This window comes from Aegilops tauschii, chromosome 6, assembly GCF_002575655.3.
Source record: "Aegilops tauschii subsp. strangulata cultivar AL8/78 chromosome 6, Aet v6.0, whole genome shotgun sequence".
Lineage (NCBI taxonomy): Eukaryota > Viridiplantae > Streptophyta > Magnoliopsida > Poales > Poaceae > Aegilops > Aegilops tauschii.
Window position 1 is genome coordinate 449,495,924 of NC_053040.3, and position 70,895 is coordinate 449,566,818.

At 47.6% G+C, this 70,895-nt stretch overlaps 4 protein-coding genes, 1 long non-coding RNA gene and 1 other non-coding gene across 10 annotated transcripts; all 6 read right to left on the reverse strand.

Moving 5' to 3' along the window:
- Positions 1-6,180: 6,180 nt before the first annotated feature.
- LOC109741403 (replication protein A 70 kDa DNA-binding subunit A) lies at positions 6,181-9,758 on the reverse strand. The gene is made up of 2 exons (XM_020300492.4): positions 9,292-9,758; positions 6,181-8,075 (listed from the first exon to the last, which is right to left on the reverse strand). Exons 1-2 carry the CDS (start codon positions 9,570-9,572, stop codon positions 6,392-6,394), a joined length of 1,965 nt encoding a protein of 654 aa, XP_020156081.1. The 5' UTR covers positions 9,573-9,758; the 3' UTR covers positions 6,181-6,391.
- Positions 9,759-12,446: 2,688 nt separating this feature from the next.
- Positions 12,447-17,337, reverse strand: LOC109741402 (uncharacterized). Of its 3 annotated transcripts, none has more exons than XR_012188125.1 (10): positions 17,172-17,337; positions 16,157-16,361; positions 15,792-16,003; positions 15,399-15,696; positions 14,755-14,785; positions 14,529-14,674; positions 14,182-14,432; positions 13,780-13,998; positions 13,557-13,687; positions 12,447-13,117 (listed from the first exon to the last, which is right to left on the reverse strand). It is a non-coding gene; the product is annotated as an uncharacterized lncRNA (long non-coding RNA). The 3 variants fall into 3 exon arrangements; XR_012188124.1 differs by having other exon boundaries at positions 12,833-13,117; positions 13,576-13,687; XR_012188126.1 differs by lacking the exon at positions 13,557-13,687.
- Positions 17,338-20,474: 3,137 nt separating this feature from the next.
- On the reverse strand, positions 20,475-22,876 carry LOC109741401 (ubiquitin-like protein ATG12). Its single transcript, XM_020300490.3, has 5 exons — positions 22,705-22,876; positions 22,554-22,612; positions 21,514-21,582; positions 21,368-21,430; positions 20,475-20,856 (listed from the first exon to the last, which is right to left on the reverse strand). The coding sequence occupies exons 1-5, from the start codon at positions 22,730-22,732 to the stop codon at positions 20,797-20,799; spliced, it is 279 nt and encodes a 92-aa protein (XP_020156079.1). The 5' UTR covers positions 22,733-22,876; the 3' UTR covers positions 20,475-20,796.
- Positions 22,877-27,536: 4,660 nt separating this feature from the next.
- Positions 27,537-29,947, reverse strand: LOC109741393 (ubiquitin-like protein ATG12). 2 transcript variants are annotated; one of them, XM_045230086.2, is made up of 5 exons: positions 29,385-29,947; positions 29,241-29,299; positions 28,411-28,479; positions 28,250-28,327; positions 27,537-27,787 (listed from the first exon to the last, which is right to left on the reverse strand). In XM_045230086.2, exons 1-5 carry the CDS (start codon positions 29,410-29,412, stop codon positions 27,728-27,730), a joined length of 294 nt encoding a protein of 97 aa, XP_045086021.1. In that variant the 5' UTR covers positions 29,413-29,947; the 3' UTR covers positions 27,537-27,727. The 2 variants fall into 2 exon arrangements, with proteins under 2 accessions (XP_045086021.1, XP_045086020.1); XM_045230085.2 differs by lacking the exon at positions 27,537-27,787 and having other exon boundaries at positions 27,965-28,327.
- Positions 29,948-32,986: 3,039 nt separating this feature from the next.
- LOC120961805 (growth-regulating factor 1) lies at positions 32,987-35,277 on the reverse strand. The gene is made up of 3 exons (XM_020300487.4): positions 34,630-35,277; positions 33,516-34,520; positions 32,987-33,433 (listed from the first exon to the last, which is right to left on the reverse strand). The coding sequence occupies exons 1-3, from the start codon at positions 34,859-34,861 to the stop codon at positions 33,426-33,428; spliced, it is 1,245 nt and encodes a 414-aa protein (XP_020156076.1). The 5' UTR covers positions 34,862-35,277; the 3' UTR covers positions 32,987-33,425.
- A 974-nt stretch (positions 35,278-36,251) lies between these two features.
- LOC109741400 (uncharacterized) lies at positions 36,252-38,672 on the reverse strand. 2 transcript variants are annotated; one of them, XR_005760679.2, is made up of 4 exons: positions 38,181-38,672; positions 37,024-38,097; positions 36,697-36,753; positions 36,252-36,482 (listed from the first exon to the last, which is right to left on the reverse strand). It is a non-coding gene; the product is annotated as an uncharacterized protein (transcript). The 2 variants fall into 2 exon arrangements; XR_005760678.2 differs by having other exon boundaries at positions 36,252-36,753.
- Positions 38,673-70,895: the final 32,223 nt, after the last annotated feature.

A 70,895-nucleotide genomic window follows, 5' to 3' on the forward strand; every position in this document is an offset into this window, starting at 1 on the left:
CTGGGCCTAGGCGTGGGAGTGATGGGCCCTCGGCCTGCGGCGACGTTCCATCGCGCGCGTGGGTTGGCAGGCTTTTTTCAGCCGGAGGATGCCACGTGGTACGCGGGCGGCGAGCGGCCGGCCCGCAACCCGGCGTGCGCACCAACCGACTCCCGCCTTCAGACTTCAAAATCTCGCCAAGACGGTGTACCCAACCGAAGCCGGCTCCTAGCTGCTGGCTCTTCGAGATAGGAAGCTGACCGAGCTTCTCGTCTCTTCTCAGCCTCGAAGCCCAACCAGCTTCGGGGACTACTGTCCGAGTAAATGGCCACGGGTAGCCTAACCGACTCCCCCTGGCTCTTTGAAAAATTATCAGGCCGATTGGGCCTTCAAGTATCCAAAACACAGGGCCGCCTTCCCATGGTCGGCTATCTCACAGGCCAACTACCGGAAGGCGACCCGACCTCCAAAAAACCTTCCCGAAGATAACCATAAGATGGCCGACTCCCAGAAGCCGGCCATAAGTAGACCGACTCCAGAAGCCGGCCATAAGTAGACCGACTCCCAGAAGCCGGCCACAAGAAGACTGACTCCCGGAAGCCGGCCAAGACTGCACCCACCAGGGTTGCGCCCACATAACGGTGATGAGACGCGGCGTGGCCACAGTACAGCCTGCCACCCCCGAATCCCGAAGCATGCATGGCCATAGTGCGTCGTACGGGTCAGCCATCCCCCGTCCGGCATAGCACTGTTGCCATGTTGACCGTGACGTCACCCACGACAGGCGCCAGTACGGCCCGCGGGCGGTGGGCCCCTTCAGCCAGAGAGACGCTCGAAGGCGGCCCGGCCTCCCCTAGTCGGCCTGAGGCGTAGCTGGCCCCCAATAGCCGGCTACCTCCCTCCCTCGAAGTATGTGCATTATTAAGGAGACAAGACGAGGTGAGGCTACAGTGAGAGCCCGCCAGGCGGCGGCACTGTAGCCACGCTTACCTCGACAAAGCCCTCATCATCAGGGGTGAGGCAGCAGTAACCAGCCGCCGACAAAGCCCCCGGGCGGTGGGGCCGGCCTGTCAACCAAGAGGCCGGCAGCCGGCGGGCCCCAGCGGCCGGCGGAGAAGCCGGCGAGCACAGACACTGACGGCTGGGACCCGCATCCAGCCGTATTACCATTGTATCCCTGGGGGGTAGGCCTATATAAACCCCCCAGGGCACCCATGCAAAGGGTTGATCTCTAAGATAGTTTTAGCGACCACGTAGAGGGAAGAGGAGAGCTAGCCTTGCCTTTCTTCCTCCTCTAGCCAAACTGCTCAAGGAGCACTTGTAGCTACTTGTGTTGATCTAGTGATCATGCAGAGACCCCGCAAAGCAGGACTAGGGGTGTTATCTCCACGGAGAGCCCCGAACCTGGGTAAGATTCGCCGGCGTGCATGTCTTCGCCTTATCCCGTTTCCAGGCACTGGCGATGTCTTACTGGCTCCCACAATGATAAGCCACCCGTTGGCATATGTCGCACCTACCACCCGACAAATGATTTGTACTTCTAGGGTCGTGCCTATGGAGGATGGCCTCTTCACCACAGATTACTCACCATCAACATGCTCACGGATCATTCGCTTTGGCACATGTGACAACGATGAGTGCCGTGACGACTGCAACATGAAGCTCAACGGCATTGGCAAGTGTGTTGATAAGGGTTGCCAATGCTCATTTCACTGTGGCACTCCTTCTCCCATCAAGACAACGTGCAAGTAGCTTATGTTAAATTATATAAATGGACCTAGTATGTATCTAACATAATTTCTCAATAATTCTCAGTTGCTCATTGTAGTGTAATTTGAGCGTATTACTCTTGTATTCTTAATTTTGGGAGAGGTGGGCATGATACAAAGTTATAAGGTGAAAAATGTTATGCTCTTGCTTTCTTTTGGATTACAAAGATGAACTGCACACACATACACGCACACTCACACCATGACAACCAAATACGTATGACATAAGGCCTCTTTTGGTTTGGAGGAATTTCATTGGAATTCTATAGGATAGGAATTTTGTAGGAAAAAATTCCATTGGAGCCCTTTGGTTTGTAGGAATGGATTCCTATTCCTATGTAGGGTAGGAGCTAGTCCTTCATATTTCAAAGAAAACAAATATTAGCCTAGACTCAATGAAAAAATTCCTAGGCCTCCTTTGGTTCATAGGATAGGAATAACATTGGAAGAGGAAACCCATAGGAAATGAGATGACATGTATCTCAATTCCTATAGGGAAAGAGATGTCATTTGATGCATATGATAGGAATTTTTCCATTGAGTCTAGGCCATTGTTTTTTCCTTGGAGATGTGAAGGATTGGTTCCTATCCTACATAGGAATAGGAATCCATTCATACAAACCAAAGGGTTCCATAGGAATTTTTCATTTGAAAATCTTGTCCTATAGAATACCTATTTCTGAAAGTTGCCAGCCGTCGACTTCGGCCCCCATGTAGATGCTACAGGGGTGTTCGGCATAACGTGGGACCACACTTTATCCAACGTCTTGGTTCATAAAGGAGGTGTTCGTGAGGTGAATCAGGCAATCGTACTATACGGCTTTATTACTTTCACTTAGCCAGAGGAGTTTGACTGTGGAGCTAAGTACTAACCCCTTGTGTGTGTGCGGCTATTCCGGACTACGGCGCCTTTTCCACGCGGCTGGGCAAAAACCAGCCCCTCGTGTAACGCGGGGTGAATCGCTAACGATGTCGGAGTAAATGGCCACGGGTAGCCTAACCGACTCCCCCTGGCTCTCTGAAAAATTATCAAGCCGATTGGGCCTTCAAGTATCCAAAACACAGGGCCGCCTTCCCCTGGTCGGCTATCTCACAGGCCGACTACCGGAAGGCGACCCAACCTCCAAAAAACCTTCCCGAAGATAACCATAAGATGGCCGACTCCCAGAAGCCGGCCATAAGTAGACCGACTCCCAGAAGCCAACCATAAGTAGACCGACTCCCAGAAGCCGGCCACAAGAAGACCGACTCCCGGAAGACGGCCAAGACTGCACCCACCAGGGCTGCGCCCACATAACGGTGATGAGACGGGCCATGGCCACAGTACAGCCTGCCACCCCCGAATCCCGGAGCATGCATGGCCACAGTGCGCCGTACGGGTCAGCCATCCCCCGTCCGGCGCGGCACTGTTGCCATGTTGACCATGACGTCACCCACGTCAGGCGCCAGTACGGCCTGCGGGCGGCGGGCCACTTCAGCCAGAGAGACGCTCGAAGGCGGTCCGGCCTCCCCTAGTCGGCCTGAGGCGTAGCTGGCTCCCAATAGCCGGCTACCTCCCTCCCTCGAAGTATGTGCATTATTAAGGAGACAAGACGAGGTGAGGCTACAGTGAGAGCCCGCCAGGCGGCGGCAGTGTAGCCATGCTTACCTCGACAAAGCCCTCGTCATCAGGGCGAGGCAACAGTAACCAGCCGCCGACAAAGCCCCGGGCGATGGGGGCGGCATGTAAACCAAGAGGCCGGCAGCCGGCGGGACCCACCAGTCGGCGGGCCCCAGCGGTCGGCGGAGAAGCCGGCGAGCACAGACACTGACGGCTGGGACCCGCATCCAGCCGTATTACCATTGTATCCCTGGGGGGTAGGCCTATATAAACCCCCCAGGGCACCCATGCAAAGGGTTGATCTCTAAGATAGTTTTAGCGACCACGTAGAGGGAAGAGGAGAGCTAGCCTTGCCTTTCTTCCTCCTCTAGCCAAACAGCTCAAGGAGCACTTGTAGCTACTTGTGTTGATCTAGTGATCATGCGGAGACCCCGCAGAGCAGGACTAGGGGTGTTATCTCCACGGAGAGCCCCGAACCTGGGTAAGATTCGTCGGCGTGCATGTCTTCGCCTTATCCCGTTTCCAGGCACCGGCGATGTCTTACTGGCTCCCACAATGATAAGCCACTCGTTGGCATATGTCGCACCTACCACCCGACAAATGATTTGTAGTATAATCCGAAGTCGCCGAATCGCCGACCAGCTCTTGCCTACCATGACAGTCAGTTTTCGGCTTTCTCTACTGAGGTACTGATAGGTCTCCAACGTATCTATAATTTATGAAGTATTCATGCTGTTATATTATCATTCTTGAATGTTTTACAATCATTTGATAGCAACTTTATATCATTTTTTTGGCACTAACCTATTGACCCAGCGCCCAGTGCCAGTTGCTGTTTTTTGCTTGTTTTTTACATCGCAGGAAATCAATATCAAACGGAGTCCAAACACCCCGAAACTTTTTGTGAATTTTTTATGGACTAGAAGACATCCAAAGGGCTAGAGCAGCACCTGGCGGGTGCCCCGAGGGGGGCACAACCCACCAGGGCGCACCTGGGGGCCCAGGTGGGTTGTGCCCACCTCGGTGGCCTCCCGCACCCCTTCTTCGCCCTATAAATTCCCAAATATTCCAAAAACCCTCGGGGTAACCCTAGATCGGAAGTTCCGCCGCCGCAAGCCTCTGTATCCACGAAAACCAATCTAGACCCCGTTCCGGCACCCGGCCGGAGGGGGAGATCATCACCGGTGGCCATGTTTATCATCCCGGTGGCCACCATGATGAGGAGGGAGTAGTCCACCCTCGGGGCTGAGGGTTTGTACCAGTAGCTATGTGTTTAATCTCTCTCTCGTGTTCTTGACATGTCACGATCTTGATGTATCGCGGGCTTTGTTAATATAGTCGGATCATAATGTGTTTTCCCCTCTTTATCTTGTTGTGATGAATTGAGTTTTTCCCTTTGAGATTTCATTGTTATCGGATTGAATACTTTTATGGATTTGAGAGCACTTAATATATGTCTTGCATATGAATACTCGTGGTGACAATGGGGTATCATATTAATTCACTTGATATGTGTTTTGGCATTCAACTCGCGGATTCCTGTGGTGACATTGGGGTAATCTATGCATAGGGGTTGAGGCACGTTCTCGTCTTTTGTTTCTCCGGTAGAAATCTTGGGGCACTCTTTGAGGTTCTTTGTGTTGGATTGAGTATTATGAATCTGAAATTATTTAGTGTTATTTTAGTACGAGCAGTGCTAGGCGTACGATGAATATTTGTACGACTTTCTACGACACTGCTCAGTCACCCTCCGATCAAATCTCTGCATCAGCGGCAATCGTGGGATCACTGGGTCGGACTGAATCGTACATTTAAAGTCATACGCAGAGCAATTTTCGTTTTAGTACGAACTCTTGATAGATCGATCGGTAGGCTCAGATGCTCCCGCTAAAAAAAATTCAAAACAAATTCAAAAAAATCCATTTTTTTGTGTGGTAGATAATTAGATGCGTGAGGTCCGCTCCAAATTTCAACTAATTTGGATATCTAAGCAGCTCTCGGCAAAAAAGACAAATCTGGTCAAAACAGTTCGTGAACAATAAACTTTTTTACAGACCCCGATTTTGTCTTTTTTCCAGAGAGCTGCTCAAATGTCCAAACGAGTTGAAATTTACAGCAAACCTCACGCATCAAATTATCTACCACACAAAAAAAATTGGAAATTTTTAAATTTTTCTAGTATTTGTTTTGATTTTTTTCGTAGGAGCGGGTGCAGCTGAGCCCGGGAGCCAAATTGGCCTTCTCGATCATTTCTATTTTTACACTTTTAGTAGTATTTTATATAGAGGAGAAAATGAACTGCAATGCTTCTTTTTTCTCACGGGTGTGTACTGTGAAAATGGACCTAAAACAAATAATCAAGATTACAATCCGGTCCTTTTGGACACGCCTTGGATGTGACTACTCGTCACCATCCTCAGCTGCCATCATGGCCGAACACCATGCCCCCAACTAAGACGTCTTAGCGCCGGGAAGTGCACCGTATCATGCCGGGATTCGAACTGCAACAGTGTTGAACATAGAGCTCGCTCTGCTAAAAAAAAAAAGAACATAGAGCTCGCTACAAACCAAGCCGTTGTTTGCCATCGTCGCTCAGTGTGCCACCAACTGCATTGGTAAGTTAAAAAAAGCAGGGATGCCATAACACAGACATCAACATGATTTAGTAGCTACTCCCTCCGTTCCTAAATACTTGTCTTTCTAGGCATTTCAACAAATGACTACATACGGAGTAAAATGAGTGAATCTACACTTTAAAATATGTCTACATACATCCGTATGTGATAGTCATTTGAAATGCCTAGAAAGACAAGTATTTAGGAACGGAGGGAGTAGATCTGAATTGATCCGTTAAAATTAAACAAGGACAGAAAGTCTACATAGGCCGAGACATTGGCATGCTTACTGTTACTATCACATCAAAAACATCCGTATGAACTGAATAAATCCTGAATCTCTAATATGGTAAGTAAACCTTGGGCCTTGCGAGCAAAAGAGAACATGTTATGGACACCGCCACACCTCTTCGGGCGAAACTCGCTGCTCAATATGATGCCACCGACCTTGAAAGTAAATCGAGCAGATATCTACTTTCGGCAGCAGGCTCAAACCTCTCCACTTTGACCAATGTGTTCTTCACTCTCCGCTCGTCGCTGTACGTTTCTTCTTTGACTTTCAGCCTGAGCAGATAATCCTTGAACAAACAGCTGAGCATGGTCTCTGCAAAACGAGGGTCTCCGTTCTCTTTGTATGTAATGAGTTCTAGCGCCGAGCAGCCTAGTAACTCTTGCGCGGTCTCCTGAAACGCTGTCACCCAAGTTGTTCCCGAGTGATCTTGAATCTGAAGCTGCAGAAGATACCTGTAGTCACACTCTGGAAACTCCTTGTCGCATTTGTCACACACCCACAAGCCAGAGGTCCCCTTTGTCACTTTCTTATTGCACTGCCGGTCACCTTCCTTGGTAGGGCAAGCTGTGTAGCAGAAGTTGTCGCTCTTGAAGAATATAATGGAGGCTTTCACCGTAACCCAATCAGGTTTGTCTCCCATTCCAAGACCATCATCCTTGATTTTAGCAACTGTCGTTCGGACCTCGTTCCTTGATGCTGCAGGAGTGTGATCCCTGGATATGGACTGAGTAGAAGCATCCCTTCCTCCACCGTCGAACCATTGCCTCAGAGTATGAGCTTCAGAGAGATCAGGGTCTATGAGGAGTTGAGAGGAAGAAATTGTGCCGACACACTTGCCATTGAAATCATTCACTCTTCCTGTTTTGACACCCAGCACAGGGAAGACCCCACGTTCAACCATTTCTTGCAGCTGTGAGCCTTCTCTGTTGCAAAAGTCACCCCACATGGTTAGATCAACACTTCGACCAGACATATCCTTCAGGCCAATAATTCTTTTCAGAGTTTCCGTGCCATTTTTCTTCTGTACTGTGGTGGAAGGGCTGACAGAGATAGCAACACCTATGATATCAAGTATAGTACCGGTCGGAGTATCCTCAATTTCACTGATCGGTCTGAAGTTATACTGCTGAGAAGGAATTGAGCTGTTCTCATCAGGACAAAGATCCACTGATGAATCTCTCTCCAACGTAATCTCCCACTCGCTGTTCAGATGGTTATAGTTCCTCTGTACAGGTTTCAAGTTTCCTCTTGATACCACATAGACCTTACCAACTTCCACAACTTCATAGAAGCGATCAAGTTGAGTGTTGAAACATGCCACCCGTATCTCACCCCCATCAGAATCAAGCAGGTCAAAGTTGAACACTTTGCCTTCACCTTTTGCATTGTGGTACCGGCGGATGTCTCCCTTTGCAGTAACTCTACCCTTGATAGCCCAGCGGCCCTGATAAGGATTTAAAGAAGATATGGGGATTATTCTAGCAGGGGCTTCATTTTTCGCAATTGCTCCTTGATTTTTGTAACTGGGTGCAGGACGATAAGATGGCTGTGCTGTTGGCTGGAAGACTGGAGATTTGTCACTGAGCCTGGTGGCTGTGTTCAAGGAGTTCCCTGCCAGCGAAGGTTGGAAGACTGGAACATTGCCATTGGGCCTTGTGGGACTTGGGTTTCCTGCCGCCAAACCATATTGACGTGTTCCGTTAAATTGCTCCACTCTTGGGTTGTTTTGATTAGAAGATTCACTTTCTGGAGTAATCACTGGATTGCCAATGATGTCACACTCCGCAAGAAGAACTGTCAAATTCAGAACGACGATAACCCTACAGATATTCAACCAATCAGCTCAACAAAAACAAATAATTTCACATACCCTCAAGACAAAAGGACTAATTTGCATTTGCACTAGTTACTTAAGACATATGACAGAGAAACTTGAATCATGGCACATTTCAGTTCACAAACTATGTTCCAGCAGCATTTATTGACGAGCAGATCAGAAAAGACACAATGAAACAAAGTCAATTGGCAGCTAAAATAGGTAAATGACAACTTGTATCATCAAGTATACTGCTGAACCAAGTGGGTAAAGCTGAATGACACAAACCACTAAATGATTCAACCAGATAAAGACACCTACATCTATGAGCATGACGTAAACTACAGTGATCAAATCAAACTTCCATGCACCTGATGACCCAATCAGTAAACAAGGAACCTAGCTGATGCACAGCATCATGACCAGTCGACTGGAGTATATAGCAACAACTTGCTGCATAACTAACTAAATGAAACAAAGCACACAACAAACTTCTTCTAATCATCAAAACGACCATAATGTCAGTTCTCTTTGCAGGCTTATTCCCAGCCTATTTGACTCTTATCTCTTATATTTAGTGTTTTATGAAATTCAAGGTAGAGGACCTCCTCTCCCGTTTATTCAGAAAATAACATCATTTAACCAGCCAGAAACACACAGCGCCATAGCCAGACCTACGATTTTGCGACCATTATGAGTAGCAGAAATATAATCCAATGAACTAACTTTTACACAAACACCAAACTGTATCATACCTCACAACACAACTTAATTACACATTCCAGTTGGTACACAGATATCTTCTATATTCCAGATTACAGAATCCAATTCAATCAGCAGCAGGTCAGAGGAAGAAAATTTCGACGCCACACTGGTTCAGTACTGTTATTCTAGAGGGAAGAGACCTAGTTCACTTCTACGAAGTAGTACCTAAGGAAGCATAACATGAGTATCAGGATCAGCGTACACTGAATTTTCCGACGCAGTTAGAAAAGTATCAATCTAAAGCGAGACCCCTAATCAATTTGAGGGACAGCAACTCGCAGGGACCAGTTAGACTACACTTACAGGCACAGAAATCACAGCGAATCACAGACCGCGACCACACATGCCCAGCGAGAACCCGCGCGCGGGCACGAACCCTAGCCGAAACCGCCCCAATCGCAAGCGCAAACAATCGAGCATCGATCTAGGGTACGCTGAGGGACGCGGGAGCGAACCTTCTGCCGCCGACCATGTTGATGACGTACTCGTCGAGCTGCACGACGGAGCCGCGGCGGATGAGGCCGGAGCGCGCGAGGTCGCTGAGCTGGCCGGCGAACATCGCGGGGCAGGTCTCGGCGCCGTCGGAGACGAGGCCGCGCCACCGGTCGCTCCGGGGCGTGCCCTTGCCGTCGACGTTGACGCAGCGCAGGTTGACGACCTGCACGATGGGCCGGAGGTTCGTGTCCCCCGCCAGCGCCGCCCCCACGCCGTTCGGGCTCAGCCTCGCCGACGCCATCGCCTCGCGGTGGGCCGGATTCGCGGGAGCCTCGCGTCCGCGGTGGGGGTGGGGCGGAGGAGGGGGGTCGGGGGAGGCGAATGGTGGTGCGGATTTGAAAATCTAGGAGGTTTGGGGGGGCGTCGGAAATGGCGACGGGAGTCGAAGGGGGAAGAGGCGGTTGCTCGGTGGCGTCGCGGGCTCCTTCCCGGGGAAGACTGAGCTTCGATGAACCTGGCCGTTGGATCGGGTCCGGATGAGATGATCGGACGGCGGTGGCCAACCCACGTAACGAGAGCGCGCACGGCATAAACTTGGGCCTGGGCTGGCTACTGGTGGAGCCCTGTGACTGTGAGAGAACAAATCACTGGCCTGAACGAGGATTTCTCCTATTCCACACTCATTGCGAATGGGTCGGCCCATTTCTTCTTCTTTTTTTCTGCTATTTTTCATTTTCTATTTCTTATCTAGTTTTCTCATCCAGTTTTTCAGCATTTTGATCCGTTTTTTCGTTTTTAGTTTATGTTTGTTTTTTATTTTTCACTTTCTGGTAATTTTTTTTGTTTCTTTTTCTTGTGAGTGAACATAAATTTAGGCATGCATGAATATATTTATGAATGACCATTTTGTCAAAATCAAAAACTTTTTCCTCAAAATACATTGTTTTAACTACCCATTTGACACTTAACTCCTACGAAGGGTGCGTCCCCCAGGCCAGTGCCCATACGTCCAAACAGTGTACGCGGGTGTCCGCACCAAACCTCGAGCTAGCAGTTTCTTCTTTTTCGGTTTTTAATCTTTATTTCAGTTTTCTTCTATTTTCAAATTTACTTCCCGTTTTCCATCAATTTTACTATCAAACTATGTCTTATGCATATGCTACCTGCTGAACTAGTGCATAGCGGCACACGTCAAATTTTCATAAAATGTTTGAAAGGGGACATAGGTTGAAGCACATTCATCGTGGAAAGTACTGCCAGTCGCGCCTTGCAATTTATTCAAGTACAGAAGTACACATGAGTGTATATGAGCAATACACAACCAAGAACGGGTTATTGACCCCAAGAGTAAGATCCCGATTAAGTAACGACATAATGGCATTGTTGTAGTCCGATCCAAGGCTGGATTCGAGGCTTTCACTTAGAGCACACATGAGGTGGACATGATGCGGAAGCTTCAAGACAAAGCCTTCGTTATCGACGCACGCATTGCACAATCGCATCTGGTAGTCTTCCACCCATCGGAATGGGCCAGATCGAGTGCGAGAAGAAGAAGGAAGGGAGGAACTGACATGAACGGAATGTAAAGTACATCTAAAACATTGATCGCTTATAATGCTAAACATAACAATTTAGATGATGTTTTGTTAGGTTAAAGAAGATCCAAGTTCTATCTTGATGAGTTTTCTGAAAAGGGGAATATATTAATATCAAACAGATATCAATTACACCCGGCCTCTGCATCAACAAGATACCTAAAAACATTCAGGATGCACACAACCAAAGAAGAAAATAAAAAGAGAACTAAAAGAGAAGGGAAAAAAGACCTCGCCATGGTGATCAATCACCCGCTATTTTAATGACTGTTCGATTAATGGTTGTATGTTTCTCCTTTCTAATGGGATTTTCTAGCATGATTTTTCAGGTTAACCCATCACAATCCACCTCATATATATTACTCCCTTTGATCCAAAATAAGTGACGTGGTTTTAAAGTAGTTTTGAACTAGGGTTAGTTCAAAGTTGTGACACTTTTTATGGATCGGAGGTAGTAGATTATATTAGATAAATCACTGGTATACGAGAACGGACGTTTGGCCCTCGGCCTCCATGGAGGCCTTTTTTTTGAAAAAAAATCAAAATTCAAACTTTTCGGTTTAAAAAAATCTAAATTTTTTGTTCAAGTAAACAATGATGTTAAGTGTATGTGTGTAAAAATTCAGGATAAAATACGTTGAAATGCGACCTGTACAAAAAAGACAAATTCATGGCCTGGGAGTAGTCCTGGCCATGGGCAGCCCGGCCCGGTCGGCCCGACCTTGTCCACGGGTTGGGCTCGGGCCTAGTTTTTGAGCCCGAAGCACGTGCCTGTCGGGCCCAAGCCCGTCGTTTTCGCCGTTTAAGGAAGAGGCCCGGCCCGTGGCCCGAGGCCCGATGGGTTTTTAGCATGATGGGCCGGGCTTGGGCCCGACAACCAGGCCGGGCCAGGCTTGGGCTTGGGTTTTTTGCGTCGGGCTTTGGTTGGCCCGGCCCGAGGGATGGCCAGGTATACGTGGGAGGATGAATAGTATCCTGTGTTTAAAAGCCCCATATTTTTTTACAGCCCTCATGTCAATGTATTTTGCCCCAAAAATTTACACACATGTGCGTTATGCCTTCATGTATCTCTATAAAAAAAATCAGAATTTTTTGAAATGTAAAAATATGAAATTTGATGAAATTTGAATTTTAAATTTGGAGGCCTCCATAGAGGCCGACCTCCAAAGGCTATTTCTGCTGGTATACAGACTATCAGTCCAAAGAGAGCCTGAGCAGTGCAATGAAACATGGGAGCAAGCACAAAGGCTGAATTTCAACACATTATTGGAATAAAATAAACAATGGCAGGAGATACTGCAACACACTGGGAGCTTCTCTGTCCTGTCCCTGCTTCCAGCATGTGCTTGACGGGTTTTGCAGAGAGAAAATGGAGAAGAAATAAAACAAACGAAGTAGTGTCCCTGTGACGGGTTGTTCTCTAAAATAGTGACACTGTTCCCACAGTTGCTGTTCACCGTAGTAATAGTGTCCGTGTTCTTTGCTCGTCACTTCTCATCGTTACCAAGTACCGTGAAGTCACACGATTGTTGTTGTACTTAGGTTCTCGTTTTCTTTCTTTTCTCTTGCAGGAAGTAGCATTTTATTTAAGGTAATGGGCAGTTGCACCCTTTTATTCATTCATAACTGATTCATTACATATAATGATCCTTATTACATCAGGGAACCCATTAAGCCAACAGGACCAAACATCATGCTCTGCCGATTTAGCCGAACATATGCCGCCTACAAGAACGATTGACATGGATACCAGAACATGTGCTGCCTAGTGCCTACAAGAACGATTGACATGGATAAAAGTACAAGATACAAATTTTGTGGCACATTATCTAATACCATGGACTATGGCTCTAGTAGGGGACCTATCAAAACCTAAACCCAATGATAGGCAATCGCATGATCTTCATTATACCAGTTTTATTGGCAAGGATTAAGACTTGACGAAGTGCCATGGCTTCTGCTACTTCAAGAATTTGAACTCTTTCGAAGTAGCCTCTGTTCACCGCCTGTGCACCCTCCCAGGTGATTATGTATCACCGGACCAAAGCCCGCTCTTGCAGATTGGGAGAAGATCGCTGCATCCACATTGACGAGCATTGACCCCTCCGGCGGCTGAGATGCTTGCTCATATGCTAAGGACTTGGTTTCCTCGCTGCCTCGGTGTCAATGCACTCCATCACTCAGAGCATACTCGTTCCAGTCGTCTGCCTCCCAGTGATCTGTCCAATCTATTCCTCCAAATTTTGAGTACCTGCTCAATTGCAACAGTGAGATGTGGGTTAATGAAAAGGATCAACATCTATGTAATCAGCAATTAAGTGTGTAATCTTTTGCATACGAACCCCATAAATATGATGTTAATGTGCAAACCACATAAATTACTAAATTACAATATCAAACTAACAATAATTTATAACAAAAATGTAAAAACTGCACCATGTAATCTGTGTTCTACTGTTCGGTAAAATTTAAAAGAAACAGAGATAAAGTAGTGTCAAATTGTATTAAAGAATGTGTTCATTTTACCCCCTTTGCAAAACTATAGGTTTACATTACAATAAGTCTGTTGTGTCTTTTGCAGCTAATTTGTGCTTAGGGCTGCTGGGTGTGCTTCCAACAGTATGCATAAGTAAAAGGCATGGCATCAGTATTTGAACATTTTATCATTGAAGGGTGATATAAATTCATACATAATCAACTTCAAAATACCTCTTCATCATAATCAATGTCTCCATAATTATTGATATATAGACTAAGATTGTATATGTCTGATTTGAATGTGATTATTCCATTGAAAAGAACTTCTAGTAAAACATATCCCCTACATGAAATGAGAAGATAATGAATACATAATTTAAAAGTGAACCCTGAAAAAAAGAGCTTGAGAGCTTTCGAGAGGCTTAGCCGGCTTACACTAATCCCATCACTTTTGAAGTAATAACACGGCCTTGTTTCATCAAAACATCTTGAGATACCAAAGTCAGTTATTTTAGGAACCATATTATATTCCATAAAGTATATTTGTCGGTTTAAGTCGAAGTGAACAATATGGTTCTTGTGGAGATAACTTAAACCCTCACAAATTCCTTTGATTATATTACAGCGCTCTCTCCATTCATATCCATAAGCATTCTACACATGGAAGAGAAGATATTAAAACAGGTTATTGTTTGAGATACTTAAAGTTCGTAATCTTTAAAATCTAGCTAGATGTAGACGAGAGGATATACTTATATACTAGTACTACTCCGATTGTGGATGATCAAAAGAAAGAAAACGAAGATGAAAAGCATGCTATGTGCTGTGTGATCCTACCGGTGATATAGTCACGAAGACTTCCTTTTGGTAGATACTCAAAGCAGAGCAACCTTTGTTGTACATCTACCATGGAAATTTTTCCCTCGTAGGAAGCCATTTCCCTATGTGCATAGCCAAATAACTCATAAACCGTACTTTTTGTGCTTGGTCTTCATCAAACATTCAGCCTCTCACTCGAATTCGCTATCATGAATATAAGACATGTTGGAAAGCTTCTTCACAGCGATTCCCCCATTTTAAAGAATTCCCTGCAGCCAACATGCCTTGCTAGAATAAGCTCAACTTTTCTACTAATAAAGCATAAACTCAGCTATCAGACCAAGAGTAGTTGAGAGTTAGCATACCTTATAAACCACTGCAAAGCCACCATTAATGAGCTTTGAGAGACTTAACCGGATTACATTGATCCAATTTTGATTTTCATCATAACATCTTGGGAGACCAAAGTCGGCAATTTTGGGCAACATATTGTTGTCCACCGATATATTGGCTGGTTTCAGATCTAAGTTAATAATACTTTCTTGTTTAAGGTAATATAAGCCCTCACAAATTCCTTTAATAATTAGATACCTCTTGCCCCATTCAAGTCCACGAGATGCATCTATAATAGGGTGACATGAAAGTATGTTTAGTATTTGAGATACTTGAAGTCCTTATAATAGTAGAGAGATACAACACAACAAGTAACTTCCATTATATGTAACTTCTATTATATGCTTCTGATGCTTGAACCAAATCTTCTATTATGATGGTAAAAACAGAGATAGCAAGAAAACGAAAGGAGAAGACAAAACATTTGACCATGGTGGACCATCTTATAATGAATGAATTAATGACCACATGCTGATAGATCTTCACAACATTGCATGTATGTATACATCATCGTGACTGTATATGAACATGTCGCAAATGATAATAGTTGAACCTATGTCATGTACATTTGTGGGATCTTTACAAATGGATGATTGTTCAACTCATGACATGAACTTAAATTACACACATCAATCCAAGATCTCATAGAAACAATACATCTGCCTGATAGTCTAGTTTTTTTTTGCGGGTAGCCTGATAGTCTAGTTAATGTTCTTACAAAATGTTGTTACACCATAGTGTCTCAAAAAGATTGAAAATGATTAAAGACATTTCCCACACGGTTACATGAGATAATGTGCTAGTTTTATTGATAAAAAAGAGAGATGGTATGGTGATCGTACCGGTGATATAATCATGAAGACTCCCTTTATATACATACTCAAAGCAGAGCAATCTTTGGTATATCCCATATGTCATGTTAGTATCTCTATGATTATAACACCCAAACTGTATATGTCTGACTTGAATGTGACCGGTGATATAATCATAAAGATACCCTTTGGGTATATACTCAAAGCAGAGCAGTCTTTGGTATATTTCATACGGCATATTAATATCTCTATGATTATAACACCCAAACTGTATATGTCTGACTTGAATGTGAGCTTTCCACCGTAGAATTCTGGTGCCAAATAACCCCTGCAAGAAAATTGATGGATGAATACAAAAATATGCAATAGGATTCATATATGGCTAACGGAAAGATCAAGATTTCAAGAGATTAGCCAACTTACGATGTTCATCCAAATTTTGAAATGATAATCCGGCACGAAAGTACTTTGAGAGACCAAAGTCAGCTATTTTCGGTACCATATTATCATCCAACAATATATTATCAGGTTTTAGGTCCAAGTGAATAATATGATTACGGTGAAGGTACCATAAACCCTTGCAATTTCCTTGATTATTTCATAGTGCTCTCTCCATTCAACTCCACTGTGTGTATCTATACACAAAGAGAAGATAGAGGAGTTAGTATTCTAGATAGTTGCAGTACTTTAGTTTCATATGCTGGAGTATATGGCACCACAGTAATTGTTGTTACCAGATGGGAACCAATAATTATGACCCCAAAAAAGATGTCATCACATGTTCCTACCTTTGTGTCGATACTTAAAACAGAGGAACTGTCGTCGTACATCTGCCATTACAAAGCTTCCCTCAAAGTCTACCTCTCTCCCTTGCGTGTCGGCACAATATCCTAGAAACCGTGCGACGTTTTTGTGCTTCACCTCCATGAGGCATTCGATCTCTTCCTGGAACTTATCCCCTTCCATGTGTTCTAGGTCACTTCATGTAGTACCCTGCAAACAAAGGTAAATCAAAACATACACGGTTTATAAGGCTACTAAACTCAACTCCTGAATCACTCAAGTATTATATATGCAATAATCACTCCTCTGTTCTGCACATAGAAGAGGTTCCATAACAGAACTCTAGTTTCCATGGGGCTGGCCTGGATATATACTCAAATACGCCTCGATGTGAACCGACAGAGTCTAACTAGGGTGCATGTATACCACGTGACAGGCTCTTCCTCTGTTAATCAGAGGCTCAGCGCACCACCCCTCAAGGCCACAGCCACCGGAGAAAACTGAAAAGAAACTCCCAGCTGCTCGGTGTATACCGATGGCAGCACAGTCGGCGTATCTAGCCTATACTGTGGGAGCAACATGAGGTGTTGACCATCTCTGAAAAGAACGACCCCCAAACAAAGCCTCAAATCCTCACAAAGCTAGACACCTTACAAAAATAATTAATAAACATGAACATCATTACTGTGAAATAGATCGAGCAAGCATATCTCGTTCCTGGACCAAGCAACAATTTTTCTTTCGCTTGCTATCGTTCCCCACCGCAACTAGATCTGCCGAGGCCCTTGAGGCGTTGACATCTTATTTGGAGGGGATAACAAGCTGGAAGCACAGCAACTGGTGGTAACCAGTTCACAGAGGACAGCGACACAGGCAAGCATACGGAGGATTCTACCAAAACATCCTCCTAACCACGATGCAGAATCGGGCCCTCAAAGCTAGAGCTCGCTAGCACTACGAGAGAACAACACCCAGCTTGTTTTTCTGATAAGATCTTAGCAAGGAAAATATCGTGGTTACCTGCATGCGTGGCGAAGGCGAGCTTCAGATGCTGCAGGAGTCCGGGGCAGGAGAAGGGATATGGTTGCTGGAGTGAGTTCACCAACTGGGTGATGGGGGTGTGATATAGGGACGGGCACCTCCACGGAGCTGATACTAGATATTTTCTTTGAACTCAGCTGGTTAGATCTAGATCGGGCATCGATAGTAGCAGTAAGTATAGTTTAAACGCTTCACGAGAAAATTAATTATGCGGGAATCTTGCTGACGCAACATTTCAATAATACTCCCTCCGTTTTTAAATATAAGTCTACATGGAGATTCCACTATGGACCACATACGTATGTATATAGATGCATTTTAGAGTATGATTTACTCATTTTCTTTGTACGTAGTCCATAGTGAAATCTTTTTAAAGACTTATATTTAGGAACGAAGGAAGTAATAAGCACAGGCGTGTGAATGTGTGCCACCCACCATTTTTTACAGAGAGGGAGAGAGTGACACACACCCTATTGGCGTCCGCATCCGGTCAAATTTGTCCGGCCGCGCCCCAAGATCTGCCACATGGATGCTAGTAAATGGATTTTCTTCCTGGTAATATGGACTTGTTTTTTTTTTTAGGGAAGTAATATGGACTTGTTAATATAAGAGCAACTCCAACGGGCCGACCCAATTGGACGGCGATTTCGTCCGCTTTTTGTCCGTTTGGGTTGGCCAGATGGACACGGATGTCCACTTCCGCATTCGGGTCGGCGCGTGCGCCCAACGCTGGCCTAAACCCATTTTAACGGCGCAAAAAAAAATGAACGCATGCATATTAAAAAAGAGAGACAACATTAATTAAACATTAAAGCCGGCCACGAAGGCCGGCGAGAGTCCACGCGTCCACATTTGCATTTAAAAAAAATAAAAACAGCCTAAACTACGAGGCGGCGCCTGCCCTAGGCGTCGTCGTCGTCCTCGGGGTCCGTGAGGTCGATGAGCGTCGGCGCCGGCCCGGCCCAGGCGAACGCCGTGTTCCAGAGCGCCGTCATGTCGGGCTATGCCGGCGCAGGCAGTGCCGGCCCGGGGGGGGGGGGTGCGGCCGCCTGTGCAGCCGCGGGCTGGCGCGCCTCCTCCTCGGCCTCGCGCCGCTCCTCCTTGAGGTCGCGCTCGAGCATCTCCTCGTACTCGCCACGACGGCGCTCCTCGGCCAGCCTGATCTTGCGCCAGGGCTCGAGGTACGCCTGCTCCTGCGCCGGCGTCGCTCCCATCCAGACCGGCGGCACGCGTACCCACTCGCACACTACTCCCGTCCAGGAGTAGCGCTCGATGGGGGACGGCTCCGGCTCCGGCTCCGGCTTGATGGGGGACGGCGGGGCCATCGGCGGCACCACGCTGTCGCCCACGGCGGAGATGGCAAGGGCCTGCGCCATTGCCGCCTCGTACCGAGCCTCCTCTTCCGCCTCCGCCCTGCGCCGCTCGTCCTCCTCGCTCTCCCGGTAGACGGCCGCAAGGGCCGCCTGGTAGGCGTCCTCCGCCGCCTGGTCCTCCTCGCGGACGACGAGCGCCGGTGGCGGCGACCTCCGGTCGATCTCGCGCACGCCCCGTCGCCTCGCCTCCTCGTGCTCGAAGGCAAACCACCTCGCCCAGTTGGGCGAGTCGGTTGCGTAGGCGGGGTCGCGGCGCTGCTCCGGCGTCAGTAGCGCCCGCCGGTGCTGCACCTCCTCCGCGTGAGCACGAGCCGTCCGCGGCGCCGCCGGCAATGGGATCCTATCTGGATCCACATGCCAGTCGTGCGGCAGCGTCACGTCGGGATACGGCAGAGGCTGGCGGTGCTGCCAGTGCCACTCCGCCTGGTGCACTGGCACGTTCACGCGCTGCCTCTGCCGGCGAGGCGGAGGCGGAAGGAACTCCGAGGGGAAAGGGGTGGTGGGGGACTTGCCCTTGGCCTTGCTGCCGCTGGCGCCGGAGAAGAGGCCCATCTCGCTGTGGTTGTGGTGGCTAGGGTTTGCCGGCGACGAGGGAGCAAAGGTTGGCAGATGTGGACGGCGAGTTTGGATGAGGACGGCCCCGCCGCACGGTCGGCTTAAAAAAAGGACGAGCGCCGTCGCTGACGCGTGGGCCCGTCGTCATAAATTAAGCTGACCGCGTGGGCAGCGGGTAGTTGGACGGCCGCCATGTGGGGATGCGACGGATAGCGAGAAGGCGCGCGACGCGTCTGTTCGGCGTCCGCGCCGACGCATTTGAGGCGCAAATTTGGGCCGCAAATACATCGGCGCGGACACGACACGGACGTGATTTGGGTTTGGGTCGGCGCGTTGGACCGCCACTTTTGTCCGTACCGACTCAAACGGACGCAGGCGAACGAAATGGGTCGGCCTTTGGAGTTGCTCTAACTGTTTGAATTTATGCAAAGATTCATGTAGATTTTTCCTTTTGAGTTCTTGTGTTTTCTATTCTTTTTTGCACGGGGCTGCATACATCGTTGGGCTTGTCCCTTTTTCTCACAAATTTGTTCTTTTCTTGATGTTTTAAAATTTATTTCCTTTTTGCACAGTTGACAAGTTCATCCTTGCATATGTAACACACAACCACGGAGGTGAATAGTAGCACTATAAGTTAAACGTTTCACGGGAAATTAATTATGCGGGAATCAAGCTGTCGAAACATTTGAATAAGTAGAGAGGCATGTGAGTGTGTGACATCTGCCCTAACCCCAAGATCTACAAGATGCATATCTATCTTTTGTCAAGTGTATACCTATTTCTCCTTTTGTTTCAAATTAATTGAAGTTTTGCGTGTGTTCTAAATCAATCTTTTTAAAGTTTGACCAAGTCTAAAAAAAAGCTAAGATCTACAACATCAATTATATATGAAATGAAAAAATATTTTTAAAAACACCAAATGCAAGTAATTTGGTGTTGTAGATGTTAATGTACTTTGTAAATTAGGACAAACCTAGAACTCTAATTAATTTGGTGCAGAGGAAGTACATATTAAAAACCCAATACCACAAAAAAAAAGGAGATGCACTATAAAAAGATCAAAAAGGTATATTTGATGGACCTTCTTTTGGTTCGTACACCACAACCGTCAGATTTTTATAATCCTAAACATTTTTTCAGTACTAACCTACTCCTTAGTAAACAAATTATAACCCTTAGTAAACTTAATCCCAGCCATTGATTTGACCCCCAAAACCTTATTGGCAAAACGATTTCTTTCGTACAACTTCAAAGTGGTTCAGTACCCTGTTATGAGAAGAAAAAATACAACTCACGACAGAGCAAATATAAATACCACTATAAGAAAACTTACGAAAAAATACCATCGCCGCCCTGAACCAAATCCAATCTACGATTAAAAACCCAAATTTGCTCCTAGGTAAAAATCCCGTTCCTCTAGGCCCTATCACACACACGACATGAATCAAGAACCAATAAACATACTGAGAGGGAGGGAGGGAGGGAGGGAGAGAGGGAGAGAGAGAGAGGCACTTGGACAGTTCAATGCCAGAAAAGGCAGTCTCGCAAGAACCTTTACTTTCATCAACATATGAGAGCTAGTGCCTCTTTGACTGACCAACTACAACTCCAGCTATACACGGTAAAATGGTCAAATTTCAAACAGCCTTTTCGATTCTTCCCGCAAATCCAATCTTTTAACCCCACGCTGCCGACAAAGCATAGTTTACCACAAGCTTCCCGTCTATTGCAAAATTCTGCAGAGTTATAACATAAGAACATGACCAGCATTCTTCTTCATTAATATGCCTTCTGAAATAACAGAAAGTCAATGGCAACAACAAATGATGCTTGGAAACTAAGGAATCCATGAAAAATATAGTATATGCATACGAACCACACATTCTTGGGCAGATATAAAGATCTAAGACTTTGTATTATGTAAGTTTGCCAACTAGAGATTTAAGAAAGAAATACAGCTAGTCGCCAATTAACCAATCCAGTGATAGACACTCTAGGAGTCATTACCCTGTGTCTCAGTGGAATGTGGCTCATTAAGACAAAGGGTGACAATCACATAAAAAGGTTGACAAATCCTAGAGTGTCAATCTTCGGGGTGATACTAAATAAATGATTTCCCAAGAAAGGAATTATTCAGGTGCTAATTGATGACATAAACATACATCATACATGAGTGTACACATTAATCATTAAAGGATGGAGATGTAATAAAATATGTTAATAAGTAGATAGAATCCAGAATCTTACATTATACAAGTCAATTATCAGCTCGTCTGGGCTTGGAGAAAACGAACTGTTGACATAGACAAACTGTGGGCAACATAGAAAACTGTCAGTGAAAACCTAGGGTGTCATGGATCAAATTTGCATCAAACTCACGACTATATTCCTACCAGTGTATCCTGATGAAGTTGTCGACGAAGAAATTCAATAACCCTCAAGAATTTATCTCGTCCTGAAATCTAGATGGAGACACAGATACACAAGCCACAGATTAATGGAGTTCATGGCGTGCAACACAAGGTAAACAGTTCAAAGTTCATAACCCAATTTCAAGGCCAAACACAAAGGATAGCAGGATTTCAGTAAAGTCAACAAATTGAAGTAGTGGTATATCAATAAGCGAACCAATTGAAGTAGCCACTATAATACTACTAAATGTATCCCCGGTACTGCTGTAACTAAGGCTAGGTTAACATAGATCCTCCGTAATGTTCATATAGTATCTATGAGCCATAGGAACAGACAAAGTACTCAATTTCCTGCTAGAGTTTCTCTTCTAATTGGTTACAACCAAGAGCAGGTCCTAGCAAGGTTTCCAACTTGCGACATTCAGTTCATCAAATACTGTATTTTCACAACTAGTAAGCAGACCAAAATGCAACAACTACAAGGAACCACCAATCCATCAAGGGGTGAAAAATTCTCGGTTTCATTCTCCCCATCTAGGCAGAGATAGTACCTAAAACATCCGGCGGCTACTAGCCTACTACTAGAAAAGTCCATCAGTTTATCTGAATTCCTTAACAGGTAAAGTACTCAATTTCCTGTCGAAGTTGCTCTTCTAGTTAGTTACAACCAAGAGAAGGTCCTACCAAGGTTTCTAACTTGCGACATTGAGTTCACCAAATACATCTTCCACAACCAGCAAGCAGACCAAACTGCTGCAAGGAACCATCAATCAAGGGGTGAAGAATATGCTAGGTTTCATTGTCCCCATCTACGCAGAGATAGTACCTAAACATCCGGCGGCTACTAGCCTACCGCTAGAAAAGTTTTCATCAGCTCATCTGAATTCGCTGACAAAATTCACCGGAGAAAACCCCAAGATCCGTGCAGAACCGAAACCTCGATTCCACTAGGCAGAGGCTGTTTGCAGGCAGGAACAAGATTAAAAGAAAAGAAGGAGGGGGGGGCGAAACGAGAGCCGCACCTTGAACTTGTCTTGCTTCAGTATCGGCGCGTTGCCGGCCGAGCGGACGTGCACCACGACTGCAAGATTCCACGCGAACAAAGAGAAATTAAACCCGTGGGGAAAAGAGCAGCGCAGGAGACGATGGAAACCATGGGCGGGGGGCGCAAACCTTTCTGCTCAGCCTCGGAGGCCGCCATCGGAGCAGCTGGGGAGGCTGAGGAGGACGAGGAGGGGGATTCGGGAGGTCCTGCTCGGCGACGCGATGAACTGATGAACAACCCCTGCCTTCTCCGTTGGGGATTATTAGCAGCAGACCGGTCCGTAAGCAAACCCAGTGCCAGGAGAAGGTATCAAATCAGTATTCTGGGCCGAAGGGCCGACGGGCGCGTCTAAGTCTCGCCTCAAGATCACGACTGGGCCAGCCCATTAAGATGTTACGTTCGTTCGTTTCTTTCTCCTTTGTTTACGATCCTTCATTTTTTATTATTTGTTTATATTTCGAAATATTCGAAATATTTTTTAATAAATAATTAAAAAATTGTCAAAAGTTTATCATGCATTAATAAAATGTTCATGTATTCTGTAAACAATCTTCATGTCATTAAAAAATTGTCCACACATTTGAAGAATATGTTCGTGACATTAAAAAAATGTTGATCCAATGTAAATTTTTATTCTTGGAGTTTTGGAAAAAAAATTGTGTCATTCAAAAAACATTTTTTCACATTTAAACACTAAAACAATATTTTGCGTGATTTTAAAAATATTCATTGCATTTATGAAAAAAATTGAATACATGTGTAAAAACGAACATAAAATCCCCCCAAAAAGAAGAAAACCAATGCAGAAAACACGCATAAAAACGTGCGGAAGCTTCTATAACTGGTCCATAGAAATTCCAAAAACTGCTCCAAGAAGCAGCGCACCTATTGGGCCACTCCGCTAACGAAAGTGCCAGAGGCGAGACGGTGTTCGGTCTATCAATAGATGAGAATAATACGTAGAGGAAACCCAATGCCAGTAGAAGGTATCAATCAGTACATTGAACCGAAGGGGCCGACGGGTACGTATAAAGTGGGCCTCTCAGGCCCACTAAGGCATGAAAGTCAATTCACATTGCAAACCGGTTGCTATACGCTACTTTCACTTGAAACTTTTTTTAGGGGTACTTGACACTTTTGTGAATCAACACATTGTCCACTACCAAGCAACAATGCCACATTCAAACACACATCCATCCCCATGCCCCGAGCGCTGGCATAGCATGTGGGACAACCCATATTTAGGATTTATCATCATGTGTCTTTCTACCTTTGTTTCAGGAAGGCTCTAGAACCTTCTTCGAACTGGGTTTTTTCCTATGTTTACTCTAGTTGGGTTTCTTCTGGTTATTTTGTATTTTTAGTTATTTTGTAGTATTTTTAAATTTAGAATTTTTTTCGAATTCATGACCATTTTTCCAAAAAATAATCAAATTTTGAATTTGGGAACATTTTTTGAATTCATGATTTTTTTTGAACTAAAAATATTTTCTTTTAATTCATAAACATGTTGAAAAGTCAAGAATATTTTGCTATTCAAAATAAATAGAATTAGTTTTTAAAAATAATTATGAACAATTTTTTAATACGCAAACCTTTTTTCAATACATGAACATTTTCTAATTTGAATTTTTTGAAATAATAGATCTTTTTGTAAATGAACAATTTTTAAAATTGCAAAAATTATTCTAATTCGTATACATCTTTCTAAATTTGCTAATAATTTCTAAAATTGCAAATGTTTTTTTATTCGTGCACAATTCGTGAATTCACGAACACTTTTCCTAGTTCGAGAGCATTTTTCGAATTCACGGTCATTTTCGTATTCACGGAAATTTTTAAAACTTATAAACTTTTCACATTCTCTGGCATTTTTTTGAATTCATGACATTATCGGTATTTATGAGCATTTTTTGAAATCCTGAACCTTTTTCAAGTTTATAAGAATTTATAAATTCATTTATATTTTGAATTCGCATTTTTTAATTCAAGGACATTTCTTAAATCATAGCCATTTTCTGAATATTTTTCCAAATCAAGACCATTTTTAAAATTCACAAAGATTTTTTGAATTCATTAAGATTTTTTTTCAATTTTGCAAACTTTTTCCAATTCATGGAGATTGTTTCAAATTCACAGACATTTTCCATACTCATTAACAGTTTTTTCATATTCATGAATATTTTATGAATTGATAAACATTTTTCAAATCCGTCAAAAAAATTGAAAAAATCTTGAACCTTTTAAATTTCTTTTAAAGTATTTTTCCTTCCAAAACAAAGAAAAACAAATAGGTAAAAAGGTGGAAAACCGGCATGAAAACGTTACGTGCGTTTATACAACCGGAAACCGGTCACGGAAGGAAAGAACGAACCGTAGGCCAGCGAATGAAGCCCAATGCCCGTTGTGTGTTTGGAGATGCTCTAAGCCTCAAAAGAACTTCCATTGACTAATTTGGCGAAAGGAGCCCAAAGCTCACAATTAACAACCAGGATTGCATTTGAACCCACACCAAAGAAGAAGATTACAAGGAAGAACAAGGAGAACACAAACCCAAACTTCAGGATGGCGTGATGGCGCGCCCTCGCACTGCCGCTCCGCAACCGGAGCCTGGCAAACATTTTAACGTCAGACGGGAAGCCACAAGGGGAAGTGATGAAAGCATCGGTCACGAAGGATGAGCACCCCAAAGGAGGATCTGTCGCCATAGCTAGATCACCGCGAACACCGAGCATCTCACCAACCGAGGGTGGTGAACAGGAGGCAGAGAAGACGTCGCGACTCTGCTTCCTCCGCTAGAGCCAAAGCGGCAGACGCATCGATGTCGAAGTGGCTGCCTCGCCAGCCTTGCCCGGAAAGCCCTCCTCCTAGATCCAACGCCGGCCACCACAGGAGACACGACATCGGAGCACGGTCTAGAGGCAGATTATTCGGCACCGCCGTCAACGTCGTTGGAGCGGCGCTACGCACAACAGAAACCCTAGCTACAAAGTCTAGAACTAGACTACAACTATACATGGCCAAACGACGTTTTTGACGACCCTTGCCCCCCGGCGAGCACAAGGCCCTCGAGGGCAAGGAGTCGACGAAGACGGCACCGACATATTTTTCTCGTCCCCTGCGGCCTTTACTATAGAGAAAGAGGGAGAGAGAAGGTATTTTAGAGTCAGGGTTGACTTATGAGTGTACGGTTGTGCCCAACATTGTCACATATTTTTATTTCTTTGTTGGTTCACTCCATGTTCCTTCGTGTCTAAAAATTTGTATAACTCTAAAAGTTTATATGCATACTTCTGCTTTCACTTCTAAACTTAAATACACAATTTTAGTTGGTGGTATGCTTTAAAAATGTATATCATTGTGCACCGATTTCTCATGGTCGTGCCTTCTTTTATTTTCTGAATCCTTTGGAATACGAATTCAAAACTTTAAAATCACATGAATTTTACATGAATTGTTTGAGACATGTGTTGCAGGTGAACGTACTAGACTACTAGTGAATGACCGAGGGCAAGCCAAGTCTGAACTTTTGTATCGACACATGGACACAACCCGTCGACTCACATGCAAAATACTGTGAGCAGACTAGCGATTTGAACTTTGCATGTCTTTTATTTTAAGAAAAACTTTGTAGCCTACTAGTAAATATATTTAAAGCACAATAAATAAGAGGTAACTAGAAGTTGCTACAAAATAGTGTTTTTGAAAAATAAGTTTTTTTGATAGAAAAATGAACACATGTTGAAGTGAATTGATTTTCCCATGAATTAGGTAAAAATGTACCTGATCATCTATGTATATGTGTGTCATTGTGTTTTTTTTTCTCAAAAAGGATAATATATATTAATATCATGACGATATCAATTACACCTGACTTTGCAACAACACGATATCAAGAGCTACTCAAGACATCAAGGATGTAAAAAAAGATATATATATATATATTAAAAAATGACTTCTCTTGGGGCGAACAATGTACAAAAAATCTAGATTAACAAAGGTAGTCTTGAGTTAAGGCTTCTAGCACAAGAAGATATAACAAGTCACAGTTCACACATCCTACGGGGAAAATGAAGACGCGATCAAACGAAAGTGACACGGAAAACAATCTACGACAGACCAATGTCTGTCACTGAACCAGCAGATGAGCTCTAAAATTCGCACATCAAAGAATCATTAGCTGCAGATCAATTTTGTACGTGGTGATAAATAACAAACAAAATAAAAACAATCTAAAAAATGAACATCCCATTGGAAAATTGAAGCCATAATACCACACTGAGAATCATTTAGTACTACAATATCAGTTAATATAGTAGTTTGACTCATGTACATTGATTCAGATTAAACCCTAAATTTCATTATGTCTAATTTAACAAAAGCTCTCAAACTTAATTATAATTATCTAAGTAGATAGATATAATACTATTAATTCAGTCAAATTTCAAGATCCATTAACATGGCAGTTTCACATACCTTTGTAGGTAAGAGAGATTGCTAGATTTTCATGTGAATAGAGGTTGCTTCAATTAATTCCGATCGGAGGGAGTACCTTTTTTGAATAAAAGGATATGACACGACAAAAATCTCAGATTTTTGTTGTAATATTTCACTTGGGAAATGACATGCTAAATTTGTATATCTATGCATCCTATGGGAACGGTTTGATTTTTTCTATAGACTCTAAAATTATGTACTTTTACTTCATATAAGAAGTTGAGTAATAAAAATAATTATCAACTAAAATGTTGCCCGGGCACATGCTATTTTAGTTCAAGACAATGAAACTACTCAATGAAAAACTTGAAATTTATAGTAGCAAGAGGGAACACATGCATAATAGGTCCAACAAGAAACTACTAATTTTGTTGCAAATTTTAATTAAAAGCTTATGAGCATATATGTTTTAGCATCACATGATTTTTTTTACATGTTTGTGATGTATTGGCAGAACTAGATGCCTAATGTAGGGGGGAAGTATGCATTAGATATGTTTTCGCGCAAGCCATGAACCTTTACTTTCATTGATATATGCAAGGAACTTTACAGTGCCTCTTGGAGTGACCAACACTACAACTCCAAGTATACACAAGCTGACGAATTTTAAACGTCCTTCTCAATCCACTCAATTATTCCCGCAAGTCCAAAATTTTAACCCCACGGTGCCCAAAAAGCATAAGATACCACAAGATTTCCGTCCATAGCAAAATTCTGCAGAGTTAACATAAAGAACATTAGCAATCTTCTTCTCCAATATATGCCCCTCAAATAACATGAAGTCAATGGCAATGACAAATGATGCTCGGTAACTAAGGAATCCATTAAAAGATAGTATATGTGTGCAAACCATACATTCCTTGGAAGATATAAATCTAATTAGCAAGTATCAAGATCCAAGACTTTGTATCTAATTTTGCCAACTAGAGATTTAAGCAAGAATCTACTATTCGCAAATTTAACAGCCCAGTGAATCCATGTCTCACTGAAATGTGGCTCATTAACATAAAGGGCGACAAATCCTAGAGTGGCAATCGGGGTGATAAATAAATGATTACCCAAGCAAGAGAATTATTAAGGTACTATTGATGATGTAAAGACACATCATATGCAAGTGTGTGCTAAGGATGAAGATGCAACAACGTATTTATAAGTAGATAGAATGCAGAATCTTACATTATATAAGTCGATTAGCAGCTCGTCTGGTTTTGGTGAAAATGGGTTTAGTGAAAATGCACTGTGGACATAGACAAACTGTGGGCAACATAGAAAACTGTCAGTGAAAATTTAGAATGTCATGGATTGCATTTCCATCAAACTCGCAACTATATTTGTACCAGCGTATCCTTCTGAAGTTGTCCGCGAAGAAATTCGATAATCTTCGAGAATTTCTCTCGTCCCGAAATCTAGCAGCAGATACAGATACACAAGCAACAAATTAATGAAAGTTCATTGCGTGCAACACAATGTAAACAGTTCACAATCCAATTTCAAAGACAAGACACAAATAATAGCAGAATTTCAGTAAAGCCAGCCAATTGAAGTAGCCACTACAAGGCTACTAATGTATCCCCGGGACTACCGTAACTCAGGCTAGGTTAAAGTAAACATTAAATCCATTATGAAGTCCATATATCCATTAGTCAATTTCATGTTAAGAGTCGCCCTTCTAGTTGGTGACAACCAAGTGCAGGTCCTAGCAAGGTTTTCAACCTGCGACATTGACTACCTACCACAACCAGCAAGCAGACGAGATTGCTACAAGTAACAATCAATGTATGAAAAATATGCCCGTCTGTTACTACAACAATGGTTACCCGTCTCTGATGAGGGAGGAGCAACGGCGGCGGCGTGCCTTCCGCTCGCTTCAGTACTTGTAGTCGTGGCTACGTGGTTTACGAATCTGAATGTAACTTTTATTTTTAGTGTTCTTTGTACTTTTATTTTCAGTACTTGTAGTCGTGGTTTCTTAGCGAGGATACATCTGGCTACTAATACTATTATTGGTGAATTTTTTATCTGAATTCGCTGACTAAATTTACTAGAGAATATCCCGAGACCCGAGTAAAACCGAAACCACGATTCCACTAAACAGGGAACTAGGGGCGGGCAGGAACAAGAATTAGAAGGGGAAAAAAGAGGAACGTCGACGAGATGGGAGCCGCACCTTGAACTTGTTTCGCCTCAGCATCGGCGCGCTGCCGAGCGAGCGTAAGCACACCACGACTGCAAAATTCCACAGCAACAAGAGGACTTATTATGCCCGCAAGGCAGAGCAGATCGGCGGATGAGACTGGCGAGAGTCGCAGACCTTTCTGATCATCGTCGGAGCCGGCCATCGGAGCCGGGGTGGCGGTGGAGGGCGATGAGGGGGATTCCGGAGGTCCTGTTCGGCGACGCGATCCCGTGATAATCACAAGAAACCGAGCGGCCGGGGATACATATATACGTAGGCGGTAGGCCTGCGATGAGCTCACGAACAATCAGTTCTCCTCCGTTGCGTATTCGCAGACCGGGTCCGTAAGCAAACCCAGTTCCCGGGGAGATGGTTTTTCAATCAGTACTCTCTGGGCCGAAGAAGGCTCAGCGGGTACGTCTAAAGGGGCCTCACAGGCCCACTAAGGCCTGGAAGCCATCACAAACGGGCTGTCATACGCTACTTTCATGTGATCTTTTTCTGAAGCAAGAGCAACACACACCCCTCAAGAAAAAAAAAGAGGAACACACGTCCGGTGTCGAGCTGCAGTGCTGCCTGCACAAGACATGCTTGAAGGAGCAGCGAAAACAGGCCAGAGATTGACCAACTTAGGTGTGTGTTTGGCTCAAGCCACATCTTAGGCAAACCACACTATAATCCCACATCACATACACACAAAAAATATGGTAAGATTCCCTTAGGCTTGCCAACTTATGACTCTCATTTTGAAGAACTAACCTTAGATAAGTTCGGCAATATTGTATGGCAAAGTGTGGGACTCCTAGGCCTAGAACCAAACAGCTCCTGAGGCAAACCAACTAAGCAGGCCACGCCCTAATCCTCGTTCTGTCAGAGGCTTTCAGTCTGTCACAGCTGCACAGTAGTACTACTAGCACCGATGGTAGAAGCAAAGCCATTGGAGCCACTAGCAGCATCTCGCCAAGTTGGAGGGCACCACTGACTTAGCTGACAATGTGCAGGCGCGTACGTGTCTGAACATCGATTGATACTCCTGCACTGCACCTGCGCCAGCACCCAGAGCCCCAGGCCCGATCGACGCAGCTTAATAGTAGTACAGTATTATTGGTTAGATTACGACGCCTAGTTTAAGCGCCCTGACGAGCCGCGACACTGGCGATGGAGCATGGGAAACCGAGATAAATACATCCTCTGCCCGCATCGGATCCCCCTGAGCTGACAAAATAACCCAAGAAAACAGACGCAGAGGGTTCAAAATTTAAACTAAACTGACGTACTACAGTACTAACTAACGCGTGCGGTGACGACGCGGCGAGGCAGGGATCTCGGCGCCACACCGACCTCCTGCTCCGAGTATTCAAAGGAGGAAAGGGTCGTGGCCGCGAGCTACCGCTACCGGCTTCCCTGCGCCTGCGGTGAGCACGTTGCAGGGCTCGCTATCCCGAGGTGTCAGACTGCGCAGCCGGGTTAGTTAAATCGGCATGTCTAGCTAGTACCAGCTACTACTAATTCACCGCGCATGACGGTTGTTTAGCCGGTTTGCCCCTGACAGGATCCCAGAGTTCTAGGTTGCCCATCAACATGACAGTCGCTTTCCTAGCTAATCACCATTGTTTTTTGCTTGCCGCTGATCAGCTCAGCTGGCCCTTGATCTGCCTGTCGCCCTTTGACTTGAACCCCCTGTAGCCTCGGCACCTTCATAATAATCAGTGCACACAGCTGCTTGAACTAGTGCAGGCAAAAGCTTTAAACGTGTTCTGGCATGATATGATCTCTACACACACGAGGAGAAAAAACACTTGAGCTGCTACGTCGATCGATCATGCGTCGCAAACCGAAAGAACACGATAATGGTGCTGCCACACCAAGCACCGTAGAAACCGTAACAGCTTTCTGATTATAATCATCAAAGGAACCAGACATGCTCTCCGTGGATGGATCTCCTGGGTTTCTTTCCCGCAACCGTGTCGCGGGGGCCGGTGCAGGTGCCTGCCCATACCATGATGCAGACATGCAGCGCCATTGAACCTCCCGCTCCAAACAGGGAAGCAAAAACAAATCAGTGGTCACCACGCCAATATACTACGCGCCACACCAGGCAGGGATCAGAGACCAGCCCAGGCAGGCCAGCACATGCGAAGCTTACACGGAAATGGCAGCCAGGACCATGGCGCAGCATCTGGGGAGAGGGAGGGAGGGGACAGTGTCAGCAGCACAATAATGCGGTGGCGCCATTGCTAACCATCTCCAAAGCGGCCAAGGCCGCTTTCTCCATCACGGTTCAGTTAACACGGCGACATACATACGTACATGATGCTGATGCGTGCACGGGCACGGCGGAGACACGGCGCCGTACGCCCACCACCGCCACCGCTCGCCGGGACCCGTCGTCGAGCGCCTCCTCCTCGTGCGTCCTCACGTGAGCCCTGCCGGCAGGCTGCAGATTCGTCGCTGCGCTGCAGGTGGCCGCGCACGGGCCGGTCTCGGCTCGCTGTTGAACGGACCGTGCGTGCGTGCGTGCGTGCGTGGCAGCGGCGCTTTGTGCGCGGTGGCCGTGCGACGTTGTTTAATCGGCGCCGCTGGCGCAGAGATGCTACCATCGGGCTAATGTTTTAGTGGCCGCGTACGTACGGCCGACTGACGCGTACTGACCGGTTTCTTGGCCGTTTCGGCCAACAAACTCGTGGTTACGCACTGAAATCAATTTAACCTCTTGCTCGGGTCGTACGAACTGCCGGCCAGAAGAAAACGGATCGATCCATTAACCCTAGAAGTGGTACTACGACTAGCAAGTTTCTCCAAATTGATGTGCATTTGAAAGGGTTCGAGCTGCGGCCACCGTAGGGACGACTGGCTACATACAGTGTTGCCGTACGCAATGGCTGGCCCACGGGGCAGGGACGCATACGGCACAGCCGGTACATGCGCCCATGACTCGCGACACTGTCACGGCGCACCGCTGGGGTCTGGGGACGTGCTACGGCAGACAGCGACCTACCCAAACCCACTGTGGAGCGCATGCATGCATGCATGCAGGGGCCACGCAGCGCTGGCATGCAGATGCAGGACGCCGGTCAGCACTCAGCAAATCTGAGCCTAGATCGGTCAATCCGTCGCATGGGCGCAACGCCTGACACACGCCCTGACATCGTCTCAGGGGCTGGGCTGGCTGGCCGGCCGGCAGCAATTGCACTGCGGCTGCCACTGCCACCACCAGCCATTCAATTCGCCCAGCCCAGCCCAGGAGTCGTTGTCAGTCTCCTCCTCCCCCTGCAGCTCGGCCAGTGACACTGCACCCAGCCAGCTTCTCGCAGCGACTGAATGAGAAACGGCTGAATAGAGCTTGGACTTGCCATGCAGCGTGTAGAGCACGCACTGAAACCTAGCTCTAGCCAGTGACGTGACATCACGAAAGAAACGGTAGAGACTAGAGAGCGTAGGAGGCCTGCGCTTGACAGGAGCAAAGCAAAGACCATGCCAAAAGGTCAGTCGTGGAGGGAAAAGTAACAATATGTTTAGCGCTTATCAGAGGCATGGTGTGACCGAGTTGGCGTACTGTATTGTCCTAAATAAGTACTGTACGAGCGTCTCAGGGAGCATAAAGTAAAGCTGCTGATGCTGAGCAGTGTGTGTGTGTGGTGTGGGCGGGCTTCTGAGCTTTGGGCAGAATCAGCAGATGTGACAAACCATCTCAGACAGACTCACAGAGGAATCAGAAAGAGAAAAGAAAAAGGATGTTAACTAAAGCCAACACGCTCGGCTCAGCTCGCAAGCTAGCATCTCATGATATTGATATCACAGGTGGTACTGCAAGGAAAAAAGAAAATCTATTCCGCTAATGAAAGATTCAGATTGCCTCAACATAGTAGCCTCGCCACTCCATGGATGTTGCGGAAATGTTACACTCGACCAAAGCAACGATTACAAATGAAGGAGAAGGAAGAAGAAATGAAAATGATGGTCGTAGTAGGTTCCGGCCTTTCAAGATCTTCAGCACTCGAACTGTGCATGCATGCCTCGAGAGTCAAGATAGCTAGCTGGTCCAGGTCTCGGTGGCATGCAGCTGGAGTAGCACGCCGGGAAAGGGCCAATGGATTCGCTCCGTACGTGCGTGTTCTTCGTGGAGATGGTCTCTCGTTGCAGCTTCGTTCTCGGTCTTCTCGTTGGGACTTGGGATCATTCACCTGCAGATCGTGAAAGCGAACCATTGAGCCAAGGAAACTAATGGCTAGTTTCAAAGTGTAAGAGAAGAAGAGGCGAACGTACCATGGTGGTAGCGGGAGGTGGTGGTGATGGGGAGTTCGTTGGCGATGGAGATGGAGAGCTGCGTCTCCCCCTCGAGCCCCATCCACGACCCCTTGCTCCCGGTCTTCTCGTGCGGCCACTCGTCGAAGAAGGGCCGGAGAGGCTTCTGGTCGGCGGAGTCGCCGTGCCCCGACGACGGCTTGTCGAGCCTCAGGTCGGCGCCCAGCAGGAAGCAGTGCTGCTGCTGCTGCCGCCTCTCCTTCTCCTCGTCCTCTTCTTTGCTGGACAGGTCGATGGCGTAGGCCGCGTTGTTGCCGTAGCCGCCGCAGCCGGGGAAGAGCGACGTTGGGTTATGCTGCTTCGGCTCCATGCCGCCGAGCTGCTTGAACTGCCACTGGCCGTTGCCGCCGGCGCTAGCGTGGTGTTGGTGCTGATGGTGGTGGTGGTGATGGTCCCTGTCGGTGGTGACGTCGGAGGAGAAGAAGGCGTGCTCGCCGCCGCCGTGCACCTCCTTGACGCTGTGCCCGTAGGCGTAGCTGTCCTTGCTGTGGTCCATGCTGGAGTAGTAGGACGGCGGCGGGTGCGGGTGGGTGGTGTCGAGGTGCAGGTGGAACGGGCTGACCTGCGCGGCGTGGTGGTAGGCGCTAGCGTGCTGCTGGCGGCCGGCGGAGGAGTAGGGGCCGCCGTAGAGCGCGTGGTAGGGCGTCGTGTCGTGAGTCGCGGCGGCGTGGCGGTGGTAGGACGGTGCGGGGGAGGAGGTGGTGGTGGCGACGTTGACGGCGGAGTGGACGTTGGAGGAGGAGGAGGAGGCCGAGGAGGAAGGCGGCGGCGGGGGCGTGGCCAAGGACATTTCCACAGGCTTTCTTGAACGGTTCTTGCCGCGGTGCATGTGCTTCTCGCAGTACTTGGAGTCCGGGTACGCCTCCTTGGAGCAGCGCCACTTCTTGCCGTCCGTCCGCCGGCACCGCCCCGGCTCCGGGTCCTCCGCCTTCCGGCCGAACCCCATGCCAAAGCAACCCCAGCCAACTGCAACACCGTCCATCACGAGTCAGTATCAACACGTACATGCATGCAAGCAAGGCCGACATGGAAGCAAATCGAAGAAATAAGTTGGTGAAGAAGACGCGGTACGTACGTGCGGCCTGGGGAGGGAAGGCGAGGGAGGGGGAGGTGGCGAGGGCGGAGTCGAGGAGGAAGCTGCGGCGGAGCGGGAGGAGGAGGTCGGAGGGGATGGGCACGCCGGAGGCCATGTACTTGTAGATGAGTGCCTGGTGCTCAAGCTCCTGCCACTGCGTCGCCGTGAACGGGCACCGCCCCCCGCCTGCCCCGACGCCGCCGGCCCCCGCGCGACCACCCATCATCATCATCGTCTCCGGCTCGTACCCCGCTCGGCTGCCCGAACACAGCAACCTCGCTAGCTAGCTACGCTGTCGTTGTGAGGCGCGGACCTTGGCGATCGACGTGGTGCGGTTGTTGAGAATGGCGATGCTCTTGTGAGGAGGGAGAGGTGGTGAATGGAGAGGAGCACTAGGTCGGGAGGCTGGGGGGTTTTGTAGTGGGACGGAGGAAGCAGGAGGGCTGACGCGCGCAGTCACGGAAACCGTTCCCGTCCCGTGGCGTGGCCAACCAAAAGTTGGAGGGTCCGCTAACGTGGGATTCTACAGTACGGTGGCTTCACCGTTGGTGATCTGTGTCGCCGAGGAACCCATTCAAACGATCCACAGTTCAGGTCGTCCTATGCCAAAAAGTATCTACGACAGTGCACCTCGTGTGCACGTCAGCCATATCTAGGCTCTTGTGTGTCAAGTTGATTTTCTAAAAGGTGTGATTTAGTTTCATGAAAAATGCTACCTGTACTTTGTCACTAGTAGTTGGGGCGCGCCCGTGGCGCGCCGCTTGAGGAGCGTCTGGGCGGTGCCAGGTTGATGAACGCCCTTTTTACTTTCCTTTTTGGATCAGTATAGCAGCACATGTACATGCAATTCTTGATGGAACATATTATATTGGAACATCACCTGAGGAAGAAACTAAAATGCCACGCCCACAACGATATAGCATCGGTAGGTGTATTAGAAGCATTGAAGGTATAAAGTGAAGTACTGTGAGTTTGACCCTGGGTGATAAATTTTTGCCACGGTGTATTAGAAGAAAAAATTGCCCAGGGAATTAACATCGATTTGGGCTTAGGCCTTTAGGGACAGTGTATAAACTTAGCTGATAATGTGAAGTAGCACATAGGATCAATCAAATCGGTACATGTGAATATCCATGCTTGGTGGGCAGCATGATGTAGAGAAGTGGAAACAGAATGTCCGATCCACTATATAGGTTTTACTTATTCGCGAATTCTGCAGAAAACAGTGAACATGCATGAGCTTAAAGATCATGGTTCGTACCTACGAAAGATCGATTCGAAGCAGAGGAAGAGGAAGCAGGTGCAGTATTGAAAGAACCTGAACGAACAACAAAAAATTTGGCAGCAATCCTTAGGATAGTAGGAACGCACAATGACATACCAAATCACATACAACAGCAAATTAGACAGGCACGCACACACAATATCAAATTAAAATTAGACAGGCACACACTTTGGAACAGAGCAATGCGCTGCATACCTATGCATACATACAACTATCTGTTGGTGAAACAAACTTACGGCAAGCGGGCTAGCAAAATTTGGTTATATATATATATATATATATATATATATATATATATATATATATATATATATATATATATATAATAATAATAATAATAATCATCAAGTTTCCACAATTCATGATCACTAGTAACATGTGGTTCAGTACATTCAGTAACGTACTTCTAAACTGTCGTGATTTAGCAACACTTCCTGTAATAATGTGAGAGAATTTGTGTTTTCCGGAGTTTGAATTACCAATTGGAAGCACCCTCTCCACGTGTCATACCCTGTACATCCCTAGCAGTCCTCGCACCCCTTCAGAGCACAACTTTTATGGCAGTAAGCTGCCAGACCAATAGCATATGTTATCTAGGATTAATTCATATTCTGATAACTGAATTTTGAAGCCTTGTATAGTTCCAGTAAAAAAATTGTAAGTTCATGGCACATCAAAACTGAAAAACATGTCTTTCCTTATCTTCTATGGAATGTAAAAAAAGGTGAATCAAGAGGCACCTGGAGTCTACAGAGTAAGGAAATTGGATTGTATGGACTCACTGTATTCTCTTGTGCGCAGGGCCACATGCTCGACATCTTCGCATCCGTCTTCTGCAGCTGCATGAAAATATACAAGAATCAGGTACATGATTAATAGTACAAAGAACTAAGCATCGCAGGTAACAATTCAAAATTTTAGAAAGAAAAGACAGCTCTGAAATTTGGCAGATAATTACCACATTAGATCCACCTACTTTTAGGCATAAGAAACAGAAACATGTTTAATAGGTAAGACATAAGAATTGCAAGTAACAATTCAAGTTTTGATTGTGCTTCCAAAAAATTGGAAAGAGAGAGAGCTAGACTGAAACTTTGGAAGTTAATTACCACATCCTAAGCATGCCTCCTTGAGGGTTGAGGCCATAACGACCTTCCAATTTTCTACATCTGCGGGCTCTCCACATCCAAACTCTTTTTCTTTTGAATAAAAAGGTATTATCGCTTTCTACCTTATGCATTCAAAGCATGCGTGAGCCTGGGTGACCGGAGTCAATTACATGAAGGTGATATTAGCGCCACACAAAACAGTGTGACCGGTTATCACCAGACCGCTGAACAGGATGCTTTACAAAGGCGAAAGGCAAAAGAAAGAGAGAAAGAAATAAGTTTCGGTGATCAACAACTATCTCAGTGAATTTGCCCAAGACAACATAGTATGTCGGTCTTCCTCTCTGACAGCATGCGAGCTCCAGAGTGTGATGAGTTCAGCCAACTCAGCGAGCATTCGAGCCACAGACCAAAAACAGTTGTCAAACACTCTAGCGTTCCAAGCCGTCCACAAAGAGACCGAGCATGCTGCGAAGAAGATGTGCCAAAGCTTACCAAATAAATTACAATCCGCAGCTGAGAGAAAAAACTCAGTAATTACTCGGGATGATTTGGCCGATGCCCAAAGTCCAGCCTTCTGCCAAATAACATCAGATAATTTGCATCTCAGCATGATGTGGCTAACGGTTTCAGCAGCGGGCAAATATCACATCCATCATGCTGAACGACGGCAGTCCAGCTCTTCTTGATCATGTTGTCCTTGGTATTTAATCTTCCTCTGAAAGCTAGCCAAAGGAATACTCAATGCTTATTAGGAATAATTTTATCCCATATATGATGGCAGTCCACTCCTCTGAAAGTAAGAAGGCTGTAGAAGTAGCTTGTATTTATCCTCTCTTCCACATCCAAACTCAGATGTACCAGAACCAGCTTTCCTTTCAATGAATTAGGATAGCTTGAATGCTTGTTCATCTGATACTGAAGCAAGATAGCGCCCATGCTTAGCCCATCTCACACAATTTACTGACCCGAAATGGTCACGCATTGCAGCCAGCAATCTATGGTTGGAATAATCATTTTGGATGTCTTCGCTCATGGATTTCATGACAGTGCCGCTCCCGTTTGCCGCGTAACCTGCCATCGAATTAATCGAATCACTCGATAAGACACTGAGAGTGGTGGAGGGGAAGAGGGGTCGGGAGGAGGCGCGTGCATACTGAAGAAATAAGGCGGCGGAACCGTTGAGCGTGATGAGGTCCTTGGATGTCGCCCTCGATTGGTTGGCCCCGCCCGTTGACGTCGTCTGCGCCACCGCAATCGACGAGGAGGCCATCACCACCAGCAGGCACCTCTTCTGCCCGCTCCCCGTCGTTCCGGTGTTCAGATATTGGGGGAGAGGAATTGAAGGAGGTACAGGAGAAGATAACAGAGCTTGTCAGGGCACTGGAGGAGCATGGATGGTGGAGATGGTTGTGGTGGTGGCTGAGGGAGTCCTGGACTAAGGGGTCCTCGGGCGTCCGGCCTGTTATCCATGGGCCGGACTGGTGGGCTGTGAAGACATGAAGGCCGAAGACTCTACCCGTGTCCGGATTGGACTCTCCTTGGCGTGGAAGGCACGCTTGGCGATCAACTATGAAGATTCCTTCCTATGTAACCGACTCTATGTAACCCTAGATCCCCCCGGTGTCTATATAAACCGGAGGGTGTAGTCCGGAAAGGATATACTCATTACCATAGTCATACAGGCTAGACTTCTAGGGTTTAGCCATTACGATCTCGTGGTAGATCAACTCTTGTAACCCTCATATTCATCAAGATCAATCAAGCAGGAAGTAGGGTATTACCTCCATAGAGAGGGCCCGAACCTGGGTAAACATCGTGTCCCCTGTCTCCTGTAACCATCGATCCTAGACGCACAGTTCGGGACCCCCTACCCGAGATCCGCCGGTTTTGACACTGACATTGGTGCTTCCATTGAGAGTTCCACTGTGACGTCGACGAAAGGTTCGATGGCTCGCCTTGTCCTTAAAGACAACATCACCTCCGGGGGAGTCCTGGCCCGAGGCCAAACCTCCGGCCGGGCGACTTTACCATGATCGCCCGTTCGGCCGTTGAGCCGACGATGACCTCTCGGGCCATCGAAAACCCCCTTCACATCAACTCCAAACACTGCAAACAGATGGATCCGGCAGAGTTTTCGTCCTTAAACGAGCTCCTAGATCGTATCTCCGCTTTGGGAATCGCCACAGATTACGATCGGATCGGGCCTAAAACCGATCAAGGAGAAATCAAAACTCCACCGGTCACCCACCAGATAGCGGTAGTCGAGGAGCAGGACGGCGAGTCTTCTTCTATATCGAAGACGGACTATGTTCGGATCGCCGATCAGGAAGAACCGGATACTCACCAGCGAAAGGATGCGACCAGCCCTCCGAACATAGAATCAGACGGCAATCCTAAATAATCAGAAGATACTCCGGAGCCCGGACTGTTGAGTCTGGAAGGTCTTCAGACTCCGAATAATCGACCAGGTTGGGGTTCGGATTTAATTCCACCCACCCACCCGGACATAGACGCTCTCATGAGCATAAAACAACAGTCTCAGGAAACGGTCCACCACTTCTGGGCCAGATTCCTCATTGTAAAAAACAAGGTAAAAGATTGCCGCGACAAGGACGCGATATCAGTGTTCTGCAACAACTGCACGGATGAAGGAATCCTCAACGCCATCAATCGCCGCCGCATACTGAAGTTCGCTGACTTAGCAACTATCATACAGAAGTACAACGCGATGGAAAGCGCCTGGAAAACTCAGGCAGCTTGCGGGGAACCGTCGCTCCCAACTCAACTCCTCCTACAGGCGAAAAGGGCGCACCCCCGTGGCACGCCCAGTCCAACAGTCAAGAAACATAAACCCATTACGCGACACGGCACCGTTCTGGAGGGATGGCTCGACGGCCCATGCAAAATACACACGACACAAGATATCGTGGCAACCCACAACCTTAGAGCATGTTGGATACTCCGGCAGGTAGCCAAGAGCGGTGAGGAAATCCTTATCAAAGACACCCCAGAGCAGCACCCTCCAGAAAACGACGACACAAGAGTATTGACGATCTTTGAAACATTCGCTTCAAACAACAAGCGCAAAAGGGCACTTCGCGACCTCGCCGAAGTCTGCCAAATCGCAGCAATAAACCCTTGGAACGACACGGCTATAACATTTAATGCCGGCAACGAACCGAGGTACAGGACAGTCCGAGTGCCAGCCGCATTAGTCCTCAGTCCCATCGTGGACGGGTTTCGACTTACTAAGGTCCTCATGGACGGCGGCAGCGGATTAAACCTTATTTATGAGGACACACTCCACGAAATGGAAATAGACAGGAGCCGCATTAAGCAAAGTAGCACAACCTTCCGAGGAATCATTCCCAGTCGGGAGGCACGGTGCGCGGGAAAAATCACACTTGACGTGGTATTCGGCACGCCGGAGAACTATCGGTCCGAAGAAATCACTTTCCAAGTGGCCCCTTTCAGCAGCGGATACCACGCCCTGTTGGGACGGGATGCTTTTACACGCTTCCAAGCTATACCTCATTACGGGTATATGAAGCTCAAAATGCCCGGACCAAACGGTATAATCACTCTCGTCAGTGATCCGGACATAGCACTCCGCGCTGAAAACAAAACCGCATCCCTGGCCCTTGAGGCGCTATCCGAAGCCCTCGCGGCCGAAGAATTAACCGCACTACGCTCCACGGTGGACAGGGACGATGTGATCCTCGACAAACGCCCCAAATCCACCTCCTTCAAACCAGCAGAAGAAATAGTCAAATTCCAGGTCCACCCAATGGACCCCAAGAAGACAGCATCTATCGGAGCACAACTGAACCCAACAGTTGACGCCGCACTACGAGAATTCTTGCGTGAAAACTGGGACATATTTGCCTGGCACCCTTCAGATATGCCAGGGATCCCACGCAAGCTGGCCGAACATAGTCTCAATATACTAAAGGGATTTAAACCGGCCAAGCAAACACTGCAGCGCTTTTCCGAACCCAAGCGACAAGCCATGGGGGAGGAGCTGGCCAAGCTTATCGAGGCCGGATTCATTAGAGAAATCAAACATCCGGACTGGCTGGCAAACCTGGTGATGGTACCAAAGAAGGACAAATCCTGGCGCCCATGTGTCGATTTCAAAGACCTCAACAGGGCTTGCCCTAAGGATCCCTTCCCCCTCCCCCGCATTGATCAAATCATTGACACCACCGCAGGACACGACTCACTGTGTTTCCTCGATGCATATTCCTGACACCATCAAATCAAAATGAAGGAGTCTGATCAAGCTGCAACAACATTTATTACCCCATACGGGCCATTCTGCTTCAACACCATGCCCTTCGGGCTCAAGAACGTTGGCGCCACATACCAACGCATGATTCAAACATGTCTGGAGAAGCAGATCGGCAAGACAGTATAAGCCTACGTCGATGACGTCGTCATCAAAACTAGGCACGTCGAAACACTAATAGACGACTTACGTCTTACATTCGACAACCTCCGTGCGTACGACATTAAGCTCAACCCGGAAAAATGTGTCTTCGGTGTCCCCGCTGGAAAACTGCTGGGCTTCATCATTTCCAATAGAGGAATAGAAGCAAATCCAGCTAAAATCCGAGCTCTGTCATAGTTGGCTACGCCAACAGACCTCAAACAAGTCCAAAAACTAGCTGGTTGCGTGGCAGCGCTAAGTCGCTTTATCTCCAGATTAGGAGAAAAGGCACTACCACTCTACCGCCTCTTACGACGCACCGATAACTTCGAATGGACAGACGAGGCGACTGCCGGACTGGAGGAAATAAAGGCCCTCCTAGCAAGCAACCCAATCCTGGCCGCACCAAACGCTGGCGAAGCCATGCTGCTATACATATCGGCAACACACTAGGTGGTGAGCGTCGTGCTCGTCGTCGAACGAGAACAGGACGGACACAAATTCCCACTTAAAAAACCAGTATACTACGTATCTACTGTCCTCACACCATGCAAATCCCGGTACCCCATTACCAAAAGATAGCATACGCGGTCTTCATGGCATCTCGAAAGCTACGACACTACTTCCAGGAGTGTTCAATCATGGTGGCTTCCGAAGTCCCACTCAATGACATAATAAACAACCGCGATGCCATGGGACGGATCGCCAAATGGGCCATAGAGCTACTCCCATTTGACATAACATACAAGCCACGTCGAGCCATCAAATCCCAAGTGCTGGCTGACTTCGTCGCCGAATGGACAGAGGCCGAACTCCCCAAAGAGTACGGCGCATATTCCAATTGGGTTATGTATTTTGACGGCTCCAAAATGTTGGCGGGGCTAGGAGCGGGCATCGTGTTAACGTCCCCCACTGGAGATGTCGTCCAGTATGTGCTCCAAATATTGTACACAGACTCCAACAACGCAGCCGAATACGAGGCCTTATTGCATGGTCTTCGGATGGCCGTATCCATGGGCATACAATGCCTGGAGGTGCGCGGGGACTCAAACCTTGCAATATCTCAAATAAACGGAGACTTTGATGCCAAAGATCCAAAGATGGCAGCTTACCGTAATGCCGTCCTAAAAATGTCGGCTCGGTTCGAGGGGCCTGAATTTCATCACGTCACCCGAGAAAGTAACCAGGCGGCGGACGTCCTTGCTTGCATTGGCGCTAAGCACGACCCCGTCCCACCTAACATCTTCCTGGAAAGGCTTTTCAAGCCATCCGTGGTGTGGCAAGGGGAGGGCGGCAACAACAGTCCAGATCCGAACACAACCCAAGATTCTGAACACACCGATATCATCGGGGGCTCAGCCACCGAAATTACACCGTCGGCCCATCTCATTATGGCAGTCATTGCCCCATGGACCGAACCCTTCTTGGCCTACATTGATAGGAAGAAGCTTCCCAAAGACCAGAATGAGGCCCGCCGCATTGTCCGGTGCTCGAAGGCCTACAAGGTTCACGAAGGAGAGCTCTACAAGAAAAGTACTACCAAGTACTTCAAAGATGTATCTCCGAGGAGGAGGGGCGGCAACTTTTGGCAGAAATTTGTGGCACCCCGATCCGCATGGAGCAGGGGGCCTTCGCACGTCAGCCCAGGATAACACCTGACGCACGACAGGTCCATAATACAGCATTCCAGGTACAAAAATATTCATCAAATACATGTATATGAGATTACATCATTGATGAATACAATTATCTGGCATAGCCCTAAGGCTATTAAATGACAGCAGAAGTCTGATAAAAATGGTGGCGGAAGTCTTGGTTTGGCAGCAAAACAACTCTGGCTGGGCTCCACAACTCACAGGACTGGCAAGATTACGGCCTAGCACGACGGATCAAGCAAGCAATACGGGTACGACCTACAAAACTGGCATGACACGCCAGGTCAGTACATTGAATGTACTTGCAAGACAACCAAATACATAGCATCCAAACAAGCTGCAGACAAAGCAAGAACCGAGCGCATGCAACACCCTATCTCATATCAATTACTAAACATGGCATGATAAAAATCAACTAAGCATGAACAAAATCATAACATCTACTAACATGGCAATGACATGGCATATCAGAACATGATTATAACATTGTAATAGCAAAACATAGAATTTTATCTCAATTATGGCATAACTTAACATGTCAATGAAAGCATAGCATGGCATCAAGAAACTATGCTGAAAATAAACTACCAATAATATCCAATGCAGACATAGCATGTTAACATTATGCAATCATCTTCTGTTCTATCATGGTTCTTTAAATGCAAATAATGATATATTATTCCAGCAAGCAACCAAACTTGTGCACCGAGTCCCTCGGACTCTCTTATCAACTGTGATCATCTCTGGATCACAAACACACCACCAAAGTGGTCTTTCTCAAGAACAACTCGTGATCCTTACGGCGATCACAACCACGACCAACACTTGGTCTCCAACCGTGATCCTTACGGCGATCACAACCATGACCAATATTTGGCCCGTGATCCTTACGGCGATCGCAACCACTTATCTCATCATCAAAATATCGCCGTAACTCCTCACGACTATTTCATAGTTCAAGTTACCATATTCTTGTTATCACATATTTATTTACCAACTTAATTATTTCAGGTTTATCCTCCATTTCGACCAAGACCTGATAGTGGGACCTACTACGAACTGTTGCTATCGATAGACTTTATACACTCTGCAGAGGTAGCACACTGTACCCACACCACGGAACCCATGGCCTCGTCATCCCATTCGGGTGGACCAACGACATTCCGACGAAACCAACCTACTGCCATGACGCTCTCCCGGCCACTCCGACCCAATCCCCAACGGGCTGGTCCTGGGTGGCCCCGTGTCTACCAAAGACACCCCGACCACCGTCGTGGTCAACTCCCACTCGGGGACACTCCCACTCGGGGACTGGTACCAAAAATCTCAAAAACGAGCACACAAGGTTATGTCCGCTTACCTGATCTGGGTAAGCACGCCCATAACCTTCCCTAGTGGGAGGCACCGGCGAGAGGTCACGACAATAGTTCGCATTAAGGCCTTCCCAAAAAGGCAAATGTGGCTGCACTGAAAAAGTTCGATTTGGTGGCACTATGACTCGATCCCATCGATGACGGAGGATGTTTCTTATTATTAAGTCACTTTAATTCCTTCTCCATCATCATGAACATGAATGCAACAATGAGCATGCAGCATACAAATGCATGAACAAATTATTGAACTTCTCAAGTGCACAACTATAGCATAAAGAACATGACAATACCAAGTAACAGCATATCAATGGTGCATTACAATCCTCATAACATTTTATAACGATGACATGCAAATAAAGTAGAGTAGTGACATAGCATTATCAATAACAACATTCTAATTAGCATGGCAAATGATATCGTGAAAACACAAGCATGCATAACAGGCATAATAACTGCAGACGAAAATGATGGAAACAACTGCAACTACACACACACAAGGTGCAAGCAAAGTCAACATGCAAGTTCGGGGCTCATGATAAGAGGTTGGCTTGCCTGGGGGGTCGACAAATACTCCGGGAAGAAATGGGAAACGATCGCGGAAAGATTTGCCGGAAACAGTTCCTTCTCGGAGGGGGCTGTTTACGGGCAAGGGCAAAAAGGTCATTTTCACTATGTTAAAATATTATGAAAATGACATCAACAGAACGGGCTCGACGAAACGAAGACGTGGGCTTTGGATTCACCTCATTTGGAGTTGTGGGTAAAAAGATATGACCGTTTAACTATCAGGGACCAATCTGTAAAGAAAATCATTACAAACGGGGCCCTAGCAGAAAAACAGATCGCGTCTTTCTCAAAAATACGCTTTCCAGAAAGGAAAGCGCATTCTAACCCGAAGAAGAGGAAGAATACGCTTTCGGTGATTGAAAGCGCATTATCGAGCAATACGCTTTCGCGTGGGGAAAACGACTTCGCGCCTGGGGTGCGTCCACTTATCCAACGTGGCGCTCCCCGTCTCGCCGACAGGTGGAGCCCAGAGGCAGGGTCAACGCGGGCGGGGCCCGCCTGGCCTTCTTCTTCCTCACGCTCGGGGTCGAGCGAGGCAGCGGGAGGGGATCGCCCTGACGGCGATCGCCGGCGCGTCCGGCCACCTCTCGCGACGGCCGACCTACCCACGAGCTAACAATACCTAGATACAGGGGACACAAAATATATCACCCAAACTAACAATACCTAGATCCAGCTGTATCCATCCGTCAACACATAACCAAGAAAACTCCGGAAATCGTTTACCTCATCCTTCGAAAAGCATCCGTTATACGAGTTATGGCAATACTCCCGAACTCCCGCCCCAGTACTGGGTGGCATCGAGGTGATCTCACCAACAACTGCATAAAAGAGATTTCGATGTCGGCGAAACTCAGGTATTCCAGAACTGCAGCGATAAAATTGTGACGACAACACCTCGGAGCTCAACTCCCCGGGACACTGCCACAACCCCTAAATGTCAGGAGGCACCAAGAACAATGTTCTCGTCACAAAACCATCGGAACGATTCCAAGATACCCGCGTGATCCTAAATTTTTTTTTAGTGAAAATTCGAGGAGAGAAGAGTCAAAACTTCTACGTCAGGAGACCTCACCAGAGCGACGAAGGGACTGAGGAGTAAAAAGAATCCTACTCTCCGATATATATAATCCTAAGACTCAAAACATTTTTGCTCTAGACTCAACAACGCCAGCGATTCGATCAAGCAGGGGGATCCTAAGTCGGGGATGGCTCTGATTACCAACTTGTAACGCCCACGATGCAGCTATATCTCCCACGTGTCGAGGCACGACTTAGAGGCATAACCGCATTGTGGTTTGTCGCAAGAAGGGTCATCTTCACACACTCCCATGTAATGAACAAGAATGGGATAAAGAGTTGGCTTACGATCTCCACTTCACACAATACATAGTAAAATCATACATCATTCAAGATACACACATAGGTCCGGCTACGGAACCAAAATAAAAGAAGACAACCCAACTGCTAGATCCCTGATCGTCCCAACTGGGCTCCACTACTGATCAACAAGAAAAGAAAACAACACAACGGACAAGATCTTCATCGAGCTCCCACTTGAGCTCAGATGCGTCACCTGCACTGGTATCATCGGCACCTGCAACCGTTTGGAAGTATCTGTGAGTCACGAGGACTCAGCAATCTCACACCCGCAAGATCAAGACTATTTAAGTTTATAGGAAAGAATGGGGTAGTGAAGTGGAGCTGCAGCAAGCACTAGCATATATGGTGGCTAACATACGCAAATGAGAGCGAGAAGAGAAGCAACGGAACGGTCGTGAACTAGCAATGATCAAGAAGTGATCCTGAACTCCTACTTACGTCAAACATAACCCGAAACCGTGTTGACTTCCCGGACTCCGCCGAGAAGAGACCATCACGGCTACACACGCGGTTGATGCGTTTTAATTAAGGTCAAGTGTCAAGTTCTCTACAACCGGATATTAACAAATTCCCATCTGCCACATAACCCCGGGCACGGCTTTCGAAAGATAATACCCTGCAGGGGTGTCCCAACTTAGCCCATCATAAGCTCTCACGGTCAACGAAGGATAAACCTTCTCCTAGGAAGACCCGATCAGTCTCGGAATCCAGGTTTACAAGACATTTCGACAATGGTAAAACAAGACCAGCAAAGCCGCCCGAATGTGCCGACAAATCCCGATAGGAGCTGCACATATCTCGTTCTCAGGGCACACCGGATGAACACTACGTACAACTAAAACCAGACCTCGAGTTTCCCCGAGGTGGCGCTGCAAGTGGCTCTAGTTTGGACCAGCACTCAGAGGAACACTGGCCCGGGGGTTTAAAATAAAGATGACCCTTGAGTCTGCAGAACCCAAGGGAAAAAGGCTTAGGTAGGCAAATGGTAAAACCAAGGTTGGGCCTTGCTGGAGGAGTTTTATTCAAAGCGAACTGTCAAGGGGGTCCCATAAATCACCCAACCGCGTAAGGAACGCAAAATCAAGGAACATAACACCGGTATGACGGAAACTAGGGCGGCAAGAGTGGAACAAAACACCAGGCATAAGGCCGAGCCTTCCACCCTTTACCAAGTATATAGATGCATTAATTAAATAAGAGATATTGTGATATCCCAACATAAACATAATCCAACATGGAGCAATCTTCATCTTCACCTGCAACTAACAACGCTATAAGAGGGGCTGAGCAAAAGCGGTAACATAGCCAAACAACGGTTTGCTAGGACGGGTGAAAAGGTTAGAGGCTGACATGGCGGTATGGGAGGCATGATATAGCAAGTGGTAGGTAGCGGGGCATAGCGATAGAGCGAACAACTAGCAAAGCAAAGATAGAAGTGATTTCGAGGGTATGGTCATCTTGCCTGAGATCCCGCTAGGAAGAAGAACGAGTCCATGAAGAAGACAAACAGACGGAGTCGAACGAATCCTCACAACTCCGGAAAGAAACTGAAGCTAATGATAGAAACAACCCGGAAAGAAACAAACAACATAGTAAACACCCAATCATAAACATGGCATGATGCACAATCAAGTATGATGCATGTCCGGTTTAATGAGGCATGGCATGGCAAAGTGCACAAACAAAACTACAAGTTAAGTGGAGCTCAATATGCAACGAGTTGCATATTGACGACACACCACATCAATTGTTTAGTTCTCTCGGTTGTGTACCCAACAATATTAAATATTAATAAACATGGCACGGGGTGAATCATAATTAAACAACCTATCTAGGCAAGTTTAAATGAGGCCGGAAATAACAAACGACAATTCCGGAAAATCCTCATGTCATTTAGCAATTTTAATGCAACCATCAATTTTAGACATTTTAAATGTTGTTATCATGATGCGGATGACATATGCAAGTTTCTAAGCAATTTTATGAAAGCGTGGACATGAGCATGTTATGAAGCATTTGTTACCATGGTGGAACGAAAAGGGTGCCACGGCAACGATAACGAAAATGATGCCACGGCAACATATCGGTTCCGGTAGCTCATGGAGATACCGGCGCAAAAGAGAATTGTGCGAATGTGTGAAACACGCAAGAGATGGTGGGGTGCTCCCGGATTCCGGGTTCCCACGGTACGGCGGCATGGCAATCGAGGAACGTGCAAAGACCTCTCTCGGAAACGGTGCACACACGAGCAACTCATACAACACTTGCATTCGGTCCACGGGTGTCGTCTCGGGGTTATACCTTTGAAGCGTGTATTTCGTGGCGGTTCAAAATCGTCGAGGAAAGTAGTGGTACACACGAAGGCAGTCGAACTTGACGGTTCCGTTAAACGGGTCTTCGGCGACGGTAGTGGTACACGTTTTCGTAGATGTTCGAGGTCGTCGGTAGAGGTACTTGACGTTATCCGGGACGGTCTTGGTGTATCCGGGGCTCCGGATGTCGTGGTACTTGGCAAAACTACGTAGTCGTACATGTTCAAGAAGAAACTTATGCGGCGTCGTGGAACTTGGCGCATCCAAATCTTCGGGGATAGCCCTTGGACTTGGCGGTGGTCTCCTCGGGTCAACAGCGATGTGCAAGGGCCAGAACGCTCGGCGGCTTGGGCTGCTCAAGACCATGGAGATGACAGGCAGCAGGAGGCTGCTAGTGGAGGCAGAGCCACGACGAGGAGGTCCTGCTCCGGCAGCTGCAAGTGGTGGACGGACGCAGGCAGCGGCAAGGCTTGGGGCTGGCGACGAGGAACCGGGCGAGGACGACGTCCTCCAGCGAGGCTTGCTCGCCGGCAACGGCTGGAGGCGGAGGTCGTCGGCGCAGACGCAACTGGTTGGTGGCTCGGGCAGAAAGCCATGGAGGGGCACGGCTTGCCAGGAGGGTGCGTGCAGAAGGGGCTTGGCAGGGAAACGACGGCGAGGCACGGGTCTTCGAGGTTGAGGCCGCCGGCAGCAGAGGCATGACGCGGCCGGGCTTCGGCCGTCAACAGCACGGGTGGCCGGGACGGTCGATGGAGTAGGCGAACGGCGGGTTGGTGGCGACGAGGAGAAGCAGGAGGACAGGCGGCGGTGAGGAAGCTTGCGAGGGGTAGCTCCTGGAGGCTGGCGGCGCCATGAGAGGGGGCCTGCAGCGGGGAGGAGGCACGGCGGAGCGGAGGGCTCTGGGCGCCGGCGGTGGCCTCGGGAAGGAGAAGAGGGGCTCGTCCCTGAGAGTGGCGGCGCGAGGGAGAGAGTGGAGGGAGAGATCGAGAGGAGGGCGAGGGGTCGAGGGAGAGAAGGGATCGGCGCTCGGCAGGGAGATGGGGTCGGGCACTGGCGGCGCTGGAGGGAAGGAGATGGGGATCGGATCGGGCTAGGGTTACTGGGAGGAAGGATGGTCCTTAGAGGCCGACCCAGTAGAGAGGGAAATGGCCAGAGGCCTGGCGGCTGGGCTCTCTCTCACTCTCTAATTATCTCTCTATTTCAAAGAAACAAAAGCTTTTGAAGAAATGTCGAGAGAGATTAGAGTGGAGTTTGGGCATGGGGATTATTTTGCAAGTGTGTTCCGGTTAATTCCAAACTAATGGAATATTTATAATAGCTCCATAAATATTAGGAGGATATGTTATAAAGAGAAATCACCATGTGAATTCCCTCGATTTAAATGGACCGAAGATCCATGCAATTTATTTAGGTGGGTTTTTATGCAAAGATTAATGACATGATGGCATGATGACATGATGCAATCCAAAAATAAAAGAGCAAGCACCGAAAGAAACACGCGGTGATCACGAAAATAAGGAAGTCTTCTGAAGCGTCGGTCTCGGGGCGTTACATCCTGGTGGGCTTGGTTGCCGGCGAGGAGCGCGGGAGAAGAAGCAGCAGGGCATGCGGCGGAGAGGGGCTTCGGGCTCTGGTGGGCATGGGGTTCTGGTGGGGGAAGCAGAGGGGCGGCGAGCCAGGGAGGATCGACGGGGAGTGGCGCGTCCATCCATGGGCTCAGACTGGGCAGGGGACGGCCGGAGAGAGAGAATGGCCGAGGGGGATCGGCGGCGGCCATTCGGCCATGGAGGGGGATGTGGAGCTCCGAGGCGAGTGGGGAGGCTTTGAGAGGCGTTGTGGCTGCGGAAGAGCTCGAGGGCTCTACTTATAGCCGCGGGAGAGCTCGGGAGCGGGGGGGGGGGGGGGGGGGGGCGAGGTGGCACGCGGCGTGCGACGTGTCCGTGCGCCGGCGAGGGCGCATGCGCGACCAAGGCTCACGGGGAGGCACGGGAAGGCGACGAGGGGGATCAAGACGAACGCCAGAGGGTCACGGAGACGAGGAAGGCGTGCGAACGAACGGAGGAAGAAGACATCGGCGAGGAAGACGACAATGCACAGGAGCGCACTATTCTGGTCATTGGCACGGCTCTCCGGAGAAGAAAACGAAGGGGGGCAGCGGTCTAGAGGGAAGACGACGACGAGGGGGGGGGCTACTGGACATTAATGGCGAGGCTAGAGGCGGTCGGGGCAGCGATGCCGACGACCACAGTGGCTAGACCACCGTTTTGGCTGGTTACACACGTGGTCACCACTGGCATGGCACGCTCTGGGGTTTTAGCTGATGTAAATTCATGTCTACCGCGTAGTCCTTCCAGCGTGGAGTGTTACCATGGTGAAAGATCGGGCAGAGACAAATGGAGATGAGTGAAACAAGCTCCACAAGTTTGCTGTTGCAAACTTGGAAACATCCTAGAGATTAAACCAGAGAGGGTAAATGGTAAACTTGATGTCCGGGAGGCTTGGGGTAGAAAGGACTACGGTCCTGGGAGTTTTGAGGTAAAATGGACAACTATTTACCATAGTTGCTGTACAACCACCAAAACTGACCCAGAAACTTAATCATGATGAAACACTCACTAGGAGTGATGGATTGGGCTATAACTTGGCAAAGCCTAATGATTTGAACATACCATGATGTTGTAAAAAGTTCATACCAAATGGACTCACCAAAATGGTACTTCCTTCACAGCTATCATTTCTGTCCAAAAACTTCAGAAAAATCCTCAGGGCAATTGGTCAAGTGAAATGAGCCACAATCTTGTGGAGATAGGTTATATGACTAGGAGAAGGCCTGGAAAAATTATCAGCAATAATGGAGCAAGATAAAATACACTTGCTTCACAAACTGAAAATTTGGACAGAAAACAAGAATTGCTCTTGTGCTCACATAGTTCAATGAAATGAACTGAATTTGGGTGGAGGATAATGATTTGAGATACTTGATAGGATGGAAAAGAAACACTATGAAGGTACTTCCTTCACAAACTTGTGTTCTGGTCAGAAACTTTGAAAAATTGCATAGGGAGCTAGGGTGAATGGATTGAGCTCATCTTTGGTATCCATGGGTTATTTAACAATTTTAAACACCCTGCCAAATTGCAGCTCAATTGGACTTAACAATAAAGCACTTCCTTTGCAAAATTTCAGAGAAGGCAGAAACTTGCATTGGATCATGTGCCAAATTTTGAACTGTGGAATCATGATATTAGGATGGAACTAGTGATTATATAGCAAGGACAAGCTCCACAATTTATGTGGGAATTTTCTCTGCTATAAAAATAGTAGTTCCTTTGGAAATTGGCAGAAATGCAATATTGGCATTAAATAGGAAAAGGCAATTTTCCTTATTTAATTATGGCCAATATACTTGCTAGAGCTTGGATTAGGCATAAGCATCAACTCCACCAATTCTCATGAATTTAGGAGATGGCTAGATATGCCTTTGGATTTTATTCCTCAGAAAGGCAAGAAAAGGAATAAATCATAACTCAAAAATATTGCATTGGACTTCGCAATATTTTTGCATATCCAAGGTTAAGAAAGATAGGATGATCTCTGGGATCAATTGGGAGGATCAACAGAACAAGGAAAATGGTGGCTCCTTTGTAATCACAAGGGCATATCCAAATTCCAAAAATTTGGAATTAGGGTTTAAGAGGAATTGAGCTGATGCAAATGAGGTCTTGCCCACTGAAAAAGACATGAGCAGGATTTTGAAAGGTTGGAAATGACAAAATTTTCTCAGGGTCATCCAGCAAACTCAGGAGAAAATTTTGAAAATGAGTGCGAGGAGAGAATAACAGCACAAAAATTGATAACCCAATTTTGGGGCTATTACAAAATTCATGCTGGTCTAGGCGGAAACCACGCCGCAGCCCGGGCCCTTGTTAGCGAGGCCTTCCATACAGGGTTTTATTGGCCGACGGCCCGAGTAGACGCGCAGGACCTTGTCCAACGTTGCGTCGGGTGCCAACTCTTCGCCAACCAAAGCCACATGCCCCCTACTGCCTTAAAGACTATCCCCATCACTTGGCCTTTCACGGTCTGGGGACTGGATATGGTTGGACCCCTTAAAGGGGGAAGCCATAAGAAAAAATATCTGCTGGTTATGGTGGACAAATTCACTAAATGGATAGTGGCTAAACCGGTCAAAACGGCTGAGTCCGGCCCGGTGATAGACTTCATATCCGGTGTTGTGCACCGTTATGGTGTCCCACACAGCATCATCACCGACAACGGCTCTAATTTCACAGCCGACGAAGTAAAAACCTGGTGTACTAATTTGGGCATTAAACTCGATTACGCCTCCGTCTACCACCTGCAAACCAACGGTCAAGTCGAACGAGCCAATGGTCTTATTATGAGCGACATCAAGCCCAGACTAGTGCGGTCTTTGAAAGAATCAGACAAGCACTGGGTTGAGGAGCTCGACTCCGTACTCTGGGGGCTACGGACCACGCCCAACCGTACTACCGGATACACACCTTCCTTCATGGTGTATGGCGCAGACACATACTGAATATACCGCCCGCAACTTCCTGTTCTCCTTCACGGAGTCAGCTAGCTGGGCTCGCACATCTTTCAATTCTTCGCCCAAGGCGGTGTTCGAATCCTGTAGCTTATTTTTCTCCCCTCTGACCCGGGTCAGCACACGCTCGCCTACGGCGCATAGCCTTTTCGCCTGTTTTCCCCCTCTTGGGCGATCTTCAACTTCTCGTCAAGTTGATCGGGCGATCCTATTATGCAATCAGCAACAATATTAGTACAGTTGGTATACAATTATCATTCCTCGATGGAGGGGAATGTTACCAGAAGACGCCTTCTTGAAGTTTTCTAGTTTGGTGGTAGCAGCATTTAGCTGCGCCCGACACTGCTCCAGCTCTTGGGCTAGCAGGGCATTCTTCTCGGTAAGGACCTGGTTATACAACGTTCCTTAAATCAGTTGTACCAACTTCTTTCAGTCTCGGGGGCTACGGGCATATGGTTATCCTTTTCGGACAAAGAAAAAACTTACCTACACATCTGTCAAATGTTTCTTTGTGGCTTTTCTAAGCCCATCTCAAGCAGCTCGGACGTATGCGTCAGCCGAGCTGAAGGCATTGAATGCCTCTTCCGAGAACTTGGGGTCTGGTAGGACAGCCCTGCAGCGCCGATGATTCATGGCGCTCTCTACTTCCGATTTGGTAACGGACATGTCTTCCGAACCCTCGGCTGAAGGACAGTCCGGCGTTGTCCCCATAGCGGCCCCCACCTCTCCGGCGGGATCTAAATCCCGGTTGTTGGGAGTGCGACCGGCCGAATCCCCGGACATAGTCCGGCGAACCTTTTTCCTGATACAGGACCAACATAACAATCGCGGTTGGGTACGACTGCCAAAGCATACCTTCAAATCCATACCTCTTCGACGAAGAGCCGGCCTTGTCTTCGCCAACCTTCCTTTTCGAGGCCTTGCTCGGCGCGGGAGCCGCTCTTCTTGGAGTCATCCCCGGCGTAGCATGACACACCGAATGCCTCCCCTTTGAAGCATGAGATAGTGCGGTGGGTGAGGCAGTGTGAGGAAACTATTTCGAGGGGGGTTTCTCCTGATTACTTACGTGGGAAGCTGGAAGAAGACCATGATAATCGGCGATGATGGCCACTTCTGTGCCGTCATAGCTCGCCTGGTAAAACACCCCTTCCGTGAGTACCACGAATATATCCGGGTCCTCTTCGAACCCAGGATCAAGCTCCCGGTTGCGGCTCTCCAACTGTGGGGCAGGGCTATTAAGCCCCTCGGTTACCTTCCGCCAGTGCTGTTTCAAAATAAGACGGATTGGGGATTCGTTAAAGATGGCCAAGAGAGCGGAGCGAATAAAAGCAAAGGGGATGGGACTTACCCAGCTGGGAGGGTTGTACATGGAGTACCCCTCTCCGCGATTGATGCGGAGAAATTCTTCTTCCTCCCCTTTAAACAGCTCGGCCAGTATCTTGGCTAGAGTGGCAGGGGTGTCCGGACCTTTCCGACCACAACGGGAGGCATCATCCTCCCCATTATAGTGCCACATTGGGAGCCCTTTGTATTGAAGTGGCTGAACCCCTCGCACTATGGAGGTTGCCATTACCTCTACTATTGTAAAGCCGGACTGGGCAAGCATCCTTATCTTGCCCATGAGCTGACGAACTTCCGCACTATCCTCTTCTTCAAGACTTTGGGGACGCCAGATGTGGCGTTTCCTCAACGGAACACTTGCAAATTTTGGGAGACCCTTTCGAACTGGGTCGGGAAGCGCGACGTCCTCAATATAGAACCATTCAGAAGGCCATTCTTCAGATGCCTTCCTTGGTGTGCCGGACAGATATCCGGTATCGGTGATGCGCCATACTTCGGCTCCGCCCACTTCAAATTTTGACCCCTCATGGTTGCGCGGGACAAGACAGAACAACTTCCTCCACAGCTCAAAATGGGCCTCAATGCCCAGGAATGATTCGCATAAAGCGACATAACCCGCAATGTGCAGAATGGAGGCATGGGGGTGAAGTTGTGCAGCTGGAGGCCATAGTATTCCAGCAACCCTCGGAGGGACGGATGGATTGGAAATCCGACACCTCTTAGCAGATATAGGATGAAACACACTCGCTCCCCCCGGATGGATTGGGGAAGTCCTCTGCCTGAGTCTCACCATTAAAGGAGGTCAGCCCCGCTCGAACAGGGACCAGATCTGTAGGGGGAAGAAATCCCTGTGTTTGCAGCTTCGTTAATTGACTGTGGGACACAGAACACCTCTCCCACTCGCCTTTCTCTGGGCCGGAACGGGAGGAGGAGCTGGGAACGCTAGCCATGTTGGAATGGTTTCTCCTAGCAGTCTCCGGGGATTCTTCTCTGTGTGGTGCCGAATGGATCTAGGATCCAATCTCTTTAAATAGGCGCTCTTCCTTGCCTGGACGGGGTGCTATTTACAAAAAATACCCCGACCTTCCGCATTCGCTCGACACGTGGAAGACGAAGTTATTTGATGCACAGAAGCCGAGGGGAGCGACATTGATCAACGGCCGAATACATTACTTGGAGGTCATCGGAGGTGGATCCCGCTGCAATGCCGAAGACAATTTGTGTGCCGAACACTTTGTTATTGAAGACTAGTTCAGGGGCTACTGAGGGAGTCCTGGACTAAGGGGTCCTCGAGCGTCCGGCCTGTTATCCATGGGCCGGACTGGTGGGCTGTGAAGACATGAAGGCCGAAGACTCTACCCATGTCCGGATTGGACTCTCCTTAGCGTGGAAGGCAAGCTTGGCGATCAACTATGAAGATTCCTTCCTATGTAACCGACTATGTAACCCTAGATCCCCCCGGTGTCTATATAAACCGGAGGGTTTAGCCCGGAAAGGATATACTCATTACCATAGTCATACAGGCTAGACTTCTAGGGTTTAGCCATTACGATCTCGTGGTAGATCAACTCTTGTAACCCTCATATTCATCAAGATCAATTAAGCAGGAAGTAGGGTATTACCTCCATAGAGAGGGCCCGAACCTGGGTAAACGTCGTGTCCCCTGTCTCCTGTAACCATCGATCCTAGACGCACAGTTCGGGACCCCCTACCCGAGATCCGCCGGTTTTGACACCGACAGTGGCGGCGGTGGCAAACCCTAGCCGCCAACCGGATGTGGAAAGGCGATGTGGTGGGATGAAAAGAAATCGAGGTGTTCCTCTATCTCCCGACGCGTTTTCACGGTGATGGCCAATCGACAGAACAGTGGTTGCGCTTCTCCATGGGCTCGCCATGTTCCTCTCAATCCTCTCTTCATCTTGCCCTCCCCTCACCGCCTGAGGACGACGCCGCGGACGACCATCTCCATGGCAGATCTGCTCCGGCTGACACTCAACCCAGCACAATAAAGCCGCTCTGCCTCCTCCTTGGTACCATTGACCATAGGGCCCTGCCAGCAACCTCCATCGACTTGGATTCATGGGCGGCGGCAACCCTAGCTGGGAGAACGAGAGGAAAGAAGGCGTGAGGAAGAGGACAAGGTGGGCGCAGGGGATGGCAGCATCTGGGGAAGAGAAGCGTGCGCGTATGGAAGAACACCTTGTTAGTTTGGATGTAGTGAATCCGACGTGGCACGTGCGAGGGCTCGCCCTTTGCGCCGCCGTTAATGGGTTGTATTACAAGTGCAAGTTGCAATTAAAGTTCTTATCATGCGGCCCGCCTTTCCCCTCCCCAAACTTCCACGGCGCGCATCTCGTGGACCCTAGCTCAGCCGGCAGTGCTCTCCTTGCTCCTCCTCGCCGTCGCCGGTGGACGTTTGTGTTGTTTTTCTTAAGAGCATGATCAGGCAAAGCATTAAGTAATTGAAGAAGCCTCCCCCAAGCTCGTGGGAGACTCTTTACTTCAATTTACGTAAAGTTAAATATTTCATGTAAGACAACTTGTTTCTTATGAGCAGAAAAATATTTTCCAGAGAAGTAATAAATCATATCCTAGGTACTACGTACACAACCAGAAGCAAGAGTATTGTACCATATCTTAGCATCGCCCTTTAACTTTAAAGGAGATAACTTGAGAATATAGTAGTAGTGAATTTTCTTATCTTGAGCAAAAAGGTAGCTATATCATTTAGTTTAGTAAGATGTGCCACAATAGTTTTAGTTTCATAGCCATGGAAAGGACCAGATTCAACAAAAGTAATCAACTTTGGATCGTCAAAAAATCATAATCCTTATCAGTAACAAAGATAGGTGAAGTAGCAAACTTATGATCACATTTCATTCTAGAATTCAAGGATTTTGTTTTCAACTTGCATAATAATTTCTTAAGATCATCTCTATGCTTGCAAGCAAGAAAGTCTCTAGCTACGTCTCCATCCATAACATAACCCTTAGGTATCTTAGGCAATTCAAATCTAGGAGAGCTAGGTAGGTGTTTCATAGTTTTCAATTTCAAAGACTTCATCAGTTTCAGTAATTTCATCAGTTTCAGCATTCCCAATATCTTTAGTTCTAGCAAGTTGTTCATCAAGAAATTCACCTAGTGGCACATTATCATCAAGCAAGGTACTAGCATCATCATAAGCATCATTCATGGCAGAAGTAGCATCATCAATAACTTGCGACATATCAGGATTAATAGCATGTGGTGGCGCTGCAAGTCTATTCAAAACAGAAGGTGAATCAAGTGCAGAGCTAGATGGCAATTCCTTACCTCCCGTCGTCTTAGAGGGAACAATCTTGGTTCTAGTATCTTTCAGATTCTTCATAGTGATAAATAGATAGAAATCCCAATTGACTCAACAAATATAGCTATGCTCCCCGGCAACGGTGCCAGAAATAGGTCTTGATAACCCATAAATATAGGGGGTCGCAACAGTTTTAGAGGGTAGAGTATTCAACCCAAATTTATTGATTCGACACAAGGGGAGCCAAAGAATATTTGTAAGTATTAGTAGTTGAGTTGTCAATTCAACCACACCTGGAGATTTAATATCTGCAGCAAAGTGATCAGTAGCACAGTAGTATGATAGTTTGATTGTGATAGAAGTGATAGTAACGGTAACGGTAATAGCAGGAGTGATAATTTTATAGCAGTTGTAACAACAGTAGCAACAATAGTAACTTGGCAAGAAACAATATGTGAAAAGCTCATAGGCATTGGATCAGTGTATTCGTTGGATGATATTCATCATATATCACTCATAACCTAGGGCGATACAAAACTAGCTCCAGTTCATAATATAATGTAGGCATGTATTCCGTAAATAATCATACGTGCTTATGGAAAAGAACTTGAATGACATCTTTTGTCCTACCCTCCCGTGGCAGCGGGGTCCATAAGGAAACTAAGGGATATTAAGGCCTCCTTTAATAAACAACCGCAACAAAGCATTAACACATAGTGAATACATGAACTCCTCAAACTACAGCCATCACAAAAAAGTATTCCAATTATTGTCACCTTGGGGTTTACGTATCATAACACGTAATAGGTGCATATAAGCTGCAAGATCGAATCACGAACATAGATATGATGGCAAAAACATAAACGGTTCAGATCTGAAATCATGACACTCGGGCCCTAGTGAGAAGTATTAAGCATAGCAAAGTCATAGCAACATCAATCTCAGAACATAGTGGATACTGGGGATCAAGCCTTAACAAAACTAACTCAATTACATGATGTATCTCATCCAACCCATCACAGTCCAGCAAGCCTACGAAGGAATTACTCAATCCCAGCAGTGAGCATCATGAAATTGGTGATGGAGGATGGTTGGTGATGATGAAGACCGAAGATCCCCCTCTCTGGACCCCCGAACGGGCTCCAGATCCGGCCTCCCGATGAAGAATAGGAGGTGCCGACGACGGCTCCATATTGTAAAACACGATGAAAACTTCCTCTTCTATTTTTTTCTAGAAAATAGGATTCTATAGTGCCAGAATTAGGGTTAGCGGAGCCTCGTGGGCGCCACTACCCACTAGGGCGTGCCAGAGGAGGGTGGCGTGCCCTGGTGCCTTGTGGGCAGCTGGCCCCCCTCCAATGGGTCTTGGTTCCAGTATTTTTTATTTATTCCAAAATAATTCTCCAAAAAGTTTCGTCCAAATCCTAGAACTTTTATTTCTGCACAAAAACAATACCATGGTAGTTCTGCTGAAAACAGCGTCAGTCCGGGTTAGTTTGATTCAAATCATGCAAATTAGAGTCCAAAACAAGAGCAAAAGCATTAGGGAAAGTAGATACAATGGAGAAGTATCAAACACCACAGCGTAATGGTGTGTCCGAACATCGTAATCGTACCTTATAAGATATGGTGTGTTCTATGATGTCTCTTACTTATTTTCCACTATCGTTTTGGGGTTATGCATTAGAGACAGCCGCATTCACTTTAAATAGGGCACCATCTAAATCCGTTGAGACGACACCGTATGAATTATGGTTTGACAAGAAACCTACGTTGTCGTTTCTTAAAGTTTGCGGATGCGACGTTTATGTCAAGAGGCTTCAGCCTGATAAACTTGAATTCAATGCGGAGAAATGCGTCTTCATAGGATACCCTAAGAGACCATTGGGTATACCTTCTATCACAGATCTGAGGTCAAGATTTTTGTTGCTAAAAATGGGTCCGTTCTAGAGAAGGAGTTTCTCTTGAAAGATGTGAGTGGGAGGAAAGTAGAACTTGATGAGGTAATTGTACGTTCTCTCAAACAGGAGAGTAGTACATCACAGAAAGCAGTTCCCGTGATTCCTACACCAACCAGAGAGGAAGCTAATGATGATCATCATGAAACTTCATATCAAGTTACTACAGAACTTCGTAGGTTGATCAGGACACGTTCTGCACCAGAGCGGTACGGTAATCCCGTCCTGGAAGTCATGTTGTTAGACAACGGCAAACCTACGAACTATGAAGAAGCAATGATGAGCGCGGATTCCGACAAAAGGCTTGAGGCCATGAAATCTGAGATAGGATCCATGTATGAGAACAAAGTATGGACTTTGGTATACTTGCCCGATGACAGGCAGGCCATTGAGAATAAATGGATCTTTAATAAGAACACAACCGCCGATGGTAATGTCACCGTCTATAAAGCTCACTTGTCGCAAAAGGTTTTCGAGAAATTCATGGAGTTGGCTTGATGGGACTTTCTCACCCGTAGCGATGCTTAAGTCTGTTAGAATTATGCTAGCAATTGCCGCATATTATGAGTATGAAATCATGCAGATGGACGTCAAAACAGCGTTCCTTAACGGGTTCCTTAAGGAAGAGTTGTAGATGATGCAACCAAAAAGTTTTGTCGATCCTAAGGATGCTAACAAGGTATGCATGCTCTAGCGATCCTTCTATGGACTAGTGCAAGCATCTCGGAGTTGGAATTTATGCTTTGATGAGGTGATCAAGGCTTTTGGTTTTATACAAACTTACGGAGAAGCTTGCATTTACAAGAAAGTGAGTGGGAGCTCTGTAGCATTTCTGATACTATACGTGGATGACATACTATTGATTGGAAATGATATAGAATTTCTGGAAAGCATAAAAGGTTATTTGAACAAGGGTTTTTCAATGAAAGACCTAGGGGAAGCTGCTTACATATTGGGCATCAAGATCTATAGAGATAGATCGAGATGCTTGATAGGACTTTCACAAAGCACATACCTTGACAAGATTTTGAAGAAGTTCAAAATGGACAGTTCAAAGAAGGGGTTCTTGCCTGTGTTGCAAGGTGTGAAGTTGAGTCAGACTCAAAGCCCGACCACGACAAAAGAAAGAGAAACGATGAAAGTCATCCCTTATGCCTCAGCCATAGGCTCTATAATGTATGCCATGCTCTGTACCAGACCTGATGTGTGCCTTGCCATAAGTCTGACAGGGAGCAATACAAAAAAAGACACATTCATGACATTTTGGGCCAAACGAATTTTTTTCTGTCATGCTTATGGCACTTCTATGACGATAACTATGACAAAACCCGGTATCATCATAAATGTGGTGGGCTCCTACTTCTCTGACAAAAACTCATGACAGAAAATGGGCTTTTCATCCTGGGCGGGCCGGAAACGCACTTGCATGACATTCTTTGGGCCGTCAGTGACAGAAAAAATCATGGTAGAAGCGAGGGCGAGGAAAATTTTGGGGATTTCCCGGTTATGGTGGGTGGTCGGGGCCGAGCGATGCACGGAGGTTGGCGCGTTTCTTTCGTACACATACACGCGTGTGTGTGAGGCGTTGGGCTCTAATTGAACCCGAGCGAGGGGTTCACTTACTGAACCCGATTGCACCAGCTACGTTACTGAACCCGAGTGATCGATCGATCCCTGGCTGTTAACTGAACCCGATCGAGGGATTCCTTCGCTACTTTTGCTAACTGAAGCCGATCAAACCTGCTGCCTCTTATGAACAGTGAACATGGGGGTTGGTTGAACGGGTCGAGACGTACGTGGTTGGGGTTGGATGAACAGTTCCAGGTGGGGGTTGGATGAACATGACCACGTGGTAGTAGAAGTAGGCCGTTGCCGCTGGATGAACAGGGCCCCGAGAGGAGGCCGCCACAGCCGAGCTGGTTGGGGGTGGATGAACAGGACTCGGTGGAGGGCTGGTTGAATAGTAGCCAGTGGAGGGCTGGATGAACAGGACCCCATGGATGAACAGTAGCTGGTGGAGGCAGGAGGAAGTCGAGGGTGGATGAACAATAGCAGGTGGAGGCTGGAGGAAGTCGATGGTGGATGAACAGTAGCCTGTGAAGTCCCGTTTTGCGGTACGCCACACCCTTCCCGATGACCAGGACCCCGTTTCGACCGTAGGCGCTCGAACACATGTCTGTTTCCTCCGTTTTGCGGTACGCCACACCCCTCCCGATCAACAACACCCCGTTTCGACCGTAGGCACTCGAACAGAAGGCCGTTTCCTCCATTCTACGGTACGTCAGACCCCGTTTCGGCTGTTCTATCCAAGCCGGTTGGCTCCCGATGAACACAATGCATTCGTTGCATCCCGATGAACATGATGCAGTTTCTCCGTTCCGACCCAGCTGGTTGGCTTTCGATGAACAGGACGCCGTTGCTACCGTCCGTTGCCTTTCCATGTACACGAGTGCTGGCCGTACGTATGCGTGAGCAGGTGTTCTAGACCCCGCCCGTATGTACGTATGTGGCCGTATTGTTTGGCATGTGGCTGTAAGTACATGTACATGGTTTAGAAGGGACTGCGTCAGGGGCTCTACTACTACACGTGCCGCTGCTTGCTCGGTCATGGTTCATCGTTGCAGAGAGACCGATCGACCAGTATGTTCGTACATGTTCTCGACCAGACAGAAAACGCTACTTACGCTTCGACCAGCTGGGTTCTAGCTGTTAGGGAGGACAAGGACGCACTTCCTTGCGTGTGAAGATACAACTGATGGGTCCTAGCTTTCAGGGGGAAGAATCATTTTTTTGCTCGTAATATGGACACACTCCCTTGGTGCGAAGATGTAGTTGGTGGGTCCATCTGTCAGCCTCACCGTGTAGAGTCCTCTTTCGATGGCTATCATTCGTTGACCACGTCTACCACGCCACGCGGATAGCACCCAGGTGGTGGACGGTGGTGAGGCCTAGGAAGGGAACAACGCGGAGCCAGGGAAGACGAGGCAGGTTCTTGCCCACGCAGAGGGGAGTACAAGGGTTCATTGGTTCGGCTGCGGTGTGAGGCTGCCGTCGCCGCATAATAACATGAGGTGTTGGTGAGTAGAGGAATGGCCTAGACAGCGATGGGAGTAGGATGGGCCGACGAGTCCTACGCGGCAGCACAGCCGGCCACGGGAGGCGGTAGCAGGCGGTACCTGATACGTCTCCGGCGTATCTACTTTTCCAAACTCTTCTGCACTTGTTTTGGACTCTAATTTGCATGATTTGAATGGAACTAACCCGGACTGACGCTGTTTTCAGCAGAATTGCCATGGTGTTATTTTTGTGGAGAAATAAAAGTTCTCGGAATGACCTGAAACTTCACGGAGATTATTTTTGGAATATATAAAAAATATTGGCGAAAGAATCAACCAGAGGGGACCCATCACCTGTCCACATGGGTGGGGGGCATGCCCTATCCGCTGGGCGCGGCCCCTGTCTTGTGGGTCCCACAAAGCTCCATCAGCCTCAACTCCAACTCCATATATTCACGTTCGAGGAGAAAAAAATCAGAGAGAAGGATTCGTTGCGTTTTACGATACGGAGACTCCGCCACCTCCTGTTCTTCCTCGGGAGGCCCGATCTGGAGTCTGTTTTGGGCTCCGGAGAGGGGAAATCGTCACCGTCATCATCATCAACCATCCTCCACCACCAATTTCATGATGCTCACCACCGTACGTGAGTAATTCTGTCATAGGCTTGCTGGATGGTGATGGGTTGGATGAGATTTATCATGTAATCGAGTTAGTTTTGTTAGGGTTTGATCCCTAGTATCCACTATGTTCTAAGATTGATGTTGCTATGACTTTGCTATGCTTAATGCTTGTCACTAGGGCGCGAGTGCCATGATTTTAGATCTGAACCTATTATGTTTTCATGATTATATTTCTGTTCTATCTTGCAAGTTATAGTTACCTACTACGTGTTATGATCCGGCAACCCCGGAGTGACAATAGTCGGGACACTTCCCGGTGATGACCGTAGTTTGAGGAGTTCATGTATTCACTAAGTGCTAATACTTTGGTCCGGTTCTCTATTGAAAGAAGGCCTTGATATCCCTTAGTTTCCAATAGGACCCCGCTGCCATGGGAGGGTAGGACAAAAGATGTCATGCAAGTTCTTTTCCATAAGCACGTATGACTATATATGGAATACATGCCTACATTATATTGATGAATTGGAGCTAGTTCTGTGTCATCCTAGGTTATAACTGTTGCATGATGAATGCCATCCGACATAATTATCCATCATTGATCCATTTCCTACGAGTTCGTTTCATATTGATCTTTGATAAGTTACTTTTCCGTTGCCACTGTTACAATTGCTACAAAACTGCAACTGTTACGTTTGTCACTGTTACTGAGGGAGTCCTGGACTAAGGGGTCCTCGGGCGTCCGGCCTGTTATTCATTGGGCCGGACTGATGGGCTGTGAAGACATAAAGACCGAAGACCATACTCGTGTCCGGATTGGACTCTCCTTGGTGTGGAAGGCAAGCTAGGCGACCAGCTGTGAAGATTCCTTCTTATGTAACCGACTCCATGTAACCCTAGATCTCCGCGGTGTCTATATAAACCAGAGAGCATAGTCCGGATAGATACATTCATTACCATATACACATAGGCTAGACTTCTAGGGTTTAGCCATTACGATGTCGTGGTAGATCAACTCTTGTAACACTCATATTCATCAAGATCAATCAAGCAGGAAGTAGGGTATTACCTCCATAGAGAGGGCCCGAACCTGGGTAAACATCGTGTCCCCCGTCTCCTGTTACCATCGATCCTAGACGCACAGTTCGGGACCCCCTACCCGAGATCCACTGGTTTTGACACCGACATTGGTGCTTTCATTGAGAGTTCCACTGTGCCGTCGACAAAAGGTTTGATGGCTTCTTCAATCGTCGATGATGACGCTGCCCAGGGAGAAACCTTTCTCCCCGGACGGATCTTCGTGTTCGGCGGCTTCATACTGCGGGCCAACTCACTTGGTCATCTGGAGCAGATCGACAGCTACGCCCCTGGCCATCAGGTCTGATTCGGAAGCTTGAACTACGTTGCGGACATCCGTGGAGACTTGATCTTCGACGGATTCGAGACCGCGGCAATCGCTCCCCACCGCCCCGATGGACATGGGTTGAACCTGTCATCGGGCCGCATCTAGGAGAGAGCTCCTGCAGCTACTCTGGCCTTAGATCCGGAGCAGATCAAGTCCCCCGAAGATGGGAAGCTCAACCCCATCGCGGGGGCTACCGATTCTGCGGCGTTGGAGCCGCTCGCAGATTCCACTGCGTATGGCATCTGCATCAACGGAACCCCGGACTCTTCTCCGGTGTCGAGTTCCGAACCCTGCGAGCCCGCGGATACCGAACTCGATTGGTTATCGATCTTCATGTTCAGCGCCGCAGATGTCTTCCAACACTCGCCCATGGGCGACCTGACGATGGAGAATTTTGCTTCCCACCCGCCACCCCACTTTATAGCCACCGTCGAAGACCCAACCAACACGCTTGACCCCCGTTCCGAAGACATCACCGGTATGGACGATGATGAGGGGCAGGGCCAGAGCTATCTACCCGCTAGACACGGGATGGCCACTTCCTGGTATGATGTGTGTATGATAGGCACACCCGACGACGCTCTCGACGATGACAAGGAGGATCCAGTCGAGAATAAACCTCCTGGTATTCAGTCCGAACACCGGCGCCCACGGCGCCGCTCCAAGCCACGTTGCCCAAGAGAAAACACTGCTAGCACCAGAAAGGACAACACTCCGGACAATGAAGACCCTGTTGAGGTAGAATCCGAACAGGAGGAACAGGAGAGCGGGCAAGACAGCCCTGATGAACAGGCCACATATGGAGACTCGAAGGACATCAATTATCTCCCACTCTCCGAGGAAGAGGAGATCCTCGGCAGCGAGGATTTTATCGTGCCTAAGGAACCTCTCGAGCAGGAACGCTTTAAACGCCGGCTTATAGCCACTGCAAGGAGCCTAAGGAAAAAGCAGCTGCAGCTTCAAGCAAGCCAGGATTTGCTCAATGATAGATGGACCGAGGTCCTAGCCGCCGAAGAATACGGCCTTAGCGGCCCATACGAAAGCCACCCCAAAGGTAGGTGGCTCCCTCGATACGATGGCAGGGCGTTGGAGCCCACATCACCATCAAACAATGCGGTGGGCCGACCACAATTTGGTCCGGACAAAGCAGCAGCCCAAGCAGAGCACCATACCAACCCATCCGGCCACCCAAGCAAGTATAAAGTAGCTCGGGGGAACACTCGTGACATCCAATAAGACCTGGAGGGTAGAACAGGACACACAAAACCGACACTCAGATCGCGGGGACACGCCCCGACTAGTAACGAAGGTTATCTATTCGGACACAACAGACCCGACCACGCTCGGTCCGAAAATCGTAAGCGGAATCCGCCGGAGGTGCTTCACAGTGTGGCCCAACATAGAGGAGCCGCACACCCTCGCTGCTTCACCGACGAGGTAATGGAGCACGAATTCCCAGACGGGTTTAAACCCATTAACATCGAATCATACGATGGAACAACAGATCCCGCGGTATGGATCGAGGATTACCTCCTCCATATTCACATGGCTCGCGGAGACGACCTTCATGCCATTAAATACATACCTCTCAAGCTTAAAGGGCCAGCTCGCTACTGGCTAAACAGTTTACCAGAAAATTCTATTGGTAGCTGGGAAGACTTGGAAGACGCCTTTCGAGACAACTTCCAAGGAGCATATGTCCGGCCACTAGATGCCGATGACTTAAGTCATATTTTCCAGAAGCCCGGCGAGTCAGCCAGGGAGCTCTGGACTAGGTTCTTAGTCAAAAAGAACCAAATTGTCGACTGTCCGGACGTAGAAGCCCTCGCAGCGTTCAAACATGGCATCCGGGATGAATGGCTAGCGCGTCACCTCGGCCAGGAAGGACCCAAGTCCATGACAGCCCTTACCGCTCTAATGACTCTCTTTTGCGCGGGAGAAGACAACTGGCTCGCTCGTAAAAGCAACAACGCCAGCGCCCCGGGCACTTCCGAAATTCGAGACGGCAACGGTAAGCCACGATGAACCGAACACAACACTCGCAGTAATATATGCGACACAGCGGTGAACGCCGGATTTCACAATCCAATGCCCGGTCAATGGAAGAAGCCACCAAAGGCAAACCAAGATGGACCATCCACACTTGACAGGATATTGGACTGACCATGTCAGATTCACGGTCACCCTGATAGGCCAGCTAATCATACCAACAGAAACTGTTGGGTCCTCAAGCAGGCAGGGAAGCTCAACGCCGATCACAAGGGGAGGAGGCCACCAGATGATAGAGGCGACGGATCGGCTCGCCAGCCAAACACCAGGGGCCAAAAACACTTTCCCTCTGAAGTTCGACCACTCCCAGAACGGAAATAGCAGTTTGGCTTCCGCCACCCAGACCATCAGGACAGCATCTACATCGGACTCTATCGAAGTTCGGATCCGCACACTCACCTAAGGGGCCACTCCCGTTAAGAATTCCCCTCCCCGAGGACGGGCGGCGCAGACGTGCGACAGGAGGTCCAAAATAAGCTTTTGTAGACCGCACTCTTTCTTTTGAGCCTGTACCATGCCTTCTCCTCTATTCCCAACCCCGAGCATGTCAAATAGCTGGGTTGTGGTTTTTACTCTTTATATATATATTTATCATTGGCATATTGCTCCGCTCCCAGTAAACTTTATCCGAACTAATCTTTCATGCTCTTTCTACAACGAGTCCGGCCGTAACGACTGCCTTACAAGACGCGCCTCGGCATAACTTGCCAGGGGCCCGGTATGGGAACAAACGAGTCGCCAGTAAAAGTCCGGACAGCTCTATAGCATACTTCGGCGTCGCAAGTTTGGCCTTATATGCATCAGCTCCGAATCATTGTCTTTGGTCAATAGTTGGGTTGCCAGGCTCCTGTGCTTGCTACCCTACATTCCGCTCTATCAGCTAGGGTAGTAAAGGGAGAACTACTGCGATTGTGCCCTGGCCTAGACCGGATGAGCACCTTAGTAGAGAAAGCCGAAAACTGACTGTCATGATGCAGCGAGAGCTGGTCAACCACTTGACGACTTATTCGAATCTTTAGTGATTCTCCGTGTCACACGAGGGACCTTTTTTAGATCAACATATGTAAGGCACTATGCGCCGTATACATACCAGGGGCTATGTCGTAGCTGCACCATAAAACTCCTATGTCTAAGTGAAACTGTTAACGCCCTATAGTCCGATTGCCTGGTTCGCCACATTATCACCTCCTTTATGGACCAAGGCGTTGGATAAAGAGTGATTAAATGCTGTTCCGAACACCCCCGTACTTCCTACGAGGGGGCTGAAGCCGACGACTAGAAAACTTCCAGATTATACTAAAACGGCCACAGAGGAGGAATTCAAGCTTTTGAGCAAAATATAAATAGATTAACTATATAGTTGTCTGTTACACCATTATATAAATCACTCGAACATTATATCTTTCGAGCATTGACCCTCTATCAAGCGGGCGACATCTAAGACGTCTTCAAAATAGTGCTCCGGCTCATTACGGTCCTGGCCCTTGGGTGGAATCCTCGCCGCAACATCAATGGCCTTCATCTTTCCCTAAAATGTTTTGACTCGGGCAAAAGCCATCCGTGCACCCTCAATGCACGCCGACCGCTTCACAGCATCGATATGGGGCACCGTGTCAACAAGCGCCACACCAGGCCAAAATAACTACTCGGAATAGGCTCACTTGGCCACAACCGGATTATGATGTTCTTGATGGCGTCGCCAGATATCCTATGAAGCTCGGCCCACTGGGACATCTGTTCATTGAGCAACAGAGGGCGCTTCGACGCGCCGAATTGTGACCAGAAAAGCTTCTCCGTTGCATATCCTTCTTGTGCATGGTAAAACTGCGTCGCATCGGAAGAACTCTTCGGTAAGTCCCAAAATTTGTCCGGAGAACTCCATACTTGGTTAAGCTGAACATAGTTCGGACCGCCGAACTTAGTCTGCAGCAAAAAGGGCTTGCCAGCCGCAATCTCCCCAGCTTGCCGGATTTCCTCACGGGTCGCTCTTGATTTAGACCGTGCTTCTCTCGCCTCTCGTAAGGCCTTGTCAAGTTAAGCCGTTTTGGCTTATTTTCCTTCTCAAGAAGTTTACAGCGGCCAGCCGCATTCTCTAACTCGTGCGCCATGGTGGACATATTCTCTTTGTCTTGGCGCCGTGCAGCTTGTTCGGCTTTCAACTCAACCGATGCCTTTTCGGCAGCCGCATTACTAAGCCGGGCCTGCTCCTTGGCCCGGGCTAGCTCCGCCCGAAGGGCCTCCACGGCGGCAGCACCATCTGCATTCATGCACATTTCATATAAAACTCTTTTCAGAGTCAGCCTTAAATTACAAGCATATTGGTGTAAGGAATGCTCGGAATATATACCTTGCGAGTCGTCAAGACGACTATTGATCAATGCAATGTCATCCTCCGAAATATCTAGCTTTCGCTGCAGTTTGGCCACTTCGTATTCCGGGTAGCCGCAGGAGGGGAGGCAACCTGTATTCCAAGTAAAATCAAGGTTAGTACCTGAGAATATCTTTTCAATCCTCCGATCGCTTCCTTTGGAATGCAATCCGAGTCTCAGGGGCTACTGCATATACAACAGGTGCATCCTATCAATAAAACTCCATTGGCAAAATTACATCACAAACCTCAAAACCCTTTAGGAGGCTCGTGAAGGCCTCGTTCAACCCGCTCTTCGCGGATAGAAACTTTTCGACCACCGTAGCCATCAAGGCACGGTGTTCCTCCGAAACGGAGGCTTTTCGCAGCATGTCCATCAACATTGCCAGCGCTTCTGGGTCTCTGGAGACCGCCGCCGAAGTACGTCAGTCCTTTGAAGGAATCCACTCACTCGCCTCCAGAATCGTCTCCGGCTGTAAATCGGATAGTGCGGGGCCGTCATGCTTGATTCCCGAACCTTGAATGACAGAGGCACCACCTTCGGGTAATGCCTTCCCCGTTTCCTGCACTACTCGTCGACCAGGAGGAGCCCCCCGGGACGATAGCTCAGAATTATCCGCCCTGTTGGGCGAGGAGGCCGGAGAAGGCGTGCCACTCTCCATCATTTCTGGAAGAAGGTCTCCCGAGGAGGAGGACGATTGAGAAACACCAGGCGTTAACCTGCGAAGACGTACGTATGTCAGAAGATACTTCAGTAATAATAAAGGAATGAGGTATGATTAAAGTACCATGATGCACTTACGGTTTGGCCAGAGGTTTATCCTCATCATAAAGCTCTGCGGCAACATCGCTTGCCCGACCCAAGCCACCCGATGATGGCGTTTTTCCTCTCTTGGGAGGCTTCCCCTCCGGATCTTCGGAAGCAACCCTCTTTTTGCCATGAAGAGCTTCCACCGCACCTTTGCCCTTGGGCAAAAGAGTTTCGGTTTCCCCGAACACAACATCTAATTCGCACTCAGGGCGGGTATCACCTTCGGGATTCCCGCTCTCACCCCCCTCTACAGACACCTGGTACGGTGTGGGAATCAGCATTCTCGTCAGCAGGGCGGTCGCAAAGTCTTCAGGAAGGGGCGCCGGGCACCAGATTAACACCGCTTTCTTTATCCAGTCCTGAGTTTGAGTACTTACCGCAGTGTCCGGATGATTGCAGTCAAGGCCGATATCTTCGGTGGTCTCCGGCCATTGCTCTCGTTCCCCGAAATATAATTTCCACATCCCTTCGTGCGTGGTGCCGAAGAAGTGCTGAAGAGGCCGCTGCCCTTCTGGATTAAACTCCCACATACGGAGAGGCCGCTGCTGACATGGCAGGGTCCGGCGGACTAGCATTACTTGAACGACGTTCACAAGACCGATGCCCTTCTCGGTAAGGCTTCAGATGCGACCTTGCAGAGTCTGCACTTCATTGACGGATCCCCAGTCCAGTCCCTTATTGATCCATGAAGC

Bases quoted from the DNA above. Each gene is read 5' to 3' on its own strand.
- LOC109741403 (XM_020300492.4), bottom strand. From the start codon at position 9,572: ATGGCGTCGGCGAGGCTGAGCCCGAACGGCGTGGGGGCGGCGCTGGCG. The intron at 8,076-9,291 runs GTTCGCTCCCGC...GAATATCTGTAG, and splicing joins AACATGGTCGGCGGCAGAAG to GGTTATCGTCGTTCTGAATT.
- LOC109741401 (XM_020300490.3), bottom strand. From the start codon at position 22,732: ATGGCGGCCTCCGAGGCTGAGCAGAAAG. The intron at 21,431-21,513 runs GTAGGAATATAG...TGTTGCCCACAG, and splicing joins AACTTCATCAGGATACACTG to TTTGTCTATGTCAACAGTTC. The intron at 20,857-21,367 runs GTAAGATTCTGG...ATAACTCTGCAG, and splicing joins TGATAATTGACTTGTATAAT to AATTTTGCAATAGACGGGAA.
- LOC120961805 (XM_020300487.4), bottom strand. From the start codon at position 34,861: ATGATGATGATGGGTGGTCGCGCGGGGGCCGGCGGCGTCGGGGCAGGC. The intron at 34,521-34,629 runs GTACGTACCGCG...ACGGTGTTGCAG, and splicing joins CTTCCCTCCCCAGGCCGCAC to TTGGCTGGGGTTGCTTTGGC.
- LOC109741393 (XM_045230085.2), bottom strand. From the start codon at position 29,412: ATGGCCGGCTCCGACGATGATCAGAAAG. The intron at 28,480-29,240 runs GTGCGGCTCCCA...ATCTGCTGCTAG, and splicing joins TGAGGCGAAACAAGTTCAAG to ATTTCGGGACGAGAGAAATT. The intron at 28,328-28,410 runs GTACAAATATAG...TGTTGCCCACAG, and splicing joins AACTTCAGAAGGATACGCTG to TTTGTCTATGTCCACAGTGC.